The 66,155-nt window shown below is 41.5% G+C and overlaps 4 protein-coding genes and 2 pseudogenes across 4 annotated transcripts; 5 read left to right on the forward strand and 1 right to left on the reverse strand.

The window, feature by feature from the left end:
* The first annotated feature begins 13,619 nt into the window (after nt 1-13,619).
* LOC132656028 (olfactory receptor 1L4) lies at nt 13,620-14,558 on the forward strand. Its single transcript, XM_060390587.1, has one exon. The coding sequence runs from the start codon at nt 13,629-13,631 to the stop codon at nt 14,556-14,558; it is 930 nt and encodes a 309-aa protein (XP_060246570.1). The 5' UTR covers nt 13,620-13,628.
* A 17,511-nt stretch (nt 14,559-32,069) lies between these two features.
* Nucleotides 32,070-33,008, forward strand: LOC132656029 (olfactory receptor 1L6-like). Its single transcript, XM_060390588.1, has one exon. The coding sequence runs from the start codon at nt 32,079-32,081 to the stop codon at nt 33,006-33,008; it is 930 nt and encodes a 309-aa protein (XP_060246571.1). The 5' UTR covers nt 32,070-32,078.
* Nucleotides 33,009-44,838: 11,830 nt separating this feature from the next.
* LOC110560747 (olfactory receptor 1L4-like) lies at nt 44,839-45,876 on the forward strand. Its single transcript, XM_060390525.1, has 2 exons — nt 44,839-44,864; nt 44,940-45,876. Exons 1-2 carry the CDS (start codon nt 44,839-44,841, stop codon nt 45,874-45,876), a joined length of 963 nt encoding a protein of 320 aa, XP_060246508.1.
* Nucleotides 45,877-49,364: 3,488 nt separating this feature from the next.
* Nucleotides 49,365-49,899, reverse strand: LOC110560746 (large ribosomal subunit protein uL24-like; annotated as a pseudogene).
* Nucleotides 49,900-52,730: 2,831 nt separating this feature from the next.
* LOC110560743 (olfactory receptor 1J1-like) lies at nt 52,731-53,749 on the forward strand (annotated as a pseudogene).
* A 2,984-nt stretch (nt 53,750-56,733) lies between these two features.
* LOC110560741 (olfactory receptor 1G1-like) lies at nt 56,734-60,083 on the forward strand. The gene is made up of 2 exons (XM_021656765.1): nt 56,734-56,888; nt 59,142-60,083. The coding sequence occupies exon 2, from the start codon at nt 59,241-59,243 to the stop codon at nt 60,081-60,083; it is 843 nt and encodes a 280-aa protein (XP_021512440.1). The 5' UTR covers nt 56,734-56,888; nt 59,142-59,240.
* Nucleotides 60,084-66,155: the final 6,072 nt, after the last annotated feature.

Consider the following 66,155-nt stretch of genomic DNA (forward strand, 5'->3'; position numbering starts at 1 on the left):
TAAATGGGACCTCACAAAACTGAGACTGTCTTTCAGACAAAGCAACAGCCACAGAATAGGAAAAGGTTTTTACCAACTACACATTCAAGAGAAAGCTAATATCCAAAATACATAAAGAACTCAAAATAAAAAAACCTCTAGATATCAAGGAAACAAAGAACCCAATTAAAAATGGGATTCAGATCTAAAGAGAGAATTCTCAAAAGATGAAACTCAAGTGCCTGAGAAACATTTAAAGAAATGTTTAATATCCTTAGCCAACGGGGATATGTAAGTCAAAACTACTTTAAAACTCCATATTATACCTATCAGAATGTCTAAGATCAATAAAACAAGTTTATTCTGTCAAAGATGTGGAATAAGGGGGACACCCATCCATGGCTGGCGGGAGTGCAGACTTTTATAGCCGCTATAGATATCAGTGCTGCACTTCCTCAGGAAGACGGGGATCAGTCTACCTCAAGACATACTCCCAAAGGAAGCTTCATCCTACCACAGAGACACTCGCTCAACTATGTTCATTGGTGTTCTATTCATCACAGCCAGAAACTGGAAACAACCTAGATGTCACACAACAAAGGAATGGATAAATGACGTGTTGCCCAGTCCCATGGGGACTTTGAGAGGCTGAGACATTAACTAAGGAGCATGCATGATCTGGACCTAGGGCCCCTGCACACATGTAGCTGATGGGCCACCTGGGCTATAGATGGGGAAACTATCAAGTGGAAGGGGGAGGGCTGTTTTAACATAGACTCCGTTGCCTGCTTTTGGATCACTTCCCCCTGGCAGAGCTACCTTGCCTGGCTTCAGGGGATGAAGATATGCTCAGTCCTGATGTGATTTGATGTTCTGGGAAAGGTTAATACTGGGGGAGGGGACTCCCCTTTTGTGGGGGAAAAGGAGAGAGGAAGAGGGAAAGAGGAGAAGGGGGAAGGACTCGGAGGAGGGGAGGGAGGAAGCACCCTTGGGATGTAAAGCAAGTAAACTAATAAAAAAAATTAAAAATTTAAAAAGTGTGGCTCATTTACATAATAAGTTTTACTCAGCCATTATTTTTTTTAACTTTTATTAATTACACTTTATTCATTTTGTATCCCCCCATAAGCCCCTCCCTCCTCCCCTCCCGGTCCCACCCTCCCCCCCTTCCTGCATGCATGCCCCTCCCCATGTCCACTGATAGGGGAGGTCCTCCTCTCCTTCTTTCTGATCTTAGTCTATCAGTTCTCATCAGAAGTGGCTGCATTGTCAGGGTTCTAGGTTATCTCCATGAATAGTCCTTGGTTGGAGTCTCTGGGAAGTTCCCTGTGTTCAAATTTTCTTGTTCTGTTGCTCTCTTTGTGGAGACCCTGTCCTCTCCAGCTCTTACTATTTCCCACTTCTTACATAAAATTCCATTCACTCTGCCCATCAGTTGGCCATCAGGCTCAGCATCTGCTTTCACAGTCTGCATGGCAGAGGCTTTCAGAGGCCCTCTGTGGCAAGTTCCGAGGTTGTTTCCTGTTTTCTTCTTGTGGCTTTCAGAGGCCCTCTGTAGCAGGTTCCTAGGTTGTTTCCTGTTTTCTTTTTCTTCTGATGTCCATCCTCTTTGCCTTTCAGGATGGGATTGAACATTTTAGTTAGGGTCCTCTCTTTTGCTTAGTATGTTTAGATGTACAGATTTTAGTGGGTTTATTCTATGTTGTATGCTTATATGAGTGAGTATATACCGTGTGTATCTTTTTGCTTCTGGGACAACTCACTCAGGATGATCCTTTCCAGGTCCCACCATTTACCTGCAAATTTCATGATTTCCTTATTTTTCATTGCTGAGTAATATTCCATTGTGTAGATGTACCACAGTTTCTGCATCCATTCTTCAGTTGAGGGGCATCTGGGCTGTTTCCAGCTTCTGGCTATTACAAATAAAGCTGCTACAAACATGGTTGAACAAATGTCCTTTTTGTGTACTTGAGCCTCTTTTGGGTATATGCCTAGGAGTGGTATTCAGCCATTATTTTTAACAAACTCATAAAATTCCCAGGAAAATGGATAGAACTAGAAAAAAATCATCCTGAGTGAGGTATCCCAGATAAACATGGTATGTGGTCCTTTCTATGTCGATATTAGTTGTTAAGTCATTGCTAATCAAGCTACAATCATAGAACCACAGAAGTAATCTATAGATGGCGGGAGGGCAGATAGTTCTTTATAGGGAAAGAAAATGCAATAGATGGTAATGGGTGGATGGGGCTACTGAACTGGAGGATAGAGATGGGAGGGGAAGGGGAGGGGAGTTGAGGAAAGGGATATGGGAGACAGCTAAAATTAAGGGTCATTTGGGGTAGTATGGAAACCTAATACAGTAGAAGCTTATACATATATATGAATATATATTATAATACATATATTGTCTATTTTATGAAGGTGATCTAAATGAAATCATCAAATAATGGGAGAGACAGAGTCCCAACTGGTCATTTCTTGTCACCAAATAAAGCTTCCAGTATGGGGATTTGGTTTCATCTAATTCAGTAGCTAGCCAGGAGGAAAAAATGGTGTAAGCACCAAAGAGGATGGAGGACCCGAGAAAAAAAAGGCCATCTAAATCAACATGATCAAAGGTCATATGAACTCACAGAGACTGAATCAGTGTGCGCAAGGCCTGCCTAGGTCCTTTGTGTATATGGATTCCAACTTAATGTTATTATGGGATTCCTGAATGTGCAAATAAGTGGGTCTCTGATCCTTGTACCTCCTCTTGGACTCTGCCTTTGTTTGTTTTGTCCAATTCCTATGTGTTAGTTTTTGTTTTATCGTATTTTATTTTATTGCATTTTGCTTTATTATTATCCCTTAGAAAACTGATTATTCTCTAGTAAGAAACAGAATCTGGAGGATCTGGATGAGAGGGATTTGGGGAGGAAACTGAGAGAAGTAAAGGAAAGAGAAAACATATTCAGGATATATTATGTGAGGGGGAAAAATCTATTTTCAGTAAAAGGAAAAAGACTTTAAAATTACAGATCATATTAAAATTAAAATATTTTAACATTTATTAAGACATTATATATAGTGTCTCCTCAAGAATCTGTTAATAGATTAATGTCAATGGGCTTATTAATATTAACCTATTCTTGGACTTTCTGGATTAACCACAATTGGATATTTTTCTTTGATTTATTAGCTAATATTATAGAGAAATTTTTCAAATGCTTCTGTCTTAGTTAGTGTTCCTATTACTGTGATGGAACACCATGACCAAAAGCAACTTGAGGAGGAAAGAGTTTATTTCACTCACAGTTCCCTATAGCATGGTCTGCTGAGAGAGCTCAGCAGTTAAGAACACAGTTCCATATAACAGTTCTCATCAAGAGCAGCGAGGGCAGGACCTCAAGCAGGGCAGGAACCTGGAGGCAGGAGCTGATGCAGAGGCCATGGAGGGGTGCTGCTTACGGGCTTGCTCAGCCTGTTTTCTTACAGAATCCAGAACCGCTAGCCCAGGGGTGTCACCACCCACACCAAGCCAGGCCCTCCCCCGTAAGTCACTAATTAAAAATAAACTCTGTACAGGCTTGCCTACTGCTACCTTATGGAAGTATTTTCTCAATTGAGGCTTCCTCCACTCTGATAACTCTAGCTTGTGTCAAGTTTATATAAAACTGCTCAGCACAGTTTTTTCTAACTGATGTTGTTCGACTGTTTATTTTTAGTATCGCACTTGCCTGATTTGGCTTTATACAGAATAGAGTAAGCATCTTTCTTCCTTTCCATACGCTATGAAACAACTCATATAAGGATAGAATCATTGTTGTTAGCTAAGTGTTTTTGTGAGACTCTTTTTTTAAAGCTGTTGTTGTTGATTTTTTATTTATTTTTTATTACAATTTATTCATTTTGTATACCAGCTGTAGCCCCCTCCCTTATCCACTCCCAATTCCGCTTCCCCTCCTTCTCCTCCCATGCCCTTCCCCCAGTCCACCGATAGGGGAGGTCTTTTTCCCCTTCCATCTGTCTCTAGCCTATCAGGGCTCATCAGGACCGGCTGCATTGTCTTCCTCTGTGGCCTGGTAAGGCAGCCCCCCACCTCAGAGGAAGATGATCAAAGAGCCAGGCACTGAGTTCATGTCAGAGACAGTCCCTGTTCCCCTTACTAGGAAACCCACTTGGAGACTGAGCTGCCATGGGCTACATCCATGGAGGAGCTCTAGGTTAAATCTATGCATGGTTCTTGGTTGGAGTATCAGTCTCAGAAAAGACCCCTGGGCCCATATCTTTTGCATCTATTGCTCTCCTCGTGGAACTCTTGTCCCTTCTAGGTCTTTCATCTCCCCCTTCTTTCATAAGATTCCCTGCACTCTGCCCAGTTTGGTTATGAGTCTCAGCATCTGCTTTAATATCCTTCAGGATAGGGTCTTTCAGAGGCCCTCTGTGGTAGGCTCCTGTCTTGTTCCCTTCTTCTCTCTCTTCCAATGTCCATCCTGTTTGCCTTTCTGAATGAGGATTGAGCATCTTACCCTGGGTCCTCCTTCTTGCTTAGTTTCTTTAGGTATACAGATTTTAGTATGTTTATCCTATATTATATGGTTAATATCCACTTATAAGTGTGTATATACCATGTGTGTCTTTCTGTTTCTGGGATACCTCACTCAGGATGATCTTTTCTAGTTACCATCATTTGCCTGCAAATTTCATGATTTCCTTGTTTTTAATTGCTGAGTAGTATTCCATTGTGAAGATATACCACAATTTCTGTGAGACTCTTAAAAGTGGGAGTAGAGGTGTCTCTGACTCTTTGTTCTGCTCATGTGATCCCTTTTCTCCTAATGAGCTACCTCACCTGCCTTGATATGAGGTTTGGTGCCTCGTCTTGTCGTATCGTGTTATTCTTTCTTCAGTGGGTATGCCTGGAAGTCCAAGTCTTTTCTGAGGGGAAACAGAGGAGGAACAGATCTTGGGGAGGAGGATAAGAGGTGGTGCTGTGAGTAGTGCAGGGGGGAGAACTCTTTAGAATGTATTAAAAACAAAATTTTAGAAAAGATTGGAATCATTGATTTCTTGCTGTTCGGTGGACTTCACCCAATAAAGCTACTTAAACTCAATGTCTTTATTTACAAGTAATTTCTTATTTTTGGTAAAATCATATACTATTCATTGACAATATTAAAACCTATGATTCAAGCACATTTAATACATGACAAAGTCACTTGTTCAGTATGTCTGTCAGGAGAATGAGAAAATAAGCTACTGACTAATTAGACTGATGAAAGACAAATCTGCATTAAAAACTGCTGCAGAGTATATGAAGGGCCTTTACAGCTCAGCAGCAAGGCGGCTGGGGTGACACACGCTAATGTTCCCAGAATGTGGGCAGCTGAGCAGGAGGGTCATGAGTTTGCAGTTGGTCTGAGTTGGAGAACATGAATTTTTTTTTTAATTTTAAAGCAATAAGAAAACAAATAACCAGACTGAAAGTCTGACAAAAAGTCTAAACATTTACCTCCCTGAAGATGCACAGACAGAAAAAAGCAAAGGAAAAGGCATGCCATACAGCTTGGAGGTGGGGGTTGGTTTTTTTGAGATGGCATCTCTCTGTGCAGTCCTGGCTGTCTTGGAACTTGCAGAATAGGCTGGCTTTGAACTCACAGTGATCCTCCTGCCTCTGCCTCCTGAGTGCTGGTTTAAAGGCATGTGCTACAACACACAGTATATATAGATAATTAGGGAAATACAAAATAAAACAACAAAATATCGCTACATAGCTATTAGAATGACCTAACTTAAAAAAGAAAACACTGACAACAGTAAGTGTTGACAAGCACATGAAAAGAAAACATTCATTCACTGTGTCAGTTTAGAAAGCAATTTCTTCCAGAACTTACTCTTACTATGTGACCCTTGAAAAGACGATTTCTCCCACTCTCAACCCTCCTTAGTTACTGGTAGTTCTTTATGTAAAGTTGAGACTATGTGAGCATTCTCCTTTCCATGTTTATTGTGATTTTCATTGTTAAGGTCATGCTTGGGCAGGCATGTTGAAGTTGGTTTGTGGGTGTGGCTTCTCTGACAGTCCCATGAGACACCATCCCACGGCAAACGGGATGTTTCTCGGGTCTTAGGAGCTTTCTGCCCCTTCTTTTATGCGTGTAGGTGCTGTGTTATAGATGTAAAGGTCAGAACTGGTGCCGCATTATCTGTTTATCTGTCTTGGTCAGTTGTGATTTTCTGTGAACTTGAAAATGGGAAAGGTGGGGTACATGGAGGCACAGGGAGGGAAGGGAAAGGAAGAGGGAAATGATGCAGTTATAATTAAAAAAAACATTATTAAAAAGATGTTATTACAGCATTGTAAGTAATAATAACATTGAAGATAACCCAAATACCCACCACTGTTTGATTGAGTAAATATATTTTGTTACTTAAAAAAATAAAAATAAAACTGTTATTTTTGCAGCCCAACTTCAGTTCCCAGCAGCCACATGGTGGCTCACAACCCTTTGTAGCTCCAGTTCCAGGGGATCCGATGCCATCTTCTGACCTCTGTAGACAATGCCTGTGTATGGTATGTGTAGACAAAACATTCAGACACATAAAATGAAAATAGATAAGCCTTTAAAAAGAAAAGTAAACAAAACAAAATTGGGCCTCCAAAAGTTAAGGTGCAGGAAATGCTACGCAGCCTGTATGGCAGATCCAGTGTTGTAACCTAGCCAGGTTGGCACCAGAAACTATACTTTACTCCCTCACGTCAACACCAGCCACACATGTACCTGGACCACATTCACAACCGGACACAGAGCCTCCGAAACATCAGAGCCTACACCTAAGTGCTGGCATGTGTGTGTAGCACACCACACACACACACACACACACACACACACACAAGTACATGCAAACCTTTGGAGCGCATGAATGTGCACAAGCTCACCCCCACCTTGCTGCTGCACGGTACTAATTACTTTCCCCAGTGTGAGAGGCTGCACTCTGGAGTCTGTGTTCCTCGCAGCCATGTTCTCCCTCCTGGGAAGATCCCGAGGGTAATTCTTCCGGGGTTCTGGCATGAGACAGGACAGGCCCCTAGGTCTCCCTCTCTGCTACCAGTCCCCAGTGTGGGTAGGAAAAGCACACCTCTGAAGCTAGATGAGCATTTTCAGGAGGCCTCCTTCGGAGCCTGGGAGGCTGATCTTTGCCACCTGGCTCGCCACTGGGCCTGTTTTAAACCTCAATCTCTCCTGTAGCCAATGCAGGTAGGCAGGCTGGGTTGGGGAGGTCTTTGCAAACAGGCCGTTAGTTTCAATGTGTTCAAGTGGTCTTCCTCCCTACCCAGATCCTGTGGTTGCCTCTTCCTCCCATCTTTCTCCTCATACTTTTCCTTCCTTCTTTTGACTCTGTCTCTCTGTATGTCTTTACCAATAAGTGTGTGTGTGTGTGTGTGTGTGTGTGTGTGTGTGTGTGTGTGTGTGTGTGTATGTTCCTTGGGACAGATATTTGAAGTACCTCCTCTGTGAAAAACACAATCCTAGGCACTGCCCTGGGCTCTTAAAGGGTACAGTCCACACCCTAGAATTAGTGATCCACTGAACGTTCTTTTCCAGGAAATGAGGAGAGGAGAGGCCGAATGAACAGAACGGGGCAGATACCGCAGCAGGTAAGAGCATCTCTGGAGCGGGACTGTACCAGTGAGCTGCCTCAGCTCATTCTGTTACCTGTCAGATGGCGCATTGTGAAGACGGAATGAATCGATACATGTGAAGAAGCTCTTATAGCAATGCCCGGCCCAGGTAAGCACTGGGTAATTACCTTCATTGTGTGACCGAGAAGAATGCCCACAGGATGAGGTGTGTGGAAGGGGCTGTCTCCCGTATGGGATCTGGACTAGGTGCGGCCAGCTTGGTAGGAAACAGAAAGCTGCTTTTCAGAAATACCACTTTGAGCAGTTGTGATTAGCCAGGGTGACACAACTGTGAGTTGAAGGTGGTTTTTGTTGTTCATTTTCCTGGAGTTTATACTTTTATAGCCAGGAATGGTGAGGAAAATGACCTGTCAACACCAACACAGAAATGAAACAAAGTACTCAGCCCAGATAGAACAGAAACATGACCCTGACAGCCAGCCTCATTCTTCCTGGAACAGCCATAGAGAGATCCAGGGATGAAGCCTTCAACTCGTATCAGAGATGGTCCTGACATCATATGACAGATAATTTAAGATTAGTGAGGCCATGAGACTCTGAGCACCCGATAAGTAAGGAATAAAAACCACAGGAGGGGACAGTGATGTCCCCAGCAGAGACATTCAAACAATTGGCTACTCATTTGTAGGTCTGAAGATAGTGAAGATGTCGTCATGGAGCAATGGGTGAGTGAGATGATCTGCGGATTCGTGATCCACCCATGTGCTGTGCACCACGGTTGATTTAGGAAGTATCTTACTTCTGACATTCTATAGAATTTGGACAGTCTCTTAAACCTAACACAATCAACCAGCCAGATGTTATTACCTTCTTTGATATGGAGTCAAGGCTCATGCCAAGTAAATAACATTTACTTACGGGTTCTCAACAGCAGAGTCAAGTCCAAAACCAAGTTCTTGTGAATCTAAGTCCATCAGACTCTCTGTAATGCTAGGCAGGCCCTTTTGATATACATCCCAGAATGACTGAAGAAGCTTGGAGCGTGACCTGACCTCAGAGTAGAATACACACACCTAGATTATGCTTGGAGCTTGAATCCACTTCCAAATCCATAAAAAAAACTAGCAGAGAAAAAAAGAGAGATCTCAGCTTGGGGATATCTTTGAGATAGCCTAAGGTTATTTTAATTCAAACACCTGTCCACGTTTACTAGACAGGAGACTAAGTGAGCAATAGCATCACAATGGTTAGAGGGTTTCTAAAATCAGGAACTGGAGACTTGTCCTCCACACCCCAACTCTGTGTGCCCCATGACTGATAGAGTGGACACCTTGTAACTGTTAGAATTCTAAAATATCTGATGAATATCAGAGGTTTTACTTACCTCCTCATCCCATTTTACAAGAGGGTCAAGCCAATACGAAGGAGCCCTACAGCTTGCTCACGTCATGTAGGAACCTTAAGTGAGCCACTGACCATAAAGATTACCAGGTTAGACTCACTGGACCTTAAATGGTGGGAGTAAAGCAAGAAACCAGAGCTATCAAAAGGCAAAAACAAAAGAGGACAAGCTTCAACTCACGGTGAAGGGGAGACACTCCCAAGGCAGCAAGCCCCTCCTGATACTGTGAGCATGCCAGCTCTGGAATGGTGAAAGATAGAGTTTAGAGATCAAAAGCGCTGCAACTCCAACACAAGCAAAGCTTTCATGTCAGACCTCCATGCTGAGCCCAGCAGGCACAGTCTGTAATCTATATTTTCACAGCTGCCCTTACAAACAAACATTAGCTGGTCACAGCTAAGCAAGACACCAGAAAGACCAGAAAACTTACATATAACTGCATAATTAATGAGAGAGAGAGGCAGAATTAAGCAACCTTGAAATTGTGGTTCCTAAGAGAATTAAAGCAGAAGCAAGAAGTGGACAGAAGCCACTAGTGTGGACAGGACACACTAAAAATGGGTGGATTGTTTACAGTGAGCAATCTGGGGGTTCTTCAAAGGCTTTCAACCTGAAATGAGGAGGAAATAAGTCAGAGCAAGATACCACCTTCTCTGTAACCGAAAGACAAGAACTGCAGCTCTAATCTGACACAGGAATGAAAACAGGGTAGAGGCAGAAACTTCAGTGTGGAAAGAGAGGAACTCAGCCCCCATGGGACCTTGCAGAGCCTAAGCTGGGTGTACCCTTAAAGGGGAGTGTGCACCCACCGCTGAAGATCTGCTTGTCTTGAAGCTGGGATCAAAAAGTGGGCAGATACCAGGAGCTGAGTTTCTAAAAACCAGGATCCAAGGCAGAGCCAAAGGTCATGGGCTGGTGCCAGGAAATCTGAGAGCTGCTGTCAGGATCCTGTGAGGTTAGTTAAGGCCTCTCTCTACAGCTGTCATTCCTCTGAAAGCAAGGGAAAGGACCGACAGATGGGTTTGTAGCTTAAGGTGTGGGCAGGGCTACGAACCACTTGTAAAAGAGCTGGTCGGACTCTTTCCTCAAGTGACATGTGTGTTTTCAAAGGACACAGGCAAGTAGGGCAGAAAGTAGCGTGCACACGTACACTTACATGCATGAGCATCTTTATCGATAGATATTCAGACATCAAATGACCTCCCTAAGGCATGAAAAAATACACAACACTATTAGGTTGAGCTAACTGAAAAGGGGCTGAATTCTTGCCCCTGAGAAGATGATATTTATTTATTATAAGTTTAAACATGGAGATGATAAAAATAGCCTATTAATCCCAGTGCAAACAATGTCCCAGGCATGATGGCAAAAGCCCCTGAGGGGAAGTGGAATGAATCCAGAGAGTAAAATGAGCATGTTGACCAGGTATAAGGGAGTTGTTTTATGTTGGACATATCTGTAATGGTTTTCAACGCTCGTGAGCTCCAACATAACTTTCCATTCCTCATAATCTATTTGTATCTATGTGTGTATACCTAGCAACAGGCGGTGGAAGAAGAAGTTGCAGATAGCATATACACCTATACCTAACTCGTACAACTCTGTCTAGTTCTACATGAAGTAGAATTGCAGGGCAATTTCACCCATTTAATTATAAAATTATGAAGATCATGTGTTCAGATTTCTTGAAAGCAAACAATATGATCTTACCACCAAAATGTGAGATTCTGCACCTAAGTGAATTCCATTCTGTCATTCTAGAAGGTGTACACATTTCAAAGCATCATGTTATAGACAGCAGACATATGTAATTTTTAATATATCTATCAAATAAAAAGGAACTATATCATAAAGTTATTTTAAAGGCCATAAAGTTCATGTGACATCTCCCCCCAGAATGGGTAATGGTCTAAGGAGGGAAGAGTCTGGAATAATCATTCTGGGGAGTTTGGACAAGATCTGGCCCCTCAGATAGCAAAAAGGTCACCAAGGTGTTAGCAACCTCTATTCTTAGTTTTCTGGATGGGATGTTGGTATTTGAGAGACCCATGTGGGATTAACATTCTTGGTTCTCTCGGTGCCTCTCTGGGAGTTCTAGGACCTCTGTGCCCCTGCAGCTGAGGGTGTAGCTGCATTGGCGAAGCGCTTGCCTTGCCTGCAGGGAGGTCTGGGTTCAATCCCCAGCCCCATAAGCCCAGCATGGTAGCACATGCCTGTAGTTCCAGCACTCAGGAAGATGAGACAAGACGATTAGAAGTTCTGTGTCATCTCTGGCTGCAAAGAAAGTTCCAGACAGACTTGTGTACATAAGAGTCTGTCACAAAAATAAAATAAATCAAAGATGACCACCTGTATTTACACACATATCACCGCAAACATACCATCCATGAGGGGGGTTATTTATTTATTTATTTGTGTAAAAATACGTTTATTTGTAAAAAAAATCACCAGACTACAGCTTGCTTTTTTCACTTAACAAAACAACAGACAGCACAGTGAAAGCTATAGACTAGCTTGACCAGAAATAACTGCAGCTCTGCCCTCAGCTGGCCTGCATTGAAACCACAGCTGTGCTGCTTACTAACTGTGTGTTCTGTGAAGTTGCTTACATTTGTCAAACTAATTTTTTTATGCATAAAAATGGGAATGATAATAATGTCGTTTGTTAGGATTCGAAGGGGGACTATCATTAAAAAGGCATGTAACATACATGTAACTACTGTGTGTGGAACAGGCTGAGTAGTGATTCAAGTGTGAAGGGGTGTTAGCCATCTGATCTCTTCAGAGACAACATATGAGTGATAAGAATATACTACAAAATGTCCTTTTAATTTTTATCACCATTAGTCACTGTGCAAGGTATGATTTCTGTTACGCTTTATCCAAATTGGGCCTATTTATGTCTTTTTTTTTCCTCTTTTTTTCCCATTTATATTGATTTTTACATTTTTATTTGTATGAGACTGTCCCTATCAGTCCCTGAGACTTATTTCCAACTGTCTTTCGTATTTTCTGGCATTTTAAACTAAGATACTTTTCTCTATTACATTTTCTAATACAAGCAGAATATGACTATTTTCTTTTCGTGTCTGACAGCCACACACCTGTGTTTTCAGGACCTGAAGAAGGGAGGCAGGGAAATTGTAACTTCCATCCAGCTTGGGAAGACTGCACAGCAGGGCCCTGTCTCAAAAAACAGAAACAGCACGAGTCCCTTTAAAGTTATCTAATATCTGGACAGATTGTTAAAACCTTCATTATTCTTTACATGATTTTTAGGTTTTTAGGTCTTCATTTCCTTAATACACGCTCAAGTTGTTTAAGAACAATAATAATTGCATCTTTGCAGAAGTTTATGTCCCTTTTCCTTGGCGTTTTATTCGGGTATATTGATTGTACAAAATAATGGGTTTTGTTGTGACAGCGTCATGCATGCACAGGATCTAATTTAGCCATATTCACACCCTTCGCCCTCTCATGAACTTGTTCCTCTTCTATTTCCTTTGTAGCCTTCGTCTACTTTAATGTCTTCTTCCCCCCCCCCGAGTCCACATATGAAGAAAACATGCAATGCCCGACATTCTGCCCCTGACTTATTTCTACTTCTACCCAGTTTCTGAAAATGGTATGATACTGATTTTCTGTAGATCTTAAACTGCTCCAGTGTTTATATACCCAGCTCGGCTGGACACCTTCCACGCATCCTGTTTCTTTGGTCTTCAGTTATCGTCAGCTTAACACACCACTTGAGCAAAGTGTCTTGGTAGTGACAGTGGGGCACCTTGCCTTTACTGCTTATGTGATGTCGGTAGAAAGAGGCTCGAAGAGTCTAGAATTTAAATCTAAATTGTTGTGATACTTAAATGTCCAACATGAAAGCCAAAATAAAAAGTTTGCCAAAATAAAAAAAGAAACAAATTTAAGTAATTAATTTCAGTAACACAGGTCGTTCCTTGGGTGATATTTCTATATTGAAGGGGAGAGCTGGCTCTGAAGTTCCCAGTGAAAAATTCGTATTTTGTTATTTCTGTGAAAATGTTAAATATTGGTCCGATTTTCTCTGAGGGTTTATGGGGTGCTTATCTCAAGTGTATGTTTAATAAGTACCACTAATTAATTTAGCTGTGCATCATTATACCATCCCTATCATCACCACTACTCCAGAAATCCGGAGGGAAAAAGTTTTAGTGGGAGGATCTCATGGATGCAGAGGGCTTGAATGAGAGCATCCTGACTCAGAGAGGAGATCGGCACCTCAGTCTCTAAAACCAGTGTGAAATGAAAGCTAAGGAGTTGGTCAAAAAAAAATATATATGAATATATATATAAACACATCTATTCGGATGGGGAAATGAGAGCTCCAGCATACCAAGCCACACAAGTTTCTCACAACAAAAGGAGCGCTTTCATCCTCAAAGAGGCCATTTAGAATTTTTCAGCTTGTATGGTGTTACTGTTTTGTATCTATTTTTCATCTAATTTCTTTAACTAAATATATTTTAATCCCTTCAAGGGATTTCCTTGAAGGCCAGAGGGTAGGAGAGACACTTTCTTAATCAACCGGTCCTTCACACCTTTCCCAAATTCTTCCAAAATCTATCCAGAGACAGGGAGATGAACAACCACAGCAGCAGCACCTCAGACTTCATCCTGCTGGGTCTCTCTTCCAATCCCTGGATGCAGAAGCCCCTTTTTGCCATCTTCTTCGCCATGTACCTGGTCACCGTGGTGGGGAATGTGCTCATCATCCTGGCCATCCGCTCTGACTCCAGGCTCCACACCCCCATGTACTTTTTCCTCAGCAACTTGTCATTCATGGATATCTGCTTCACAACAGTCACTGTGCCCAAGATGCTAGTGAACCTGCTCTCAGAGACAAAGACTATCTCCTATGTGGGATGCCTCGTCCAGATGTACTTCTTTATAGCTTTAGCAAACACTGACAGCTACCTGCTGGCCTCCATGGCCATTGACCGACTGGTGGCCATCTGCAACCCTTTACATTATGATGTGGTGATGAGGCCACGACGCTGCCTCCTCATGCTGCTGGGTTCTTGCACCATCTCCCATCTCCATGCCCTGTTCCGTGTCCTTCTCATGTCTCGCCTCTCATTCTGTGCCTCCCATGTCATTAAACACTTTTTCTGTGACACCCAGCCTGTGCTGAAGCTGTCCTGCTCTGACACATCCTCCAGCCAGATCGTGGTCTTGACTGAGACCCTGGCTGTCATTGTGACCCCCTTCCTATGCATCCTCTTCTCCTACCTGAGAATCATTGTCACTGTGCTCAGGATCCCCTCTGCAGCTGGAAAGTGGAAAGCCTTCTCTACCTGTGGCTCCCACCTCACTGTAGTGGCCCTGTTCTATGGGAGTGTCATCTACGTCTACTTTAGGCCCCTGTCCATGTACTCAGTGGTGAAGGACCGAGTAGCCACTGTTATGTACACAGTAGTGACTCCTATGATGAATCCTTTCATCTATAGCCTGAGGAACAAAGATATGAAGAGAGGTCTGAGGAAGTTAAGAGACCGTATTCACTCATAGAAAGGTCAAATTATAAAACATATACTTGAGAGATAACCTAAGACATTGTCAGGCTACTCGGCCTTTTTACACATCTGTGGAAGACACTCTATGGAGTAGCAAGGGGAAATGCTGAACATCAGCATCACAGATCTGGAGGTGAGACACGTGCTTCTGTCAATCAACTCAACCAAACACGTGCTCATTCAGACTATGTGCTGCAGGAATCCAGCTTTCAGAATTTTTGCCATGATCAATAGATTGGCAATTGCCTCTTCAATAAGCATATCTATGTTCCCAAACCTGAGAATTATAAATAGATCAGTGTTTAGTAGAATAACTTAAGTGATCTTAGTTGGAAATTGGGGGAAGCATCCCGAACTAATGAACTGAGGTCATTCTAAAGACAGATTGAACATAGGCCAAAAAAAAAAAAAAAAGATTCAAATGTAAAGGAATGGGCAGCACATTTCAAATGGTGGAGAGGTCTCATTGGGTAGAGAAAGATAGCATGGTAATACATCTGAGAGATGGTGAGGACGACAGTGGGTGTAGCTTGTTCAACTTAAGAACAAGGAGAATAAAAAAGGAGAAACTACAAAAATATTTATAGGTCTCATTCTGGTTCCACCACTAACTCCATAACAGTGAATCTCAGGACAGAACTTCTTTTCCACTGCTCTTAATTCTTTTTTTATTTATTATTTATTACAGTTTATTCACACTGTATCCTGGCTGTAGCCCCTTCCCTCTTCTCCTTCCAGTCCCATCCTCCCTCATCTTCTTTCCCTATGCCCCTTCTCTAGTCCACTGATAGGGGAGGTCTTCCTCTTCTATCTGACCCTAGCCTATCAGGTCTCATCAGGACTGGCTGCGTTGTCTTCCTCTGTGGCCTGGTAAGGCTGCTCCCCGCTCTGGGAGGAGCCACTGAGTTCATGTCAGAGAGAGCCCCTGCTCCCTGCAGGTCAAGGATCTTCCCAAAGCTTCCTTCATGAGATGCCAGTATATCAGGCAAGATATGCACAAGGCTGTACTTTACAAATAAACAACCCAAAGTTTTGAAATCTTAAAAACAAAGCTTTAATTCTTAGTTATGTCACATGCCTGTTAATCCCAAAAATGGGAGGAAAATGAGCAAATCATCATGGCCAAATTAACTAAAGCAAGGTTTTTTCATTCATCTAAATAGGCTACCTCCCTTAAGGTGGGGTTCAAGAGGCCAACATTGGATATGTGGAAGCTAAGGGTTTTTATAGCTAAGGGGTAAGGAGTTTCTAAATGGGAAACTTGATGGACAAAATAGGCACGGTTGCAAGAACAGAACACAAGCATAAAAAATTAGTACTAACTGAAACAAAGACACAACTGCAATACGGACATGACAAGGTAGTCATAACAACAGTTAGTCACAGATTATAAAGCCCTTTGGACACTCTGGGACCTTTTCCAGAATTCAAACACTGAAGCCAAAAAGGCTATCAAAGCATGGACTTGTGAATGGAGAGCATTAATAACTACTACATAGGTTACAGCACAAACATATCAATGTGCTAATGTTTTTTGATGTATTTGGGTGTTTTTGTTTATCATGTATTTTATGTATATGAATGCTCTGTCTTCATGCCCATCAGAAGAGGAAAGCAAATCCCACTACAGATGGTTATGAACTGCCATGTGGTTGCTAGGAACCTCAGAACCTCTGGAAGAGCAGCCAATGCTCTTAACCACTGAGCCATCTCTCCAGTCTGTGCTCATTGTTTAATGAATGATTTCTAGTTATGATATCATTAAAATATCCATGCAAGATTTAGACTCACCACTGAATCTGTGTGCTTCAAGTTCTCACCACTAACAGCGTTTCTCAACCCCAAACTTATTATCAGCAAGACCAGAAGTTTAAACATATAACCATAGGATTGAAAGATGCTGAACGGTTTGGTGCTCTAACGAAACGCAGAAACGCCTAGGATGCAAATAAAAAGGTCTCTTCCATTGTTATTACATGTTCATTCAGAAATCTAAGAAAGTACCCAGCAAGCCAGAAAGAAATTCAATTTTCAATGCCTTCATATTTGTGCAAGCACACCAGGCCTTAATCATTTAGCTTTGAGATGCTGAGCTTGCTAAATGCCTGCTTTCTTTAATTGGATGCCGTAGTGTTCTCATGCCAAATATTAAATAAGATATTTCTGAATATGAAAACAATGCTGGCATATATTAAAAAAATAATTTATTCTAACCTGCAGTAGCTTATAAACCCAAGTAAATCCTCTGACTCCCGGAACCACCACATGTGCAGGTGTGTGTTAGGGTATCAAACTATGTGGTTCAAGCCATCTATGAACTCATTACATAGTCCAGGCTGAGGAACTCATTACAAACCTCAAACTCATGGCCCTCCTTCCTCAATCTGTTTTCAAAGGCTGGCATTGTAAGTGTGAACCACTATGTCAGGCTCCTTCTGTACTTGTTTATCTAACTTACTATGATGTAGCACCAGACCTTTTTTTTTTTTTTCACTCAAAAAATATGTGGGAACTGAGAAGTCAAGATCTTTTGTGAACAATCTTATATTTCCTAAAGTTCAAACTAGAAAGAATTCCAGATAATAAGGAATTATAAGATAGATCTGTAGGTACTAAGAGCTCCCAGTCTGGTTCTGCTAAGTCCTCGATTTTTCAGTAGAATTTGGGATATCACCACTGTCAGAACAAGAGACCACTTCCCAAAAAACATCCTGTTTGCTTCCAGGAGAAGTAAGGGAAGAGGAGAAGTGGTCACTGAATGAAGTGAAGGTTTTTCCTAAGCCAAAAGTTGAATAGAAAGCTCCCTCATACCTTTGAGAACAGACTGCCAATTTCTTTCCCCTCTGCTCTTTTCACCACAAAGGCTGGCTGGATACAGTGGGAGAAAACTTCTAAGGATGTGTCCTTTGATGGGAAAACTTTAAAAAGATCATTAAAGGAAGAACTCATTGTGTGCACGTTAATACTGGAAATTTGACTTGATACGGAGGCAGAAAATTCAGTTCATCGAACATATTTTCCAGTTTAACAGAGCAAATTCTAAATAGTAGCAATACTGTATAGTGTGAGAAATAATGAGGACAAGAGGAAGGGTGCAGTGAATTTCCACCATTGAAGAGCCCTATTCAAAAAGGCATTAGCAAGGGCTATTTTAAACTTTAGAGAATAGCCAGAAAAGTCAAGAATTTTAAGATTCCATGACTATTAGCCAGCACCAAAGTATGAGTAGAGTTTCAATAGTAAGCCTGGGGCATTAACCACGGGTGTTCGTGACGTGCAGCCACCGATGTCAGTGCGTGTGTAAAAGAGGTTGGAAAGGAAGCTACATCCAGAGGGCTAACCGGAGGGAGACTGTGGGCTCACTGATTGAAGTGTGTGCTCATGCTCCACTCTTAAGCCTGTGTTTTTCTAAATGGAAAGGAGATAACATTCTCCTGTTAACGTATGCTTATTGCTTGGCAGTGTCATACATTTATATGATGAATTTTAGTTATTTTCGTCCTTTATTCCCCTATGTCATATCTCTTCTCTCATGGAAACCCTTCTTCTCCACACACACCCCACTACTCGTAATTTTGTTCAGTTTAGGTTTTTTGTTTTTTTGCTTTTTTTACTTTTTTTGGTTGTCTTTTTTTCATGTCTAACCTACCTAATTTAGTTAGAGCTTCCACCTGAATACAGAGGGTAGTTTATTTTCTAGAACAAGGGCCACTAATCAGTGGCTACACTGTGGAGGAAAATGACACCACCACTCTCCAAACTGTTAACTACCAACAGTCCTTGGAGAAGAGCTGGGGGCTCATGAACATCTCTCACATCCATGACAAACGTTGACATGTGCAGATTTGGTGCAGACAATCATGGCTGCACAGAGTTCACAGCCCAGTAGCTATGTCGTATCTAGAAAACTTCTGGCTGTACATTTCCCCATCCTCCAGCTCCTACGTTCTTTTAGGCCCCTCTTCTCCAGGGTTCCCCGAACTTGTGGGGTAGAGAAGCAGCAGTGATCCAGTCATCCTCTACAGAGCTATCCGCTATCATTCCTATCTTTGCTCTCGAGAGGTTTTTGTTGTTGTTGTTTTCCTTTCTTTCTTTCTTTCTTTCTTTCTTTCTTTCTTTCTCACCAGCTTTTATTATTGATTTGCATCTGGCTGTTCATCTCCCTCACCTGAATTTATTTGTACCCATCCTGGTTCTAAGGCCTAATGATAGCTATTTTCTTCCTACTTGGAAAAATTTAGATTGATATTCTTCACAATACCTTTTTACCCTAATCTGTCTCTTCTACCTCTCAGGAACTTCGTGACATTTTTCAGATAACATTTGAGGCAAAGGAAACAGAAGCAGCCAATTGCATTGGCCTAAGCAGATAATGAGAGAAAAATAAATTCATCAGCTAGTTAGCTCACCAAAATTCGTTGACCAAATTAATATCAATTATTAAGACTCTGAAGAGTTCTATTTGTGTAACTATAAATACCAAATGATCATTAATTACATAGGAGCAATATAAGGTCTATGAATCTGAACACTAATTGTAATTTTCTAATTTCTTTTGCAGGAACTGGAGATTCTCAGTTGGTAGAGAACTTAACCAGCATACAGAAAAATCTAGGTCAGATCCCCAACGGCACACCAACACAGCATCCTAACAGTAATCCCGGCAGATGAGAAACAGAGGCAGAAGGAGCAAGAGTTCAAGGCCATTCTTGGTTATGAAGAGAGTTTGACTCCAACTTGAAATAGATACTTTCTCACAAGAATGTCTTCAGATGAGACAGGCCCATGAACCGTGCTGACTGCCTCACCTGCCATCTGGACATAGGTCCAGCATTTTGAGTCAGTCCATCACAACATCTACTCCATCTATGAGCTGCTTCCACCGTGTTGATGTGAGTGGCCTGTGCTGCCACCCGAAGCCATGTTGATGTCCTCAGCCTATGCTGCCAATGAGGGCTGTTATGGTGTCTGTGGCCCAGGCAGCAACAGAAGGCCATGTTGATTCCATGGTCTGTACTGCCACCAGAGACCATGCTAAGGTCCATGGCATGTGCTGATACCGGGACACTGGAGACCATATGATGTCCATGGTCCACACTGTTACCAGAAACCACGTGCAAGTCGTAATCCATGCTCCCACTGATGGTGACGGGCAAGGAAGCTGCTTTTGCTACAGTATTGATGACTCAGACTCACAGCTGAGAAAGGGGGACAGAAAACTACTGTTAGAACCCCTGCCCTCAAAGCCACCCCAAAAAGAGTAACAGCCAAGACAGGAAGCCACAGAAGAGAATTCTTTAAAAATGTGACAAGGACGCCAAAGTGTAGCTCTCCACAACTAAGAGCTTCCTGCGGGGGCTGGGTGGGGAAGGACTCAGTTTTCTTTAAGGGGCTGGCCACTTGGAGTCTGACCATGCTCTACTGAGTATATAGGCAACACAAGTTGGACTTTGATCTTCTCCTCCTCCTCCTCTTCCTGTTCCTCCTCCTCCTTCTCCTTCTCCTCCTCCTTCTCCTTTTCTTCTTATCCTCTTTCTCCTTCTCCTCCTCCTCCTCCTCTTTCTTCTTCTTTTGGGTGGAAAGTCTCATGGGTTAGGGGTGGTCCTGGGAGGACTGTGAAGTAGAGGTGCTCAGGTTCACGTTGTGAATTTTCCAAATAATCAATAAAATATCACGAAAATAAAATCTTCAAATACAAAGTCCCACACTGGGAAAAACTCTAAAAGAGATTGTAATATGAACAGGATAAAAATAATAAAGAGAAAAAAATGAGACTTTGATAAAAGTGTAGGAGGGGGAAGGGCCAGAGATGTCAGAGTGCGGGCCTTAGATTAAAACAATGTGTATAAAACCATAAATGTGAATGACACAGCTACTGAATAAGGACTGATACCCAAAATGTGCACAGAGTATGAAAACTGGCAAAAGAGCTAACACGAGAAACAAAATCAAGCTGCAGAAAGATGTGGAAGAAGCCAAATGCCTAATACTGCGTGAAAGGAGACAACACACAAGGGCAAGACTACCGTGTGGGTCCAACAATATCACGGAGTGTGAAAACAAAACTACGAAGAGACTGAAATGGTCCCCAGGAACCAGGGAAGCAGGAGGTGTGAACCCGCGAAGAACGGAGGGCAGTGAAACGATTCTGTAAACTGCACCACGACACACACATCATTATACTCTCGCCCCCAACTCCCGAATTTAAATCAAAGTTGAACCTTAATGTGACCAAACTCTGTGTCGGTGTTTGTTCATCATTTGGAACACATATGACACTACGTGTTCATACGTTGCCAAGGAAGAAAGTTCTCCATGAATAGGAGCAGGGGGTATAGGAGAATCTGTGAATTTGCTGTGACTCCATTTTTTAAGGAATCATTTTTAAATAAAAAATAAAAAGGTTAAAACAACATACCTATTTAAATGTTTTATTATGTCTCCTTTACAAATTAAGATAATATACATTCATGAGGTTAAACAACTTGGGCAGATTTATTCATGTAGTAATTGGAGAAACTGTGATTCATATATGAGCTATCTAGATTAAAGTAATAAAGTATTTCAGAAAACTTAATATTTTCAGAAGCTATACAGCTTATAAGACAGAACCAACAAAAGAATCTTTTTTACTTTTTTAATTTTTATTAATTACATTTTATTCACTTTGTATCCCCCCCGTAGCTCCCTCCTTTCTCCCCTCCCAATTCCACCCTCCCTCCCCCTACTCCACATATGTCCTTCCCCAAGTCCACTGATAGTGGAGGTCTTCCTTCCCTTCCTTCTGATCTTAGTCTATCAGGTCTCATCAGGAGTGTCTGCATTGTCTTCTCTGTGGCCTGGTAAGGCTGCTCCCCCCTCAGGGGGAAGTGAGCAAAGAGCAAGCCAATCAGTTCATGCCTGTTCCCCTTACTAGGGTACCCACTCGGACACTGAACTGCCATGGGCTACATCTGTGCAGGGGTTCTAGGTTATCTCCATGTATGGTCCTTGGCTGGAGTATCAGTCTCAGAAAAGACCCCTGTGCCCAGAATTTTTGGTTCTGTTGCTCTCCTTATGAAGCTCCTGTCCTCTCCAAGTCTTACTATCTCCCACTTCTTTCATAAGATTCCCTGCACTCTGCCCAAAGTTAGGCTATGAGTCTCAGCATCTGCTTTGATACACTACAGGGTGGAGCCTTTCAGAGGCCCTCTGTGGTAGGCTCCTGTCCTGTTCCCTGTTTTCTCCTTCTCCTGATGTCCATCCTCTTTGCCTTTCTGAATGGGGATTGAGCATTTTAGCCAGAGTCCTCCTTCTTGATTAGTTTCTTTACGTGTATAGATTTTAGTATGTTTATTCTATATTATAGTCTAATATTCAGTTATAAGTGAGTATTTACCCTGTATGTATTTCTGCTTCTGGAATACCTCATTCAGGATGATCTTTTCCAGTTCCCACAGTTTACCTGCAAATTTCATTATTTCCATGTTTTTTTATTGCTGAGTAATATCCCATTGTGTAAATGTACCACAATTTCTGTATCTATTCCTCAATTGAGGGGCATCTGGGCTGTTTCCAGCTTCTGGAATGTCCTTAGTCATCAGGGAAATGCAAATCAAAACGACCCTGAGATTTCACCTTACACCCATCAGAACGGCTAAGATCAAAAACTCAAGTGACAACACATGCTAGAGAGGATGTGGAGAAAGGGGAACCTCCTCCATTGCTGGTGGGAATGTAAACTTTTACAACCACTTTGGAAATCAATCTGGCGCTTTCTCAGAATCTTATCGAGTTCACTTGCAGTAGGGAACTTTCAAGTCCTTCTGCAGATTATGGTATCTGTCTACACAGTTTTCAGGATAGCAGAGGCCATCTCCTTTCCCTACCAGGTAGGCACACACATAGCCTGAACTCAGACATTCACAAATAGAAGCACACAGGTACACATAGCACACACGCGTGCGTGAGCACACTCCATCTCTGCTGCTGCACAGTTCTGATTCTCTTCTCAGGCATCACATGCAACGCTTTTGGAACCCAACTTCTCCACAGCTTAGAGAGCATATCAAAATGCCCTCCCCTCCTGGGAGAACTTCAGGGCCAAACCTCTCAGGGCTCTGGCATGCAGCCAGACCCAGCCCCTGGGTTTCCCTTTCCATCACTAACTCCTGTGGTAGGAAAGTCACCAAGTCTCTGAGACTAAATAAGCAGTTTAGAATGTCCTTTCTTCTGAGATCCGGAGCCCACTCTTAACCACCTGGAGGGCCTCTAAGTCTGGTCGTGACCCTGACTTTCCCTGTCACTTTCCCAGGTAAGCAGTCCGCAGAGTCTTTGGCAACGCTTAATAGTAGAAACATCTTGTCTTTCTCCCTTTTCCTGTCCTGTCTTCTCTAGTCTATCTGAAAAGCCAGGAAACACGATTTCTCCCTGAACATCTGAAGTTATTGTGCTTTGATCAAATAGCAGACCCTTGAAGCACCAACTCTATGACAGACATCACCAAAAAGACAGCCTTGAAGGGCATATATCAGCAATGCCACACCAGACAGTGTTTTCTGTGAAGCTAGGTGCAAAAACCAAGACAGTGAAGGCAATGCAGGGCTCATGAGAACCCGTTCTGGACTGAGCTCTGGAGCACATGACCTGGTCACTTCAGTTCTCTGAACTTCATTTCTGTTAGAGTGCTGTTAAAACAAAAACAAAAACTAAATATCTGTGAGTGGAATTCTTAGCCCATTATCTGGCAAGAATAGGAAGACAAATTTGAGCTCATGGTGGGAAATGCTTCTAAATCAGAGCCCTTCCCCATGGAACTGGGTAGCCTTCAAAGAGTCTAAGCCCATTTTCTCTGTAATTGTGGGAATCAGATAATTGCAACTGTGTGAAACAAAAGTGACAGAGGTGACTAGCATACAGAGTAAATGGCGGGGGCTACCACTCAAAGAGCGGTCTCCGGGAAGCCACACTGTCCTATGGCACACAAGGCAATGTATGTTCTTTATGTGTTTTGTGTAGCATTTATGACTTCTGCATGATTACATCAACTCCATACACATGACTACAACTGACATCTCTCTATTTTAATTCTTTGGGTGATTGAGAGAGACAGAGCCAGGCAATTAGGAAACTAGTGATAAGGGGAAGGAAAAAAAGAAATAGGAAATAGAGCAGAAGGAGTTGGTTAGAGATGGGTATATTGTGTTGGATATTGAATCTGAGGGTTTAAAGCTTCCCTGGAAAGTTCACAAACAAAAACAAGTAGGAAATAAAATTGGACAAAGATCCCACCTTCTATGGAGACAAAAGACACGAGCTACAGCTCTCTTCAGACACAGAAATAAAACCAGGCAGAAGGTGAAAGATTTCAACGCTGAAGAGGGGACCCAGCAAAATTTCTGAGCAGAATGTATCTCTTTGAGGATGCTCTGTTCCACCACGGTTGCCAGTCTGGGAATGTTACAGACAGCTGAGATCTAAGGACCCAAGCCCAAGACAAATCCAGGACTACCGATAGAACACGAGGAGTGGTCAGCCTAGAGCCCTGAGGAACTCAGAGGGAAGAGAACATCTGAATGAATACAGGCTTAATTCTCTGAACACTGGCATGCTTGGTGAAGGTGAGAAGAAAAGCTTAAAAAGTGGGATTTAGAGCAGGGACCGCCTGTGTTTCAGTATCAGTGGACCCCTCGTGGGCTCTGCGAATCTGAACTTCAGTCTCTTTATTTAGAGAAGGCGGAGGGGGTGCTTTCATCATAATGTTACAGTGAGGATAAGGCAAAGAATAGCATAGAACCTGTCCAGTACACTTAGATGTCCACAATCCTTCAAGGACTACAGTTTATATATACCTTCATTTCATCTACAAGCAGCGGAAATGATCGGTGCAAACTGCAAGATCAGTGCGGGCTATCTAAGGGAAAGAAAACCAACTTGAGAATGGAAATGTATCAAAACTAGAAAATTCCTATGGATACATACAGAAAATAGTCTATGTCTCATGGCTATTTTACATCTATCCTGTATGTAAAATATCCTACACATATATGTATGTATATATCCTAAGGTGGGACGTTGGATTTAAAAGGATTGGAAATGCTTTCCATTTCCTCACCTTCCCCAGCTCCTAAAAACCTATATAAAAACCCATAAGCAATGTATCATTTCCCTAGTTTCTGGTGAACAATAATAATAGCCACTTAAGAGAGGTTTGTCAATGCCTCACTGGATTGTCTTTGAGTCTCCAAGGAACAAGGATAGACAAGGAAGAAACAGATATGTGCATGCACAAACATGCGCACACACACACACACACACATCACACATCTGTACACACCATTATCTATGTGGAAGTAAAATGGTGAAGCCAAGGCATCCAAGGTATGAGGAAATATGCTGACCAGATAGATAAGGCTATGCTGCCGCCCTTAGGAAAATACCACAGGAAGAAGGACATCCAGGTTAAGGCTCAGAAGTAACTGCTTAGCTTGTGTTTACCATGGAAAACCATTCCAGAAGAGAGATTGAAAACCACTGTGAAAGGAGAAATCCACAAGGTAAAATGAGTATTTCTAATAGATAGTAGAATGAGGGGTGGTCTCCTCAAGTTGAGAATATATATTATAATTTTGAATGTTTTGAAACTCCAATTCAGCATCTCACAATTCAGAACTATGTAATACCATGATAATTCTCATAAGTACAAAACCAAAATCACAGAGAGAGAGAGAGAGAGAGAAACACAATCTTCTCTAACAGTCTGGGAGAGATAAGAATTGTGGGCAATATGACCCCCGAATGTATTTATACTGTGGATATAAGACAATGAAGAGGAGAAAATGTATACAGTTCTCTGGGAAATAAAACTATCAGATAATTTCACCTTTTGAATTACAAAATCAATGTAAATAACCACGCATTCATTGTTTTAAATGAAAGCAATAGAGTTACATCTAGACACTGCTCCTGCCTTCTAATCTCATTTCAGAAGACAGCGACACGAACAAGCAGGCATAAACAACATATGAGAGAGCCCATCGTACAAAGCTGCAATGCTTTGTTTGCTGTTCCACAGCTTGCCTTTTTCAGGGAACGCACTATCACAGACAGTACGATAACAAAATAACCTAGTTCGCCAGGAATAGCTCCAGCCCGTCCTAGAATCTGCCTGCGTTCACAAGCCAGCTCTACCACCTCCAAATGCAGGCCCTGCCAAGTTCCTCAACCTTGCCAAACTCTCACTTTTTGTTTATGAAAAACAATTCAACAGTGTCTGCCTCTCAGGGTTTGGAGAACATAAAATGATTTTTTTTTTTAACGAAAAGCTTTTGGTTAAATATTTGTGTACTGTACTGTGTACTGAATGCTAATAAATGTCAGTAGGCATCAGACACTTTATATCCTTGGCGTGATATTGAGCAAGAAAAATACACTATAAATTATTTAGTACTTTCTATAATAATTCACATTTGGGTGAATACATTAGTGATTCCAACTTTGTATTCTTTGGCTTGCAGTTCTGTTCCGTTTGATGAAACAGGCAGTGACACAATAAACTATCTATACAAATCTTTGTGCTGCACAAATGTGACTATTTCAGCCTGAAGCAAAGTTATTGGAGAAATAATATGAGTAACCTTCTTTATTTTCTAGTGAGAGACAGAAAGAGGGTTGATCTGGATGGGAGAGAAGGTGTGGGGGGGGAACCATAATCAGGATATATTATGTGAGAAAGAGATCTATTTTCAAGAAAATGAAAAAAGAACGCCACAGGCTTTCATTCCTGGTGTGGGTTCTAAAAGAACTATCCTGATGTACCCAGCCATCTCCACTGCACATGATGGCCTGTTTCTCCTCAGGTGTACAGAAACAAATTCTGATTAGTGAAAACTGTATCTCAGTCTAACTGGTGCTTTCTGGTTAGCAGTGGGGATGAGCATGTGCTCGTAGGTAACTGTTGCAGGTGTTTTCTGTGGTCAGAAGTTTCTATTTTAGCTTTGCTCCTGATACCTTCCAGCACAGTGTTCAATGGTCAGTGTATAATATTCTGTCATTCTTCTAGACTTCATTTTTTGCTTTGATTAACATCCCATTTAAAACCTCTGAACAACCTTCTTCTTTGTGTCTAAAACTAATTTTACAATTCAGAATTTTTCCTTTTTCTTTTACTTTATTTTCTGGGTTTTCTGTGTATGTATGAGTTGCATAGATTGCCTTATTTTTCCAAACACTCAACCAATTTTCATAAATAGCAGTAAGGTAATACTCCAGCTGTTTTCTGTCGCTATGAAAGGAATCCTTATCGTCCATTAAGCCCAGACCAAAATCTCTTTCCACATGCAAATACAGATACATGTAGTTCATTATGGTGATTCATTTCTTTCTTTTCTCTGTGTATGCACTTACTGTTTATTTTAATCATTACATGTTTTAATTTATGATTAATGAAGTTTCCTGTAGTTATTACATTATTTTCAGAATTATCTTGTCTGTTCTCAGGCATTTGCTCCTCAAGGTAAATCATAGCACAATTCTTTCAAATTCCATTAAAGATTCCCTTGGGGCCTCATTAGAGATGCATTAAATTTTCATGATTTGAGAAGAATTCATGTTCTCAAAAAATCCTTTCTTTTCAGGCATACATTATGTCTACCTTTTTCAAAACTTTAATTTCGCTCTGTTATACTTTTTTCAGAAAAATCTCACTCATTTCTTTCATTTTTCTCAGGCTTGTTCTCAAGTATTTCTCTGCCTTTTTATGTCATTTGGAGCTTTCTTGAGTTTTTGTAATTGAGAAAATCTGTTAATGTCTGAATTTGAGTGCCTTGATGATAGCAGCAGGTTTTTTATCTTGCATTTCTCGGTGTACAATCACATCTCCTGCGAAGGGTGGAGGATTCACCTTTTTTTTTTTAAACATCTTGTCTCCATATTTTTTATATTCTTTTTCTTTTTAATTTTAACTTCTTTTTTGGCAGTGCATACTTTTAATGCCAAGGCTGGGGAATCAGAGACAGACTGGCCTCGGGGTCCACTGGCCAGCCAAGCTAGCCTATTTGGCTATGTCCAGTCCAGTGAGAGACCCTGCTTCAAACAAAAACAAAATCCACAAAGGTGGATGATGCCTGAGGAACGACACTTAGGTTGTTGTCTAGCCACACACAAACACACACACACACACATACACACACACACACACACACACACACACACACACACAAAGAGTGAGGGAGGGAAGGAGCCCATACCTTCCTGTTTCTTTTGAGTCTCTCCTTATGAAGCCTCCTATCTGCTGTAAAGCATGTGCTCCATAAGTCTGTATGCTACAGGCCATTCATCTGTCTTTTTTCTAGAACCTTAGCCATGAACCTGGCAATGGGTGAGGGGAGAAAACTTCTCCTCTTCCATCCATTACCTTTGTTAATTTTAATTTTTTGTAATAATTACAGTTTATTCACTTTGTATCCCACCTGTAGCACCCTCCCTCATTCCCTCCCAATCCCACCCTCCCTCTCTCACCTCTTCCCATGCTCCTCTCCAAGTCCACTGATAGGAGAGGTCCTTCTCCATCTGACCCTAGCCTATCAGGGCTCATCAGGACTGTCTGCATCATCTTCCTCTGTGGCCTGGTAAGACTGCTCCCCCTTCAGGGGAAGTTGATCAAAGAGTCAGCTACTGAGTTCATGTCAGAGAAAGTTCCTGTTCCTCTTACTAGGAACCTTGAAGACTGAGCTGCCATCGGCTATATCTGTGCAGGGGTTCTAAGTTATCTCCATGCATGGTCCTTGGTTAGAGTATCAGTCTCAGAAAAGCCCCCCTTGCCCAAGATTTTTTGGTTCTGTTGTTCTCCTTGTGGAGCTTCTATCCCTCCAGGTCTTACTATTTCCCCCTTCTTTCATAAGATTTCCTGCACTCTGCCCAAAGTTTGGCTATGAGTCTCAGTCTGTGCTTTGATACCCTGCTGGGTAAAGCCTTTCAGAGGTCCTCTGTGGTAGGCTCCTGTCCTGTTCCCTGATTTCTCCCTCTTCTGATGTCTGTCCCATTTGTCCTTCTGAATGAGGATTGATCATCTTACCCTGGATCCTCCTTCTTGCTTAGTTTCTTTAGGTGTACAGATTTTAGTATGTTTATCTTATATTATATGTCTAATATCCACTTATAAGTGGTTATATACCATGTATGTCTTTGTGCTTCTGGGATACCACACTCAGGATGATCTTTTCTAGTTCCCACCATTTGCCTGCATACCTAAAAGCCCTAGAAAAAAAGAAGCAGACACACCCAAGAGGAGTAGACAATTGGAAATAATCAAACTCAGAGCTGAGATCAATGATTTAGAAACAAAGAAAACAATACAAAGAAAGAATCAATGAGACCAAGAGCTGGTTCTTTGAGAAAATCAACAAGATAGAAAAACCCTTAGCCAAACTAACTAAAAAGCAGAGAGAAACTATCCAAATCAGCAAAATCAGAAACAAAAAGGGGGACATAACAACAGACACTGAGGAAATCCAAAGAATCATTAGGTCTTACTACAAAAGCCTATATGCCACAAAATTTGAAAATCTAAAGGAAATGGACAGTTTTCTTGATAGATTCCATTTATCAAAATTAAATCAAGATCAGGTAAGTAGATTGAATAGTCATATATCCCCCAAGGAAATAGAAGCAGTCATTAAAAGTCTCCCTGCCAAAAAAAGCCCAGGGCCAGATGGTTTCAGCTCAGAATTCTACCAGACCTTCAAAGAAGAGCTATCTCCAATTCTCCTCAAACTATTCCACAAAATAGAAACAGAAGGAACATTACCAAACTCATTCTATGAAGCCACAGTTACCGTGATACCTAAACCACACAAAGACCCAACCAAAAAAGAGAACTTCAGACCTATCTCTCTTAAGAACATTGATGCAAAATACTCAATAAAATACTTGCAAACCGAATCCAAGAACACATAAAAGATAACATCCACCATGACCAAGCAGGCTTTATCCCAGGCATGCAGGGGTGGTTCAGTATATGGATATCCATCAATGTAATCCATCGTATAAACAAACTGAAGGAGAAAAACCATATGATCATCTCCTTAGATGCCAAAAAACCATTTGACAAAATCCAACACCCATTCATGTTCAAAATCTTGGAGAGATCAGGGACACAAGGCACATACCTAAACATAGTAAAAACAATATACAGCAAGCCTATAGCCAACATCAAACTAAATGGAGAGAAACTTAAATAAATCCTACTGAATTCAGGGGCAAGGCAAGGCTTCCCCTTCTCTCCACATTTCCTTAGACTACTCTTGCGAACTGTCTTAGCATGTTTTCTGATCCAGAGAGTTTAACAGTGCCGGCGGCTACCATGTCTATATCTTGTTTCCTAAGTAGTAATGTGGACTGTACTCTTACACACTAAATTCTGTATTACTACATGAATGTTTACAATGAGAACTTCATAGCAGCCTTTTTTAGTCTTTGATAATTTCACACATGTGTACTGAGTTCTGGGCATTTTCACTTTCCATTTCCCTCTCTCTTTCCCCTTGTCTCACTGAAATGTTCTCCTTCCCAACAATCCCTCTCATACCTTGATGTCCTTTTGTTTTTAATCCACTGAGCAGAATAGTTAGTTACTTTGCATGAATGGAATGTTATTTACCAGAACATGAAAAACTTATCATTGGCTCTTCGTTAAAGAAAATGACTCCTCCCCGGTACCCATTAGCTTCAGATAGTCACTGATGAGTTACAACCCAATGCATGATGAAATGGGAACAGGGCCATTCTTTATACAGGGGACCACAGCTTCACCAAGGGTACAATGTCCATGTTACAACTATAAGGCATTATTTCCACAGCACTTTCCCCAACCTTTGGCTCTTACATTCCTTCTGCTATGTCTTCCTGGATGTTCCCTGACCTTGAAGGGAGTGAAATAAATGACCACTCCATATTAATTTGTTCTCTGCACTTCGACAAACTGTGAATCTTGCATTAACTACTGTTCCCGACAAAAAGCAGCTTCTCTGCTGAAGGCTGGCAGTAGCACTAATACATAGATCCAGTTAGTAAGAAAGCTGTTTGATCTCATGCCTGTTTAGCAAAAGAGCCACAGACTCTTTACAAACCTGCAGTACAAAGCATAAGTTCCCTTCTGCATAGCGGGTTTCAAATCCAATCAGAAAGCAGTTGGTTGCCCCTATAATCACAGTGCCATCATTGCACTGCTATCCATATGGTACTAGGCAGGTCATTACTGGAAGTCATGGACTCCAAGTCGGGTGAGACTGTTGATGACTTTTTTCCCGCAGCGGCTTACATAGCGCCTTCTAGCAATGTGAAAGGTACTCAGGACGGAGGAGCGTTCCATTTCAAATAAGAGTTTTATTTCTCAGGATCTTACAACCTCAGTATGTATTTTCAGCAAAAATGGTCTCATGGTCTCGTTCTGGTAGGAAATTAAGAACATTAGCAATTGTCTGTAATGCCTGGAGGGTCCCTGGGGCCTCCTTGACCAACAGCTTGCATGGAGATATCGCACACCTGCTGAAGGAATTTTCATTTGCTAATGCCTAGCTTCTGAGAGGAGCATTATCCACACACTCAGGGGGTTTGTACAAACTTTTTTAAGTTATGATTTTTAATAGAATCGTGGAATAGGAGGTTTCCATGGGGTTTTCATACATCCTTGATTTTGCTTAATTGTTCACCCACTTTTTCACTCCCCTAAACCTCTGCCATCATTTCTGATTAAGCCTTTCCACTCAAAGTATTCCCTCCCCTCCAGGTTTATAACACATGTGTTCTGCTAGTTCCCCCTCCCCCTGTAATGGTCTCTAACAAGCTTCACAGTAATCTTATTGAGAGGAAAAGTAGTATATTTTAAAACACACTATCATTACTATTGGTGCTGGGTTGCCATACTACTCTTGAGTGTCATCCTTGGGGGGAGTTCATAATTGAAGAGTCCAGATTACGATATACAAACAATATTTAAATAAAGGCAAATAAATTTTTCTTCCACAGATACACGAACATCTCATCTGAATTCTATAGATTTCTCAGGGCATGGATGAATTCTGATGATCATTTGCCAACATTCCCTGCTATGACCACCATCTCCAAAACTATGGCAAGGAGAACATGAATGGGAGGACCTCATTGATGAAAATTCTCTGTAAGAACTGAAACTACTTCAGGGGAAACACAGAAACTTCTTACTCTGAAAGGAAAATGAGGAGGCTAAGAACTTGGTCAAGAAGCCACCTGAGACAAATGTACAGAAATAGGAATAACTCCAGTAAATCAGCTTAACACAGATATTACTAACCAGGCATGAGAGACCTTCAGTGTGTAAATAACAGAGTTGTCTCTGTGCGTTTCCATGTTATATATTCTTTTAATGTATTTTCTGTCAATCCTTAGAACATATTGTTTAAAATCATAACAAATAGTAGTGAGTTTTTTTTAAACAGTCTTGAAGTTAGGGAACTGGACGTCTTCCCTACAACTACAAAATCTATCCAGAGACAGGGAGATGAACAACCACAGCAGCAGCACCTCAGACTTCATCCTGCTGGGTCTCTCTTCCAATCCCTGGATGCAGAAGCCCCTTTTTGCCATCTTCTTCGCCATGTACCTGGTCACCGTGGTGGGGAATGTGCTCATCATCCTGGCCATCCGCTCTGACTCCAGGCTCCACACCCCCATGTACTTTTTCCTCAGCAACTTGTCATTCATGGATATCTGCTTCACAACAGTCACTGTGCCCAAGATGCTAGTGAACCTGCTCTCAGAGACAAAGACTATCTCCTACATGGGATGTCTCATCCAGATGTATTTCTTTATGGCCTTGGGGAACACTGACAGCTACCTGCTGGCCTCCATGGCCATTGACCGACTGGTGGCCATCTGCAACCCTTTACATTATGATGTGGTGATGAGGCCACGACGCTGCCTCCTCATGCTGCTGGGTTCTTGCACCATCTCCCATCTCCATGCCCTGTTCCGTGTCCTTCTCATGTCTCGCCTCTCATTCTGTGCCTCCCATGTCATTAAGCACTTTTTCTGTGACACCCAGCCTGTGCTGAAGCTGTCCTGCTCTGACACATCCTCCAGCCAGATCGTGGTCTTGACTGAGACCCTGGCTGTCATTGTGACCCCCTTCCTATGCATCCTCTTCTCCTACCTGAGAATCATTGTCACTGTGCTCAGGATCCCCTCTGCAGCTGGAAAGTGGAAAGCCTTCTCTACCTGTGGCTCCCACCTCACTGTAGTGGCCCTGTTCTATGGGAGTATCATCTATGTCTACTTTAGGCCCCTGTCCATGTACTCAGTGGTGAAGGACCGAGTAGCCACTGTTATGTACACAGTAGTGACTCCTATGATGAATCCTTTCATCTATAGCCTGAGGAACAAAGATATGAAGAGAGGTCTGCGGAAGTTAATGGACAAAGTTCACTTATAGAAAAGCCAAAATGAGGGACAAGAGTGATGATGGCTTAGTCATTAAAAGCATGCTGTTGCAAAGGATATGAGTTCAGTTCCCAGTACCCATGTCGGGTGTCCCACAATGGTATATAACTCTATCTTCAAGAAATCAACACCCTCCTCTGTCCCCTCTAGGCATCATCACATATATGTCCATGCTCGTACACAGACACACACATACAATTCATAAATACAATTTTGAAAAAAATAAAAACAGGATATTATCATACTTTATAGATGTTCTAGGACATCAGTAAGTTATTCTTCCTTTCTACACATTTCTTATACATTTTCCTCATAGATGGCATTGGCTTCCAATAAGATCATTGGCCTAAAAACAAAATATTTGGTTTTTAACAATGGTTTTCACAAAACACATGTTTAATACCAAGTCATAGCCTACTGGTGTCCAGTACTTATCAACAGTCTAATGCCACGGTGCTACAATAATTGTTTTGTGTGAATAACACTTCAAAACTTTTGCCAATGCACATAATCAAGTAGTTAGAGATTACTGTTAGTTTTCAGGTGAGGAATATGTGCAGATTTGTTATAGAGTTGAAAAGGACTTCTTACAGGAAGTAGTTAAGGAATGAGACTTGCCATTTGACAGGTGTTGCTTCAAAAGCTGAAGAATTGATCACAGCATTTTCAGTAAAGTGAAACTCACCCAAATATAGAATCAACAAACATTGAAGTAGAGCTTTGTGAGGCTCCTTCAATTTTGGTTTACAAAATCACAGCTAGAAATATAAACTATAAAAAATATTTATTCTACCTAAAAACATCCAACAATCAAGAAGACTCTTTGAATTCTCAGTGCCCAATTCTCTCACCTACATTAATTCTTCCTTTCTCCTCAAGTCTAAAATTGTCAACAAAATTTCTCTCATATTCTGTAAAACACAATGTGTGTCATTCAGGAAAATATAAATTGTGCTGTGGAATGAAACAGGCAGAAAAGTCACAAAACCTTAACCCTGCACTTTACTTCAAATCTACACTCTGTGACCATCACAGAAAAGTCAAGAAAGCCAAGATTATGGTACCATCACCATAATAACCATTAGTCATCACTCTGTCCCAAGAAGAGAATAGCTCTTGAAGAATTTGTACTATCAAATAAGTAATCTTGTCCAGAAATAATTCAAACCACTTATGACCAGAACTTACTAGCCATGTCATCTGAAGACTCCATACAAATAAAGGGATCCAATGAGATCTGACTAAGTGCTTGTAAGATAGGCATCCAGAATTATTTAGTGACAATATTAATGACTTCTAAAAAACTGTAATCATGTACAAATTCTCATTATATATATCTTTATCAGTCCTTCCATTTACCCATTCATCTATTGATCAGCTCCATCCATTTGTCCATCTATCCATCTAAATATCCATCCATCCATTTATTTATCCATCCATCTGGCTATCATCTAGCTATCTATACATTTATCTATCATTTATCAGTCTATCCATCTATCATCCACCCATTTAACCATCCATCCATTTGTCTATCTCCTTCTGTTGTGGGTGCTAGTTTTTCAAACACTACTTTATTTGGGGGTTCCTTGAAGCTTATACCTTCCTCCCAACCCTCCAACCCCAAGTAGGTGGAAAAAGAAGGTTGTAAGGGAAAAGAGACATAGCTCTCTTTACTTCTTCCTGCTGGGTAGGGTCATAGGATTCTTTGGAGAGCAATACCAGTATCTATCTTCAGGAAGTCCAGAAATCCAGATAACTATCAAGGCAGCAAACCAGCAGAGAAAGCAGTCCTTCTCCACCTTCTCCAAACCACCACTGCTTCTTCCTCTGGGCTATCATATTTATACCCCTCAAAGTCCTCAGAATTCAACTAATTCCAGATGGCAAAGACCACACTACACACAAGACAGTTATCGGGTGTGGACTTCCTCAAATACCCCGCGTGGGATTAGAAGAAAAACATCATAAACCAAGAACATTTATGTCCACAACATTTCCCCCTTTCTGTTTAAAAAAAAAAACAACTGGCTTTTTCTCTAACATTAATAAACTACATACAATAAGAGTTATGGAAATTATCAAGTAAGAATTACATTTGCAATCTTAGAAAAAAAGTGTTCTACCATCTATCCTATCCTAATGAGTCCTAAATTCTGTACCTAAATCACTTTCTTATCATATTTTCTATCAACCTAAAAGCATCTATCTGGACCTTAAAACATATTTTTATACATAAGCCATTGTCTTAAGCTTACTTGTAGTAAAACTGTGACTACCTAGTCTTCAACCTCATCAGAGACCTTAGAAGGAAATAATATTACCTAAGTATATAGGAAGCAAGTATATAGCGCAAACAGCTTCCAAAACTTAGAAATGACAGACAGTTGAGTGCCTGGATAGTCACCAGAGCTTTCTCTGTGTCATTGGAGCATCCAATCTCTGGCCTGTTGGCCCAGAATATCTGACAGGCTTTTCTGTGAAGCAGGAAGTTTGAAAGACTGACCACTTAGTCTCTACAAAGTTGGACAATCAAATTGTCCTGCTTGTTCACAATTTTCTCAGACAGCTTGCTATCAGCAGATGAAGGACAGTTGTGTTTTGTTTTGTTTTGTTTTGTTTTGTTTTGTTTTGTTTTGTTTTGTAGTGGCCATCTTGCCACTAGAAACCCGTCATCTTTTTTGCAGTAGATTAGAGGTGCTGTCAGGAGCAGATGTGTCTCTCTGTCAGAAAAAGCTTTTATTATTAAAATATCTTTAAATGCCATATTTTTGTAGATCTCTGAAGTGTTTGAAGGCCATCTTTCTATCTCTCTATCTCTCTATCTATCTATCGAGCAACATTGCTTGTTTTTATCTATGTACTATCTACTTAACCTTGAAAACATATCTAAGAGACTAAACAAAGCTTATTTCTGTAATTAAGTAAACTAGTATCTAACAAGACTATATTCTGTCTCAAATATTTCATCAAATTCTCCAAAACACCAGTTCTTCTGGTCAGAAGCTTTTTAATAACATCACATAAGACTCTTGGTCTTAAAGACATAGCAAGAGTTATGTGGTATGGAATGGAGCACAGGAAAGCCTATGGTGTAGCTTGGAAGATAAAAACACCAGGCACACATTTAAAAACATACTTTGATGTAGTCTTTTCCCAACAAACAAGAATGAGTAAAGATTTTAGAAACAAGGTATCTCTGGATTTGAACCTATATCTATAGTTTCTCAACTATATCATTTTGTAAAGGTGTTTAATAAAAGTGAATCTTAGTCCCCCCATCTACAAAAATCAAAAGCACCTTTAGTTGACTTCTAGATAATGAAAATGTCATACATATATGCTATAGATTAACATTAATCATGCAATAGTAGGTAAGTTAATGGACCTACAAAAGATCATATTGAGTGAGATAAACCAGATCCAGAAAAAACAAACATCACAAGTCTCATCTAATCTTCCTAACTCCAATTTTTAAGATGTTTGTATATAATCTGTAGAAACTGTGGAAACCAGGAAAAATGAGAGCCATCAGTGCTGACACGCTTCCACCCACGAACCATAGACTCTCTAGTAACATTCCAACACCAGACATGAAAGCCTTCTTTTGAGTTGTTGGTCACGGTTGCCAAAACATCACATCATTGTTCCTGAGAGGTCTAAGGTATGCCACGCACTTTAGACTCAGGACAAAAAGACCTGAACTGGATGAAAAGTTTCATGGTACCAGAAGGTGCCATGCAAGTTTCCAAAGAAAAGAAGGAGCCAACAGTTCTACACAGCTATGAACAACAACAATGGCCAGCATGGTATGATAACCATAAGGGTGTAGTAGTGGCACATATACCTAGTGGTAACCAACAGCTCTTTAATTGGACTTAACACTGACTCATCAAGATGAAAACCATGCCCAGAACCAGAAACTAGCCAAGTACTCTAGGCCAGTATAGTCATACTCTTTGATGAGAACCTACAACTACCAGCTTACTAAACGTGCATAATTCTTTTTTTATCTATTTATTTTTTAATTTATTACAGTTTATTCACTTTGTATCCCAGCTGTAGCCTCTCCCTCTTTCCCTCCCAATTACGCCCTCCCTCCCTCTTTTCTTCCCATGCCCCTCCCCAAGTCCACTGATAGGGGAGGTGCTCTTCCCCTTCCATCTGACCCTAGCCTATCAGGGCTCATCAGGACTGGCTGCATTGTCTTCCTCTGTGGCCTGGTAAGGCTGGCCCCCACCCTCAGGAGGAGGTGGTCAAAGAGCCAGGCACTGAGTTCATGTCAAAGGCAGTCCCTGTTCCCCTTCCTAGAGAACCCACTTGGAGACTGAGCAGCCATGGGCTACATCTGTGCAGGGGTTCTAGATATGTTCAAGTACACAACAAGGATATTTGCTCAACCATGTTCGTAACAGCTTTATTCATAATAGCCAGAATCTGGAAAAAAGCCAGGTGTTCCTCAATTGAGGAATGGATACAGAAATTGTGGTACATTTACACAATGGAATATTACTCAGCAATTAAAAATAAAGAAATCATGAAATTTTCAGGCAAATAGTGGGAACTAGAAAAGATCATCCTGAGTGAGGTAGTCCAGAAGCAGAAAGACACACATGGTATATACTCACTTATAAGTGGATATTAGACATATAATATAGGATAATCATACTAAAATCTGTACACCTAAGGAAGCTAAGCAAGAAGGAGGACCCTGAGTAAGATGATCAGTCCTGATTTAGAATGGCAAATGGAACAGACATTGGAAGAGGGAGAAAACAGGGAACAAGACAGGAGCCTTCCACAGAGGGCCTCTGAAAGACTCTACCCAGAAAAGTATCAAAGCAGATACTGAGATTCATAGCCAAACTTTGGGCAGAGTACAGGGAATCTTATGAAAGAAGGGGGAGATAGAAAGACCTGGATGGATCAGGAGCTCCACAAGGAGAGCAACAGAACCAACAAAATCTGAGCCCAGGGGTCTTTTCTGAAATTGATACTCCAACCAAGGACTATGCATGCAGATAACCTAGAACCCCTGCCCAGATGTTGCCTGAGTAATTCTTACCCAGACTCTAAATACTTGTCCTTTTACCCACAGTAAGTGTAGCTCTCGTTTCTCAATTGAAGAAATTTTCCTTTGCACCAGATAGTGACCATTACAGAAACTACAGCTGATCAAAATGCAGACTTATGGAGCCCGGGCCCAGCTCATACATCTATAACACATCTCCAGCATCTAAGGATTTATTGCCGAAGAGGGGACAAAAAGATTGGAAGAGCCAGAAAAACAGGAAGTTTTCTGTGATATTGTGTCTCCTAATAATGTCAGAGAAGCTCTACCCATGAAGTATGTCTTACCAACATGATTGCCCAAGCATGACCTGATCAAATACAGTACCAATAGACATATTAACTATTGAAAAACATATTAACTATATTAACTTCCATATTGGAAGAGGGATCATAAGAAGTCAACCCTAGACAAACACCTACAGGCAGCTAAGGAAAGCTGAGAGTGGGAGGAAGTCTTCCCCAGGGAAGACTACACCAACTGGCTAGCCAATGCCAAATGGTCAGCCCTGAAAATACACACACAAGTGATAGTGTAGAGACTGAGACGATTGTAGCTACATGTTTAGGAACATGGGTGTGAACAAAAATTAAAGAAAAAGAGACCGTGAATTTGACTAAGAGCAAGGGGGTACATGGTAGGGGTTACAGAAAGGAAAGAGAAGGGAGATGATGTAAATATATTATAATCTCAAAAAATTAAAAATGCGTGAAAAACATGAAGAACGCCACACTCTCAAACATCTTCACACGCTGTCACTTAAGTGCTCGGTCGGCCGTCGTTATGTGAGCATGTCCTTGTCTCTGAGGCTGTTTAATTCTCCAGGAAACTCTCTCTCACAGCTTATATAGTAAATCTCTAGGCGAAGACCTTGAAATCTAGAGAAATTTGCCCCAAATCACAGCTTCTCGGTGACTGACTAAAGTCCAGGGATCTCCATTCCCAAGATTTTCCCCTCAGAACCAGGCATCCTTCGGCAACAGCCCATCTCTCTCCGCGTAACTCGGCTTCCTTCAAAATCACAGTGACAACAAACCACTAATTACTTGAGGTGAAGAAACTTGTGAACCCCGAGGTTCCACAGGACCTCTTCTCCCAAGTCTCCCTTCTTAATGAGATCCCTGGGGTTGGTAGATGGAAAGTCTGTCTGTCTCCTTGGAGTGAGGTCACATGAAGGGCAAATAACTCCCTTCCACCTCTCTACCCCTTCTTCACCATTAAGGAAATCTGGAGAGGCCAGTGGTGGTGGCTTGGGCGAGAGACAGCCATATGTTCCCCGTGCCTGGGGCCACATTTGGAAGATTATTCCTCTAAAGGAAGACAGGAGGGTGGTGAGAAGGCGAAGATACACGTGCGCACACACCAACTCAAAAGACATCACAGCCCACGCCGAGCCTGAAAAGCCTTTGACTTTCTAGCCTGACATGAAAGCGCTGACTGTTTTCAAATCTCCTCTTCCTCTTCTAGTCACCACTACCAATGACACTGATGGGAGGATGCCCGGACCCTTAATTGGGTACCCTGGAGGTCATCAGCCCTTACCTGAGTAAGTAACTTTAACTTTAACTGAGTAAGTAACTTGTTAACTTTAACCCCACAAGTCCTGCAACCATGGAATGTTATGAATGGAAATTATTTACATTTATGATGCCCTTTTTTTTTATAAGTGTGAAATTTGGAGCTTAGCATGGCTGAGACTATAGACCAAGACATTTGTCCCTGCTTCCTAGATTTGGCACATGCCTCTTAAACTTTCAGTGCCACCATCTTTATTCTTACCCAACACAGGAAGGATTTAATTTTAATAAGACTCTCCCAATTTTAAAAAAAGGGTGGGGGCCCTCAGTACTTGGTGAGAAAGAGTGGTAGCTGCCCTGACAATTACAGGCAAAAGCCAGCTTCTCTAGACCCAACCCTATCTACTTGTCCCTAAACCCAGAGCTGCTGGGGAAAGTTCCAGATTCGCTGGCCTCATCCCAGCCTCTAGACAACTTCAGAGCAGTGTGGACCGTATGCTCATACAAGAGAGTGTAAGGGAGAGAAAAGGTCTGGAAAAGCCCTCCAACTGGTAGCATCAGGGAAATCACCCCCTCGCTGAGCCTCAATTTTTTTTTCTATTAAATGAAGCATATCAATATCACCTGGCACAGTGATGCACACCTGTAATCAACCAGGGTATCAAGAATTTGAGGCTATCCTGGGATACAAAGTAAGTCTGAGGCCAGGCAAGACAACAGCCTGAGACACTTGCTTTAAACACGGACAAAAAGCGTATTATTTAAATTTTCTTCATGCCATGTCTTACGTGGTCACTCAACGCATGAAATACGTAAGTAGAACTTCCCCGGTTAATGAAAACCCCTAGAACCTTTCTGTCCAGCACTCCTATCAGCCTCCTGACCCTTCCTTCCAGGTGCTCCCTGGGAGGGAATCTCTCAGGGAGCACAATTTAGAAACTTATGAAATAGGCAAATTCTAAGACAGTTCGTAATATCAATCCAGGAGTCACATGTTATATTCTGTTCCTTGTGATTTTACACTGTCACATGAAATGCTTTATCACGTGGAGAGATTCCGCTTTGTCCCTAGTACCCTGAAATGGAACCAAAACTTGAGCAGGTTATGGATTGGTTAGCCTAAGAAAGAAAAGCCCCGACATCACCAGGAAGGTCAGCTCACAGAGGAGGCTGGTTGGGTTCTGCTCCCAGGCTTAGTAGGTTCTGCTCTTGAGTTTCAATCCAACTTGTATAGATTTCAAAGTATCAAAGGTCATAATGGAGAAGACGGCAGACTCTCCTTACTGACCATGCTTGAACTTGGCACCTCTGCTTCTGATGAGCTCATGCTTTGGGGAACAAAATAGAAAGAAGTCCTCTGAGTTCCATGTAACACTTGAGATTCATTTTCTCGTACAGACTTTGAATACAAAGAATTGAATTAACCACACATTACCAGCACTGTACCACTTTGATTTTATTTTGCTCCTCTGTGTTCTTATTCACCCATGAACATACGTGTTCTACTACTCCCTGATTTTCTTGTATTTCATGCTCATCTGTGTGCAGGGACACGTGTTATTGTGTTTCATTTTAATGTATAGGACTCTTGTTGTGTTGTGAATCTCATTCATCTTCTTATTCTTTTAACCCAGGGTATGTATTTCCTCTTAAAAGCCATCCGTGTTGCTCTGGGAAATTCTGGTCCGCTGTTGACAAATAGCTCCATGGTGTTCTGTCACATTTATCAGCCCGGGGATAGACACCCAGACCGCTTCAAACAAATGACAACACAGAAACATTCCAGCCTGAGGGCTTCCCTGTGGCTCTGAGGAGTCCATGCAGGAGCACTGCTGGGTCAGGAGAGACTGAGAAACCAGTTTGCCCCTGATAACAGTGTACCACACAGAGGGTGTACACAAATCCTGGCTTACCCGCAGCCCTATCAACCTGTGTCCGTGTCTTCCACACTCACGTTTGCTAAGCTAACAAATGTAAAAGAAAATATTGCTTATTTTAATTCACCTCTGAACTTACCATTAGTTCATCCATTCATATACTTGATAACCTTTCCGCTCTCTCACACACTTTCATATTGGTGTTCTTACATTTGTCTTGCTGAAGGAAAGGTGATCATTGAGTTTTCTGGATATCAGAGCTGTTAAGCATAGCAAGCATCATCTAGTCTCTGCTGTGTCTGTTTTATTTGCAATTATGTTGTTTAAAAAAAAAAAAACACCTTAGATTTATTTTTCAGATTTTTCTTAACCATTAGGCATATTGTCTGAGTTCTTCCCCTTCTTCCCTCTTCTCCTCCCCATTCTTCATTTTCTTCTTCCTCTTTTTCTTCTTCCTCTTCTTCTTCTCTGTAGCTCTGGCTGTCCTGGAACTCGCTATGTAGACCAGACTGGCCTCACACTTACAGAAATTTACCTGTTTTACTTCTCAAGTGCTTGGATTAAAAGTCCTATACTCAATGAGCAGTGTTCTTCCCTTCTAATTCATAGATTAACCTATATTTCATTTTTCTATGTGCTCCATAGAATCACACATTATATATAAACCATAATCCATTTGAATTCCAGCTCTATTATCATTTGAATTCCAATTCTTCTTGATATGATAAACTGCTTTTTCCAGCATACTAAGACATTATTTCTCCCACTGGCTCTTTTGGACTGTTATTTTCCTCTGTTGAGCTCTTAAATGAATGTCAATTTTGTGTTGGACAGTGGTACACTGAGATCCTGGTTAGTGTTTGGGGATATTTAAAATAGAGAACGGAATTTCTTTTAATTATTTCTGTCTCCTTGAACATGACTCTAAAACAAGACTAAGCAAAAAATAATAAACAAATATGGGGCTGGGTAATGGCTCAGCAGCTAAGATCACTTGCTGCTCCTACGAAGGACCCAAGTTTGATTCCCAGCACCCACGTGGTGGCTCATAACTATCTGAAACCCTATCTAAGGCTAAGATTTTGTGAAATTTCCCCCATCCAGGTTGGCATGTCAACTGGCGTGGTCATTTTGCAGACCTTATTTACGGAAGATTATTGATATTTCACAGGCGCAACATATAAAGACTACTATCTTGAAGCAGACATCCTGGTCCTTTGGCTTTTCCAATCTTCCTTCCTTCCTTCTTTCCTTCCTTTCTTCCTTCCTTCCTTTCTTTCTTTTTTCTTTCTTTTTTTTTTCTTTTTGGTTCTATTTCACTCTTTGTTTGGAATACAGGGAAACATAAGTTTTTTAGATTTTTAAATGAATAAACACGGCAATAAAAGTGTTGAAATAACTATGGCCTGAAATTGGAGAGTAAGTGGTTTTACAGTTTTCTCGCAATCTTTCTGCCCCTTCTTCAAAGATGTCCCAAGAGTCTCAGGTACATCTAAGGAGGCTGTAATAAGTGGGGCTAAGGCGGGGGGGGGGGGGCTCTGTTACTTACTCTCTGCAGTTTGACCAGCTGTGGACCTCTGTAGTAGTTTTCACCTGATGAAAAGAAGTTTCTTTGACAAGGGGTAAAAGCTGCACTTACCTGTGTGCCTAATCCTGGTAACCAACATTTGCTGAATTGGACTTACGGACTCAATAGGAGGGAACTAATGCCAGACGCTGTAAACCTCGCCAACTACTCATGGCTGGTGATTTGTAGACATTTCAGGAGAAACTATTCCTTCCACAGTCCTAAATCAACACATCTTCTAAGTGTATTCTGATCTATATTTTACCTAGCATTTTCTATTGGTCTATTGTTTGTCCTTGCACGAAAACACACTATTTCCTTATTAATGTCTTTGTTAGTCTTAATTTCCAAAAGGACAGTGTTTTCTACTTAATCTTTGTGGTTGTTCAGTTTTTGTTTTGTTTTGTTTTGTTTTTATTGCTTGCATGTGATACATTTTGGTCAAATCTGCTTGCCTCTCCCTCTTAATTCCTTCCCTATTTTCCCTACTACCACTTCCCTCCCACTCTATACGGTGTTTGAAACCTCTTTGATTTCTACATTTTGAATTGTAACGCTACATTGTCTTGTCACTCTTTTACTTTTTCTTTTTCTGTTTGGTTTGGTTTGGAAGGGTCCTTTTTTCATTTGAGAACTGAGCCCAGAGACTCACGCATGCTCTGTTATAAGTGCTCTGTTATGGAGCTGCATTCTCGTCATTTTACATTTTTATTGGAATACAAAGTCTCACTAAATTGCCTGGGCTAACAAAGAAATTAAGATCTTCTTACCCATGGTGATTCCCTGGGTGACAAGCTTGCCTTTATACACCCAACCTTCATTTTTATTTCATCAGTACATAGATTCTTATGGGACATTTTATGAAAAGGTACATTAATTGAGGTGTCTGCTCATGTCTGCTTTCTATCCATCTTTTATTCATTCTCCTATGAGCATTCTCTATGTCTTTTGAAGTACACCTTTGTCTAAGAATGCTTCTGGGGCTTGTATGGTTTGATATCTCTGTGTCAGGCTCTCAGACTCAACTTACAAGTCCAGATTTTTAAAAACCTAGCTTTGAGGTTACTTTTCTTTATCCTCAGAGGCAATCTTCATAACCACACCTTTGCACATAAATCCTTGCCTGTCCCTGTGTTTATTCTCCTCTCTGCCTCTTTCCTGTCCAGCTAACCCTGACACTGTCCACTATAGAATGTGGGACTTCATCTATGTGTAACACCCAGCCCAAGGAAACAGAGCCCTGTGAGAAATAGTCCTTCATCTTCCCACTCAATCATATAATTACACACCCTGCTTGAGACGTGAGACTCCCAGGACAAGCCACTCCTACCCTAAACTAATGTCCTACATTTTAGGCTACCAAATGATTTACAAAACCTTTTTTTTTTTTTTTCTCAAGAAGAATTTGACCGAGGAACACATCTCTATATTGCATATGAGACTGCTGCACGTAAATCTTGGGACCCTTACTTTTCCTTGCAAAGGGAGAGGGAAACCATGGTCAGAACCATTGGGGTAGAGACTGATGTTGCACAGAGAAGGAAAAACTGAAACAGGGCAAAGAGATGTCATCAATGCACATTTGGAAATCAAACAAAATGACTGTTTTCTGCATACCTTTCGTATGATCAAAATAGAATGTGGTTACCATAAGTTTTGTCTTCTGGACAAAGAACTGAAGCACTTCATTTGAGTTCACAAAGTTAGTTACAAACTTGAAAGTGAGCCCAGAGCATTCTAATGCCAGTTCCATGAGGTCATATTACAGACAATATGAGCAACCTCCTGACGCGATGCATGAACTGAAATACCTCGTGAGGTAGCCCCTCCATTAGCCCAAAGTCTCCAAGAAAAAGAACAGATCTAACATTCCTTGCATATATTTTGCTTGCAGGACAGCAGTGCTCCGGGAAAACCAGAGCCACATGACAGAATTCCTCCTTCTAGGACTGACCAGCGACCCCAGACAACAGGTATGGCTTTTTGCCAGCTTTCTTGCCATGTACCTGGTCAACGTGGTTGGCAACTCAGTCATCATTGCATCCATCCAGGGAGATGCCCACCTACATACTCCCATGTACTTCTTCCTCTCCAACCTGTCCCTGGTGGACATCTGCTTTACCACCGTCATCGTGCCACAGATGTTAGTGAACTTGCTGACACAAAGAAAGAGTATCCTCTTTGCCCAATGCCTCACTCAAATGTATTTCTTTGTCGCCTTTGGTATTACAGACAGTTTCCTCTTGGCTGCAATGGCCATTGACCGCTATGTTGCCATCTGCGATCCACTTCATTACACCACAACCATGAGTCCCAGGCGCTGTCGCTTGCTGGTGGTGGCATCCTGGGCAGTGTCCCATCTTCACGCCCTCATCCATACAGTTCTTATGGGCCGCCTCTCTTTCTGTGGACCCAATGTCATTCACCACTTCTTTTGTGATGTCCAGCCACTGCTGACACTCTCCTGCTCTGACACCTCTATCAATGAGCTTTTGGCCTTCACGGAGGGCTCTTTCGTGATCATGAGCCCTTTTATCTTTATTGTTATCTCCTATGTCTTCATTGCTAGGACTGTTCTGAGGGTCCCCTCAGGGGGAGGAAGATACAAAGTCTTCTCTACCTGTGGGTCCCACCTCACAGTTGTGGCACTATTCTACGGAACCATAATATCTGTGTACATTCGCCCCTCATCCACCTACTCAGTGACAAAGGACCGAGTGGTCACTGTCATCTATACAGTAATTACCCCCATGCTGAATCCTTTCATCTACAGCCTTAGAAACAAAGACATGAAACAGGCCTTGAAGAAGCTGGCTAAAAGAACGGAGTAGAATGTGCCTATTGTATTACCTGTAGGAATGAAATCAACAACTCAACAATGTGTTACTGTGTCTGCAGCATGTCTATTTCTAGATGATAGAACTTTAGAACATTGCACAGGTACCAAGACAGGTTCATTCCAGAGACTCATGGGGTTACTTTGAAGGACTACGTAAGAGTCTAGGGTGGCCCACTGGCCAAACCTTTCCTGATACTTTGTAGGACTACAAGATTCTCTTCTCATCCCAGTCCTCCTTTCTTCCCTGCTTTCTTCCACAGATCTCATGCTGAGTCTGAAGACGTCCACTCACCCACTGTCCAATAAATCTCTTCCATGTTGTGGTTGTTCATTTCTATTTGTTATTTTGGATGTGGTAAGGGCTAAGCAGATAGCTGGTAAAATGTTTTTTTCTGGATGTGCTTTTAATGTTACTCCTAGAAAAGATTATTGCTGCATCTGTGGAATGAATGAAAAAGATCACTTTCATCCACGTGGGTGGGCATAGTTTTATCAAGGACCCACAGAACAAAAAGGTAGAGAGACATCTAACGCACCCTCTTCTCGAACTAAGCCCTTGAAAATCAGCACTCTTGATTGTCAGTGCCTTCAGACTCAGGTCGGGCTTTACAACACTGGTTCCCCTTGTTGTCCGGGCTTTAGGGATGGCCTACATTGTGTTGCTTAGATTTCCAGATTTCAGACAACCCTGAACCCTCATAGCTTCCAAAAGCATGTGAGGAAACCCTCAGAATCCTCCTCTCTTCGTGTGTGTGTGTGTGTGTGTGTGTGTTCACATCTCGGCATCTGCTTCTCTGAAGACCTGAACTAATTCCCCAATGATCTACTGAAAAATTCTACCCTTTGGCACACACTATAAAGAAACTTGGACAAGAACACCAGGAGATTGTAGGGGATATTTATAGCATAAACTAAACATTAAAAAATATTTTGAGCTTCATTTATTGTGGTTTTACTCTCTTGCCTCATATAAGTGCAACGACGAACAAAACACCAGCTTCCTGGCCATGTCTAATGAAATAATAAATCTCTGGCTACTGCTAAACTAGCAATTGTGAGTACAAGATACAATGCATTGTTGTTATTGTAAATGTGTCCTTCTTAGGAGGAGCCATGACATATTTATTTAACTGACATTAGGTGTTCCACTTGAGGTAATGATTTATTTGAATAATGGAAAAAATATGACAATAAACTCAAATGTTCATCAACAAGAGAATGAATAGCTGAACCATGATAGAATCTCACAAAGGACGGTAAATCTTCAAGCTGCAATTCTGAAATCCAAACATCACTGAGAGGCAATTCACAGAGTTTCAGTGAATTTATCACATAGCCACATCTGACCTGGTATTGATATGTAGCTATTTATTCCATTTGATATGAGCATTTACTTGCCAAAATATTAGTGTGTTTTATGACAGGATGTCCAGAAACTATTAGTGGCACCACACAATGGATGATTTGTTCATTTCCATTTTCTAAAATGGGAAGCAATGAGAATTTCAAAACTTTTTAAATGCCCTAGTAATGATAATGGAAAGGACAGTGTGAAACTTTAATATAATGTGGCGAGAAAAAATGGCCGGTAGCTGTAGCTATCAACGTGAATATTGAAAACATCATGTTGACTGTAAAAAGATGAATGAATGATTCCACCCATACGAAGAACAAGCATAAGCAAATATAAATAGTATATATTTCTACATACATTATAGAAAATAAAATGCAAGAAAATTGTTTCTACATGTTTTCTGTATGTTTATGTATTATTAACTTAACAATTTTATTAAACTTATTTTAATAAATATCAATATTATTAATAACAATTATTACAACTATTTATTAATTAATGTTTGGTTAATCACTATTTATTGATAGTGGTGTTAATGTTAAAATAATTAATATACAGTTGTATTAAATTTTAATTATAAAGAGTTTTATTGATTCTTTGAGGAATTTGTATGTGTGTACAAATGTTTTGATAATGTATCTGCCTCCTAGTCCCTCACCTCTAACTCCTCCCAAATCACCTCATCACAGCTCCCTTCCAGCTTCCTCTGTTCTTTTTCAGTAACCGAGTCCAGCTGGTGCTTCTGGTATGTGCATGGGTGTAGGGCAACCTTCCCCGGGCAGCATCCCTGAAGAAAACTGTTTCTCTTTTCCACTAGCCATCAGCTGCCAATAGTTCCTCGGTTAGGGGAGGCTTTTCGGGACCCTCCACCATCCGTGTTGGAATTTTGACTGTCTTGACAATATTTTAAACATTAGAATAATCTTGCCTGAAGAAGCCCTGTTTCCTCTGCGGATTTTATGTGCATCATATGTGTATCTTCTGTGGCCACGGAGAAAAAGTCACCTTATTTTTTTTTTTTTATGCATGCTAGAACTACAGGCCTCTGAAAAGTATTCTGCTACACACCCTAGGACAAGCCTGCTCCACCCATTTATTATTATTCATTTTCTGATGGCTGATGGGTGTTCCTCTTGAGAATTAGAATTCAGTTGGAAGATACAGACTCTATAACAGGTTGGAATAGGGAAAGGCAGCCAGGGAGAGGTAAGGAGGAGTGGGTAAGCACCAGCACTTGCTTGCCAAGCCAGGGTTATGTGATTATGGCCAGAAGGAATGTCAATCAGGTCAGGGTCAGAGAGGTCACAGCAAGACTGGGGCTGAGACACATCTATGGCAAGAAATCAACTTTTTTAAACCCTTATCGGAAACAGAATACAATGGTGGTTGCCAGGATAAAACACAATGTTAGTTGTCAGAATACAATGACGTCTGCACTCAGGATTAATGTTTAAGACTAAAAAACTCCTATATGCTTCACTGACTTCCAGGGAATGCAGAAATACACAGGTCGCCTACATGCTCCACTGCCTGAGGGAGTGACTCTATTTCTCAGGAACTCAAACGCACACGGTGCCCCAGGATCCATGAACTCTAACCTGAAAAACCTATCACCCACGCCTCTCAAGGCAACTAGACCAACCCAACTTCATAATCCCCTGAAGGAGAGGTCTCAGGTTTCCAAGACCTGATTGTTCTAAAGTGAAGATGTTATTGATGCGGCTGAGAATCAAGATTCCAGGGTCAAAAGGACAGCAAGTAGGAAGTAGGTTGGACATCTGCTCCATCTTGCTTCTAACTACCATGCTTGGGATTGGCTTCCAGGGGACACTACACATGAGAAGCTGGTAGATCTCATGCCCCTGTTTCTGAAGCACATTGGTCCAGCCCTGGTCTAGTCTGTGCTGTTAGGAAAGAACACTGAGGCTTTATCAGGAGGAAGCAGACTCAGCAGGAAAGGCAGACTCCCCCCAGGGATGGAGAAAGACTCTGAGGATAGTCAAAACTTCCAGGGGAGGTTTCAAGTCAAAGTCTCTGATCTCTCCCTCATCTTCTCTCACGTGCACACACTTCCCTCTCTCCTTTATTATTTTCTTGTTTCTAGTTTGTCCTCACTTTTAGCCTGGCTAAACAACCTGGCTATCTTGAACATCCAGAGGAAGCTTTGATTTGATATTCATGATTTTTTTTGTAAACAGTCTTTCATGAAAGTTGTGTGCAAGAGGCTTCTGCTCCCGCATCTTCTCGATCCTTTCTTCCTTGTATTTGCCCTTCTCCTTTCCTGCTTGTCGGCACTTGGCTGTCCTTTCCAGGATCCTCTTGTGGTCTTTGTCCAGCATTAGCCTGGTGATAACCACCTTGTTGGGGTGGATGCCCACGTGGGCAGTTGTGCCATTAGCCTTTTCTCACTGTGCTTGTGCAGTATAGGTGGTATATTTTTTCTGTACACCCGAACCACTTTGCCAATCTGCTGGCCTTGTAGTGTCCTCTGACAACCTGAACATCATGCTTTCACATGGGCATGGATCAAACATTATACTTCTGCCTCAGCTCTTTGGAAAGAGGAGGAGACATGATCTTCCTCCTAATGTGAGAAGGTACACTGAAATTCGTTTTTCCGTTCTTGTTTCATTCAGAAGTCACAAAGGGACTGAACTTCATTTTGGCAGCTGAGATCTGGTCATGAACTTTTCGATAGTCTGAAGCTGATACAAATCATCCATACACAAGTTTCTAGAAAAGTGAAGATGCTATGACTATTCTCCTACTTAGGGTTTGTATTGCTGCAATGCAACACCATGATCGAAAGCAAGCTTGGGAGAAAATGGTTTATTTTGCTTACATGCCACACTGTAGTCCATCATTGAAGGAAAGTAGAACAGGAACTCAAACAGGGCTGAAACCTGGAGGCAGGAGCTGATGCAGAGGCCATGAAGGAGTGCTGCTTACTGGCTTGCTCCTCATGGCTTGCACAACCTACTTTCTTATAGACTCAGGAGCACCATCTCAGGAATGACATCACTCACTACAATCAATCATTAATTAAGGAAGTGCCCTACAGGCTTGCCTACAGCCTAATCTTATGGAGGCATTTTCTTTTTTTCTGTTTTAAAAGTTTTGTTCCTTTTAAAATTTAAAATTTATACATAGGTACAGTGTATCTTGATTATATCAAGTCCTTCCTCCTTGCTTGCAACACCCTGCCAGAACACCTTAATCACATTTCCCTTCCAACTTCACATCTTACATTCATTTCTATAACCCATTGAGTCCAGATAGTTTTTCCCATATGTACACGGGGGTGGGGCATTTGTTGGGGAATGGGGAACTTACCAATTGTGGAGGCATTTTCTTAATTGAGGTTCCCTCCTCTTGGATGACTTTAGCTTGTGTCGAGTTGACATTAAACTATCTAGCACAATTGTGTGTTAACAATGCTGAAGACCTGTTATGCAAAGAGATAAGTCACATCACTCTTAAAGCTGTTACTTTCAATATGCAATAATTTTGTCACAATATAAGTACAACAATAACCTCCACAGCTGATTCCTTCCTCAGAATCATTTGAGGTCTCTGTTAATTTAATTTCATTCTACAGCTGCGTCACTGAGAAGCTAAATGACTGAGCAAAGAAATAGAATTGAGGTAGAAACCTGAGTGTGTGCACACAAAAATGCATGCCTTGTCATGCTACTGCTAGGTCAAAGCGACCACCACCCCACAGGTCCTGATGATTTGAGTGACAATAACAGCTATCTTATCCTTTATAGTTATCAAAGTCCAACATTACACAAATGAAGTAAAAGAGTCACTACACATTCCGTGTCCCTGGGAATTAGGGGATTCTCTGGAAGTGAGATGTTCTATTTTAAAAGCAGAAAAGTACTGGAAACACAGAGGCCACCCCAGAAATCATCATTTTGTTAATTCCACCATGAAAAATTTGGGTAAAGCCAATATTTGATGAGCTCATCATTGTCCTAGTACTGAGAACCCTCATCTGGCTGACTCTTCCTTTATGAGTGATACACAGTTCAGAGCCTCCAAACAGATGCAGAGAATGAACCCACCAGGTCTGAGCAACATATCCAACATTGCACTCCAGACGCTTAAGGGAAAATAAAGGTGTACCAAACACAGGTGAGCAGTCTCTCCCTCTCTCTGCTCTTTCTTCCCTCTCCCCATCTCATTCCTTCCTTCCTGCTCTCCAAGAATAAGACATTAGCACAGGCTGGGATTGCCTGCTTACCATCAAACAGAGTTAGAACTTCTGATTTTGAATTTTATATCACAATTTCAAAAAAAGCCCTTCCATTAATCTTAGGATTTTTGTGCCTTCAATAGTGGATAGTAGGTATGTTCATACATCTTAGAAATGGGGGGAGGCTTGCAGGAAGTAAATAATTTACCCAAAATAGAAAAAAGTAACTGAGTTTAGAGTGAAGTGTGTCATCTAACACGTTTTGGGTCATAGTGAATCTCAGATTCCATTTTAATGAAAGCATCCTCTACACTAGCATTTTGGATATATGACCTCAATGATCAACTATACAAATTATATAAATCATTGATCTATGGTAGAACTGAAGCTCAGAGAGTGTAAAAGAATGATCACATTGCGGGTACAGCGCAAACAGAAAACGAAGGATTTCCTAACTTACAAGACTCTAAAGCCGACGCGCTCCTGGGTGAAGCTGGAAGCACTGCTGACGAAGACGGTGAGAACTTCTGCTTGTAAGATGCTAGCAAGTTGATAAAGCTGTTTTCATCCACATCTGAGTGGCCTTCAACAAAAAAGAACAGATACTCTCGTTATACCAAAATATCTGATTTCTAGCTGTGACCTACCTACATAAAACATTATCTCTTCTGTCTCCCCCACACACATACACACAGACACACACACTCTCTCATGTCCACACAAGCATCTGCTTACTGATTTTCTAGTAAACGCACATCATCCAAGTATCTGACTCAAGTTTTACAAGCTTGTACATCTGATAGCTTCTCTATTTAAAAAGGCAAGGATAGGAACACAGAAGCTCAGAAAAGGTTTTCCCAGATGAACTCCAGTTCAAGCTCATGCAGGAGGACAAAGGAACCAACTCTTCAGAGAGCTAAAGTAAGAGATCCCAACCACATCTCCCATTATCACTGTCCAGAATCCTCACCACAATCCATATCCACATGCCTGCCACAGTGGGACACAGCATATCTCTGTGGTGTTTGAGAAGACTAGAGCAAACAGATGGAAAGCTTGATGGGAATCTCTATTCACGGTGGCTAAGTACTTTTAAGACTATCCCACCTTCTTTTTCACTTTAATGGAACTGAGGAATCTGAGGAGTTCCTGCGACACCCTGCTTCTGGGCTTCCCTGAGGACTTTCTGGGCTTTTCCTGTTGGGAAATTTGCTCATCATCAGAGCAGTTCCACACACATATACTTACTTCTTTCCAGCCAGCCTGATTCACCTGCACCATCGCCTCCACGATGAGCATCCGGAAGCAGCATCACGTCATCTCACACACTGAGAACCTTACACAGATACACTGCTTCATGGCATTGGCTATGCTGGATGACTTCCTGTTGGCTGCAATGGCCTTTGAATGCTATGCTGCCTTCCTTTACATTACAGCATAATCATGTGTCCTCCAAGCTGCCTGTTGCCAGTGTCTACATCATGGCTCTGCTCCAACCTCCCAGCTTTTTCACCACCGCTGCCAATAGACTAATTTTTCTTCTGTGCCTGCATTCCACCCCATAATTTTTCTGTGATATGCCTACCCCAACTCCTCAAGCCCTCCTGTTCAGACACCCATAACTTTCAAGTCACAATGCTAACTAAAGCCATTCTCCCAGACACAAGCTCTCTCCCCTGTGTCCTGGTCTCTTGTGTCCACACCATGTTCCCCCTCCTTGGGATCCCCTTTGATTTTGGAGAAGCACAAACTCTTCTCTACCTGTGGCTCTCACTTGAAAGTGGTCACTCTGTTCTATGTGACACTCTTTCTGGTGTGTTTCCGGCCACCGTCTTCTGACTCTGCAGACTCTGGAATGGTTGTATTTGTGATACACACAATGAACACCCCTGTGTTCAATCCCTTTATCTACAGCCTGAGGAACAGGGACATGATGGGAGCTTTGTGGAGACTCTTCGACTTGTGTTCACTAGAAAGTACTTTCTCCACCCACCCCCCCCACCCCAGACTAGACCTTTAAAATGCTTTCTAAATTAGACTCTTCAGCTAAAGTTTTTGAAGAGCTATAAAACAAGATGGATGCTATAGTGACCAGCAGACTAACAGACTGAGCACTTGTAGTTTGATGGGATCAACTGTCAAAAGATGAAATTGGTCCTGAGGAGAAGTGGACAGCAATGGCTTCTGTGAGACTAAATTAATGGTTCTGGTGCTCAAACAGATTCAATCAGAGGTATAAAATCACCAAAGCACATCACCACAACTTCAGCTCTAGATGGAAGTATGAATGGCAGCTCTGTCTATGACTAAGACTCAGTCTCACAAAGCAACAGCAATACTGGCAAATTCTACAATGGGTCAAGGGCTCAGAGCTCTAGGAACCATTTCCAGCTCAGCTTTCTTTGGAAGTAGCTCACTGATAGGGATTGTTTCTCATGTGCAAACAGTTGAGCCAAGAAAACTTGTTATTTACTGATACAAGGAAGGAAGGAAGGAAGGAAGGAAGGAAGAAAGGAAGGAAGGAAGGAAGGAAGGAAGGAAGGAGAGAGAGAGAGAAAGAAAGAAAGAAAGAAAGAAAGAAAGAAAGAAAGAAAGAAAGAAAGAAAGAAAGAAAGAAAGAAAGAAAGAAAGAAGGAAAGAATAATTCTAATAAAAGAAGAAACCAGGCAGTCAGAAGACCAGTTTGAATTGCCTGTCTGGGATGTATAAAGTTGTTAACAGAGTAATTATGAGGATAGGTCTGTGATTCTTCACCTTATAAATTCTGGTTTGTGTTACTGCCTGTACTATAACACGCACTTATCATTGTGTGTCGGGGGGTTGGTCTGGTGCTTGTATTCTGATGCTAATTACTGGCCCTCAAGATCTGGTTACTGCTCTATCCTTGTTGTGTAAACCTGCTAGGACATTATTCCTGATTGGTTGATTAAAAGGCCTGTACATGGGAAGGATGGAAGGAGATAGGCATGGCTGAGGTGCCCAGGCTTTGGGGGACAAAAGAAACACAGGAAGGAGACAGGAAAATGGGAAGGGAGGAAGGAGGAAGCCATGATAGTTTAGCATGGAGAAGTAACAATGTAGGCCAGGAGAAAGGACTCCAAAAATGGTGTGGAAAGCCCCAGATAAAAAATACCAGCAGGTATCTTGGGATTATGAATGGAAAGTAGCCCACATAGGAATGGATAAGGTGGATGGCATGGGATGGGGCTAGAAGATATGAAACAACATAGGTGAAATATCTGCCCAGCCCAAGGTAAATAAGGCAATTATAGAATCTAACCGGTGTCTGTGTCTTATTGATTGTGTTAGTTAAATAATACCACTGATTTAATTATAGGGCTAATAATAAACTTACATGGCCTGATACCATTTATTTTCAACAATAATTGTGAATTTTTAAAATATAAAAAATAGGAAAAAAATAAAATGATCGCAGTCCCCCTGCTTAAAAATAGCCATGGATATTATATAACATGACTTCTGACCTCATTATCATTATTTCTTCCTGAAAATCTTGGCTAAGATTACATCACAAGGTAAAAACATATAGGTACAATTTTTCACTGCTGCTGAGTGACTTGAGCTTTCTAGGCATTCAATATTACAAGTAAGGATTAATGAGTCTCACAAAAAAAAACTGTATTTATACTGTGTGATCTTTAATGTTTTCAAAAGCAGAATGTCCAAGTAGAAGATTTTAGAGCTATTTCTTTATTTTTTTCCAAAATGCTTCCATTGGGATACCTTTCGTCTGCATCCTCTTAGACTCTGGTGCTTACATTTTTCACCTACTTGTATCTATGATATTTTCAGTGGCTCCCATTGGCTTTGGCTTTAATTTCTTACATTGTTAGTGAGGGAACATCTTTCTGGATCTGATCACCAGTTTAAAACTTCTCTTAGTGTGTGTTCATGCCACTGATCCATTGTCTTCGTGGTAATTTTACACTGAGCCAGGCAGGCTTTTTAACACCAATGATTTCAGTATGTCCTTGTCTTCTTTGTCTTAGCAAGTGTCATAGCTAGTTCTTCATCTTCCCATGGCATTTTATTAATTTTTCTGTGTGCACAATATTTTTTATTATGACACTTGAATGTACATGTGTCTCTGTATGTTCGCACATTCCGTTCTTGTCGCCCACCTTTGTCACTTATCCTCCATTGCACAGGTTTGTTCCCTCCTAAATAATACCCCTTCTGTTTGTGTGTGAATCTCGGTTCTCCACTGGACAACAAGCATACAGCATTTGTCATTCTTTCTACCTCATTGCTTTCTCTTGTTGCCCCTTTTCATATGTGTGTTTGTGTATATGTGTGTGTGTGGTAGTTTTTATGATGTTTGTGTTCATATCAGAAGGCCTTGTTCTTTGTAACTACTTTTTCTGAAGCTTTGAAGACAAACTCCTCCCCCATTCAAGATTCGTGAGAATAATCTATGTGCTTTTGATCTCCTGGTGAAATCTATGGCTTTGCTATAAACAACCAGGAATTGCTGTCTAGTGAAGCCCCATGGTTGAAGCAGTCTTCTCTCTTTCTGTAAATGATTCCCCCACTTACTATAGTATGTGTTTGCTAACAATCACAAGCGTTTTCTTTACACGAGAACTTGAAATAGTATTATGAGATGCTGGCCATGCTCTAACTCATGATCTAACACATGGTATGTGTTCACTTTCAGAAAATCATTACACTCTACATGTACAGCTCTGTCCATTTTTTTAATGCAGCAACAAATACTCCCTAAATGGTTTACTCAGTGTACCTAAAAATATCAAAAGGTCAATAATAAAAGAGTTGAAAAATAATGACATAAAAGTATTGACATAATTTGATTATTATTAAATGAATAAATTTTAAGAAATTATTACAAACATAAAAGTTCATATAATTAAACTTCCATTTACCAAGAAAACATATAATAATTTTATTTTTAAATTATTTAAACATGTGTGAATTAAATTAATAAAACCAAGAAAAACAGATAAAGGCATTTATAATGGGAGTTTTAGGCATTAAATTCATGTCCTTCGTAACAAGAAAGATCCTGCTCAGCACAAATGATGACTATGATGATATCAACCTGAAGCCCAGGAGGAAAGCAAGAACAAAGGCTCTGTGTATTCCAGCTGGTCACTGTGAATGTTATTAGTAACATGGATCAGACTCATGGGACTACATCCCAGAGGAGACAGCTGGTCACTGGACAATTGCCCTACCTTGTCCAACTGGCATGCTTGGGATTGGGTCTCCGGAGACACTGCACTTGAAAACCGCCAACTCGTCTTGGCTCTCATGCCTGAGAGGTTGTTACAGACCTGAGACTTCAGGCACTGCATCTTCGAACAACACAGATGCTGGCTGCAGTCATGTTTTCTCAGGGTGACAATGAGGCAGTGGATTCAACCACCTTGGTGGTAAAGGCACAATGTGAGACTGGAGGGATCTTCAGGTAAGACTGGACACATAGACAAGGAGGGAAAACAGAATCTACCTCCAATTTCATGGGACATGTCTTCATTCACACACACACACTATACATAGACTCTTTATGCCTTTCTCTCCTTTCCTTCTTCCTTTTTGGCAACCATTTTCTGGATCTTCTGATCAGCACGTGAGGGGCCTAGCATAATATGGCACTTCTAGGACCATCTCAGTCTTCAATTTTAACTTATATTAGTCAAAATACCTGCTATTCATGAGGTTCTTCTTGGTCCAGCATTTAACTGGCAAATCATTGAAACATGTTCTATTCATTACTGATGTATAATGATACTATTTGGGCTGTGATATTTAAGTTATTTGGGAAGTTATGTGTTCTTTCCATGTGCCAAAGTGAATGCTTTTCCGTGGATTGTCCTGAGATTCACAACAGCTCAAAGATAAAGGGGGGAATGGGTATTATGTCAATAATTTTCACTTAATATTGATCCTTCACAACCTACAAACCCAACCTTCAGACAGTTAAAAAAAAAAAAAGGCACAATAGAAACAAACACCCTCTTTTATTAAAATTAGCTATTTACTAATTTTATTACTATTTTACGAATATTTTACTGGGTACTTTCTTCTTGCTAGATTTATCCTAAATAATTTAAAGCCATTATCAAACTTAATTGCCCTAATAATCTATACTACGATATTATTTTCCCACTCAGGCAGATTTGTAAATAAAGTCAGAGATGGTAAATGAGATTCTCAATATTTCTACACAGAGGAAAGAGTAGGAAAATCCTGTCACACTGCAAGAGACTAAATACACATGGCATTTGCACCAGCTGTCACTGAATATTCTCTTCATTTGACACTCCGCACGGTTGAGCAGAAATGCTGAAGTTTCTCCTTTGGGTTATATGCTATGATTCATGAAGAAACATCAGATGACCCCAGCATGTGGGTTTCTCAACAAACTTCTCAGGTAAAGTGTCTTATCTACCTTTTGTAGGTCAGAAAAGCAAAATTCAAATCCAGTAAATAGTTCCTCAAACTTACAAGGCCTGTGAGGAACAGGGCTGGGAAGCCCACTAGCCTGTGAGGCTCCCTCTCACCAGCGACTACTAATCCTGGCAATGGCCCACACAGAGAAACGCAGCTTTCCATAGGTGCTGTCTCAGTAATGACAAGGCATTGTAAGAAAGAAAGAGTGCAAAGAAAGAGTGATTCAGAGAGTAAAATAGCCAGTGAGGTCAGCCTCAGGATAGAGAGCCCAGAGAGGATGGCTTTCTGGTCCTAGATTGAAAGATGTTGATGGTGAAGTTGAAGATGAAGTGAAAAGGGTGCACCATAATGATAACATGCTTTTCAGGGTCATGGCTGCACTACGGGGATGATCAGAGGTAACTCGCCTAAGCATGCCAGCATGTCTAAGTCTCAGCTAGCTTCTCTGTGAGGAAATCATTCTCTCTCTGTCTCCCTTAAAATACATGCAGAAAAGAAAAAAAGACAAAGGGGGTGAGGGAGAAAGAAAGAGAACTTTTTGTGCTGTCTACTAAATTTTAGGGAAAAAAATCTTGGTTTTGTGAGGGTGGGGGAGTGTTGTCTTTTTTTCAAGACAGGGTTTCTCTATGTAGCCTTGGCTATCCTGGTCTCCTTTGTACACCAAGCTGGCCTCAAACTCACAGCAATCCACTTGCCTCTGCCTCCCTGAGTGCTGGGATTAAAGGTGTGTGCCATCACACCCAGCTGAATTGTAATTGTATGGGCCTATATAAAGGAGCCAAGATTAAAGAGGTATGAATTCCAGTTCGGGGGCTGGAGTGGTGGCTCAGCAGTTATGGGTGCTGGTTGCTCTTGCAAAGGACCCCGTTCAGTTCCCAGCACTCACACAGCAACTCGCAACTGTTTGTGACTCCAGTTCCAGGGCATCCAATGCCCTTTTCTGGCCTCCATGGGCACCAGGTATACACATGGCAGAGCGTTCAGAGAGAGAGAGAGAGAGAGAATATCTGAGAAAAAAAAGTCCAGTTTAAGTCTCATTCAGACACTCTTTGGGGAGAGCTTACCATAGTATGGTGATGGAGAAGCCAACTGGCATCCCTTCTCAATGTTTCATGTGACCACACACATTTACAAATGAAAAGTCACAAGCACTAGCCATTGTCAGTAGCCTCCGTAAGGAGCAAGAGGCTTTCAAGGTCTTTGGAAACTGTGGCCTTTTTAAAAGCCCAGTATTTAACTATAACTCCTTGCCAATTTATTGCCTCAGAAGGAAGCTAGAAACCAAACCGTCATCTCCACCTTCCTACTTACGGGCTTCTCTGAGCACCCACAGCAACAGCCTCTCCTGTTCACACTCTTCTTGGGGATGTACCTGGTCACTCTGTTGGGGAACCTGTCCATCATCCTGGACATTGTCTCTGACCAGCACCTCCACACACCCATGTACTTCTTCCTCGCCAACCTGTCCTTCATTGATACCTGCTTCACCAGCACCATTGTCCCCAAAATGCTGACCAGCATCCAAACCCAACATCACACCATCTCCCGCACCGCGTGCCTTCTGCAGATGTATTTCTTCATGACACTGGCCATGGCCGATGACTTCCTGTTGACTGTGATGGCCTATGATCGCTATGTGGCCATCTGCCTTCCTCTACACTACAACACTGTCATGTGTCCCCAAAGGTGCCTGTCGCTGGTGGCCACATCCTGGCTCTCCTCCAACCTCCTGGCCTTTCCGCTCACACTCCAGATGGCTCGGGCCTCTTTCTGTGCCTCCCGTTCCATCCCACACTTTTTTTGTGATCTTCTCCCACTCCTCAAGCTTGCCTGCTCAGACACCCACACCTTTCAGCTCACAATGTTTGCTGATGCTGTCCTCGCAGGCGTGGTCCCTCTCACCTGTATCCTGGTCTCCTATGGCCACGTCATGCACACCATCCTCAGGATCCCCTCTGTGGGTGGGAAGCGTAAAGTCTTCTCAACCTGTGGCTCACACCTGACAGTGGTTGCTCTGTTCTATGGAACTGTCTTTCTGGTGTATTTCCAGCCATCATCCTCCTACTCTGCAGACACTGGAATGGTGGCATCCATCATTTACACAATGGTCACCCCCATGCTTAACCCTTTTATCTACAGCTTGAGGAACAAGGACATGAACAGAGCTTTGTGGAAATTGTTTGGCTTGGGGAAACACCGTAATCTGTAAATGGTACTTCAGAGTCAAAGCCCCGGTCTTTTATTGCAATTTTTGTTTAAGAACTCAAATTCAATGAAAAAAAAAAAAGGATGCTCAGCATCTCAAAAAACATTTAACGGGTGGAGAATACCAGACATGGCAGGACTGGGCTAGGACTGATGTGATGAGTCAAGCACAGAGTTATGGCCTAGAGACAAGCAGCTGGGAATCCCTATGGGACTTCAAGACAGAAATGACAGAAGACAAATGCAAACAGACAAGGAAGACATTATTATTCAGGGTTAGTTAATGGCTTAAGTAATAATGCATCTGAACCTGAGCTCACTGAACATCAGGAAGATTTTTTCAGTGCTGGATTGAGAGGAAGAACATGGATGATCTGTGTTTGCTAATTGGCTTTACCAAAAAGAAATATTTTAATGACAGGGTGGGGTTTTGAAACTAGGACCAAACACTGTCCGTGAAACTTGGGAATCTGCCTACCTCAGAGCCTAAGAGGTACCTGCCATCATGCTTGACAGTCACATCTTAAGTAGATGACTGTGGTGTCCTTGGCAAAGGCGTTTGCTGGGTTGTTTGAGATCTTTTGAAAAGGAGCCAGAAAACAGTTTATAAACACAGGTTTGCTCTTTGTTGTTTCAGTGTTCCAAAACAAGATCTTTCTTGATAACAAGGGTTGCCTGACACTATGTAGCTGAGGCTGCCCTCAAACTTAGGATCCTCCCGTTTTCACCTCTTGAGTGCTGGAATTACAGGTATGTGCCACCACAAGCAAGGTAATAGAAGTGTCTGAATAAAAGTGGCTACCAGAGGCTCACACATTTGAATATCTTGCCACCAAGGAGTGGAGCTCTTTGGTAGGATTAAAAGGATTAGGAAGTATGTCTTTGTTTAAGAAAGTGTGTCTGATTGTTGATCTTAGAGCCTGTGCTGTTGGTGTTCTGTTCAGGAAGTTGTCTCCTGCGCCAAGTTCAAGGTTCCCCACTTTTTCTTCTAACAGGTTTAGTGTGTCTGGTTTTATGTTGAGGTCTTTGATCCACTTGGACTTTAGTTTTGTGCAGGGTGATAAGTATGGATCTATTTGCATTTTTCTGCATGTAGACATCCAGTTAGACCAGCACCATTTGTTGTAGATGCTATCTTTGGGGAGGCAGCCTTACCAGGCCACAGAGAAAGACTGTGCAGCCAGTCCTGATGAGACCTGGTAGGCTAAGGTCAGATGGAAGGGGATTAGGGGAGAAGAAAGAAAGAGGGCTGGATTGGGAGGGCATAAGGAATGGGGCTACAGCTGGGATACAAAGTGAATAAATTGTAATAAATTTAAAAATAAATTTTAAAAATCTCAAAAAAAAAAAAAAGAAAGTGTGTCTGGGATTTGAAGTTTGCAAAGCCCGTGCCTAGCCCACTCTTGCTCTCCCTTGGCCTGTGGATTAAGATACAGCTCTCGGTAACTGCTCCAGCACCATGCATGCCACCGTGCTCCCCTCCATAATGGACTAAGCCTTTGAAACTGTAAGTCAACCCCCCATTAAATGCTTTCCTTTATAAGAGCCGTCATGGTCGTGGTGTCTCTTCACAGCGATAGAGCAGTAACTAAGACAACAATCTTGCTAAAGGAACTGCTGTAAGGATTGAGCTTGAAGACTGAAGTCAGGTGTAAAGTTCTGCTAAACTAGACAATTTTTGGTAAGTAGTAACCACTGTCCAGAATATTCAAACCAGAGGGTGGCAACGACCAAAAGCATGATGTCTGACGGTGTCTAGGACTGAAGACCAATCAGGAGCTCAGACGATAGCTAAGAGATCACTTGATAAAAAAGAAACATGGACAGAAGGTAAAGGGATCAAGTACACTAAGCCTCAGGGATCATTTCCAAGCATGACCTTGGAAGTAGTTCATTCAAAGAATTGGATGGAAAACACATTTTTTTTTTTTTTTTTACTGAGAACAAGAGAGAAAAAAATGATTCTAGAAATGGTAATGAGGTACCAGTAAAGAAGCCTATTCCCAAATTACCCAGGCCTGAGTCACATCAAAGGCTCTGACAGCCTGTGATCATTACTTATCTAGGAAATACTGATTTTTTCCCTCCATTTTCCCCTTTTTTGTGTTTGCCTCTGTTGCAAAATAATGTATGTGCATTATAGTAAAGATATAAAACAGAAAATAGAAAAGTTAAAGTAATCATCCATCATTCCTCCATTTTAAGAAGAGTACTGTTCATGTTGTCAGCTTTCTGTTCTTTCTTTCTGGTTGTTTTTGCTTTGCATTGATGAGGAGAATGCTGTAGAAACAGTTCCCTGTGTGCTTTCCTGCTTGATCAGTAACTGCACTGGTCTCCTGACTTCACTGCATTTGATGATGGATCTGGCAAATATGGAGGAGATATTATGGAATGTGGCTGATGCTTTCTTGAAAAAAAAAAAAAACTTTAAAAAAGTAATCTCATTTTGTAAAGAATCAGGGAAAAGGTAAAAAGGTATAGTTATTCTACAGTGGATGGTAAAGCAACTGTTGAGAACCACACAGGACTGGTTATGGCCTCCTGTTCTTCCACTAAAACCTTCCGGGTTCTGGAAGAAGGAAGCTCACATAGCCACAGTCACAGGTGGGGGAAGGGATCTGCTGGGAGAAAGATGTCTTTCGCTGGAGCTTGCAGTGAGGCAGGGGAGTACTAGTCCCTCTTAGAAGAGCCGAACAGTGTGAATTATTGAATTGCATCACAGTTAAAAGTATGTTAATATATCATATCCTCTCTGCCTTTGTTTCCCTGGTATTCCCACATAATTCTTTATTGCTTAGCTTTGTGAATAGTTACAGCTAAAGCTTTCAGTTGCATATTGCCATATCAGAATGTCTCCCTCTGTGCGGTCCCTTATGTTAATGGTATAATGAAAACATTCTGGGTGTGGAGTCCTTTAAAAAGTCAGCATTTTCCCATTGTGGGGGGGCACACTATTTTTTAGTAAAATAGCATGACTAAAAGCAGACCACATAGGAAGGGAATGTAGACTCTGTCATGGAACATGTTCATAGACCCACTTGAGTACATCCTCACTTAAACTGAGATTACCACAAAAGACCAGCACAGTAACGTTAGGTGGCAACCCCCAAGCCAGCCAAGGCTGGACGTGAACTTCACAGACAACTCGAAGCAAAAAAGACCTTGACTGGAGATGGTAAATCCTTCTAGACCAGAACTCACACTCACTTTGCGGTCTTGTGCTGCCTCCCACTTAAACTCCCCAAATCTGAAACGGCTACATTCTGTCTCACTTTTATGCATCTTGCTCCCCGACCCCACCCTGTGCCACTTTTCATCCTTTTTCCAATGCTCTATCTTCCTATCCCACAGACACAGGTTCTTTGCTTTTAAATGTATTTTAATTAAAATAGAATTACACCCCTTCTCCTCTCCCCTTCCTCACTCTATCCCCTCCCATCTAGCCTCCCCAAAGCCCCTTCCATGTCCCCCAGTGTCGAGTTAATAGTATCTTTTTTATTATTATTGTTACATACACACATATGTGTGATCACACACACACACACATACACATATACATATATATGTCCTGCTGGGTGTGTTTATACTGTTTGTATGTGTATGGCCTCAGGACTGACCGCTTTGCATTAGACAACCAACAAGTGGCTCATTCCTGCTACAGATTAATTCTCCTTTTCCCAGCAGTCATTACAGACTGCAGTTCTTCGTCCAGGGATGAGACTCCGAGAAATTTCCCCCTTCCACATTAGCATGTCCACTGGTATTGCCATTGTTCCTGTCTTGTTTATGCATCCATTTCTGGAAAAAAACAAAACAAAAACTGTTTCACAGCAGACTTCCGGGTCTTCTGACTTGCAGTCTGGCTGCCCCGATCTGCCATGTTCCCTGAGCCATAGATGCAGGAGCTGTGATGTACTCAACCTGTATCCGTTAGGACTGAGCTACTCGTGACCTGTTGAGCTGTAGTTCTCTGTCGTCCTCTTTATTTGCTGTAAAGAGAGGCTCCTTTGTGAGAGGTGTAGCTGTACCCACCTGCAGGTATAAGGATAAGGTTTAGGGCGCGGTAAGGAATTACGCTGATCTAACAAAGTAGCTAGGGTAGATTCTTTTCTAAGGTCCACAGCCTCACTAGCCCCCGGAAGCTGGCTAGGTTCCATTAGCAGGCGTGATGATTTGAGTCAGCTTCATGTGCATTAGACAGCAGTTCGCTGCCACTGACACGTGACAGCCACTTACTGCACCTTTATGCGTATCTTGTCAAGCTGGTAATTGAAGTGATTCATGGGAGTGGCAGCTGAGTGTGACTGTTTAATTGCTTCCCTCCCTTGGTGGCTTGCATAGTGCTTTCTGGAACCATAAGAGACTGACAGCAGAAAAAAAAGGTTTTCAGGTCAGATCCAGCCCAAATGATACAAGCCCTGTACCCTAACTATGCCATGGTGCTTTCAGCAGCAGAAGCCCACCATCAGCCCCTAAGAAGAAACCAAGGTCTACATAATCGATACTGTTTTGGAGTCACTTGGATGACCCTAACAATCATTCTGAAGACAATCCTCTCTGCTGAGGAAAAGCATAAAGTCTTCCGTATTTGTGGATCTCACCGGACAGTGGTTACCCTCTTCTATGAAACCTTCTTCCTGATATATTTCCAGCTGTCATCCTCCTACTCCACAGATTGGAGGTGGTGGCACCTGTGGTATATATCTATCTACAGGTTAAGGAACAAACACGTGAATGAGGCTTAGTGGAGACTACTTAGCTGGGGGAGAGAATTTAATCCAAGAGTGGGGGGTCACAAAACTGTTATCAGGCAAAAAATTGGCTCAATGGAGTAAGCCTATCATGGTCACAGGGCAATGCAACAAAATATTTTTAGGGACAAGGATTGTTGGCAAAGTTATTCGGGTATGTGGACCTTGGTTTGAAGCCACTGGACTTCAGAACCTAGTTCAACTTTTAATTAAAAGAAATGCATTTGTATGCATTGATGTAAATACAGTGACTCTAGCACCATGAAGGAGAGCGTATGCACGATGTAAAAAAAAACAACCTAAGCACAGACTAAGCGCCCTGGCGTTAAAACTAAGACCCTGGGAGATGAATCGGTTTCTTCTTTGTTAATTATGATAATACTTTATTCTGCTCAGGTAATAGCTACATTAACACTTATATAATTAATGTCACACCACAAGAAAGTACCATGATTCATGAGATGTCTTAAGACACTATGCCAGAAGCATGTCTTTCAATGTTTTTAGGTTTTTTTCCAACTGTGGTACAATACAATTTCTTTATATATGGGCCATCATGTCTAAATCGCCCAACTCAAAATAAATTTAAAGGTGCTCATATGTACAAAATGCATCTTCCCCTCAAGCCTTTTTTTCTAAAGTTATTTTCCTTCTCTAATAATTTTTGTCTCTCCAGTCTTAGCCAAATTTCAAATCTGCAACAAATGGATTTCTCAGCCTGTTGGGACATTTTTCAGGCTCATGAACCACGTTGCCAAAATAGTTTGCAAGCTGATAGTGATATACACTCTGAACAACTATCATGAGTTCTGGGTTTTTTTTCTTCCATTTTTCTTTTTTGCACTTTTATTAGTTCCTTGAGAGTGCTGTACAGGGTATTTTGATAATATAGATTCACCTCTTCTCCCAATTCCTTCCAGATCTTCTCCCTTCCCTCCCACAAAATTTTGATCTTCTTCTCTTTCTAAACTCATCAAATCCAAACACTCTTGGGTCTGAGTCTATACCTTGGCACACGGTCAACCGATGAGCGGCCACACCCCTAAGGAAAACTGACTCTCCATCCTCTGGCAGCTCTCAGTGTCAGTAGCTCCAGTTATGGGTGGGTACTTTGGGCCCACCTCCCCTCTCCATAGATTTTGAGTAGTATTTTCTGTCTGGACACCCTCACCATTCATTTATGGACTCATTATTGTTAACAAAAAAAGATACCATTTCTTGTTTGAGTTACTTGAGTTTCATCTGTTCAGAAAAATTAACTTTCTCTTCTAACTTTTTAATTCATTCACCATTTCAGTGACCTGAATAGATCCATTTTAATTAAA

The sequence above is a fragment of the Meriones unguiculatus genome, chromosome 8 (genome assembly GCF_030254825.1).
Source record: "Meriones unguiculatus strain TT.TT164.6M chromosome 8, Bangor_MerUng_6.1, whole genome shotgun sequence".
Lineage (NCBI taxonomy): Eukaryota > Metazoa > Chordata > Mammalia > Rodentia > Muridae > Meriones > Meriones unguiculatus.

Bases quoted from the DNA above. Each gene is read 5' to 3' on its own strand.
- LOC132656028 (XM_060390587.1), top strand. From the start codon at position 13,629: ATGAACAACCACAGCAGCAGCACCTCAGACTTCATCCTGCTGGGTCTC.
- LOC110560747 (XM_060390525.1), top strand. From the start codon at position 44,839: ATGCATGAACTGAAATACCTCGTGAG. The intron at 44,865-44,939 runs GTAGCCCCTCCA...TTTTGCTTGCAG, and splicing joins GAACTGAAATACCTCGTGAG to GACAGCAGTGCTCCGGGAAA.
- LOC110560741 (XM_021656765.1), top strand. From the start codon at position 59,241: ATGTACCTGGTCACTCTGTTGGGGAACCTGTCCATCATCCTGGACATT.
- LOC132656029 (XM_060390588.1), top strand. From the start codon at position 32,079: ATGAACAACCACAGCAGCAGCACCTCAGACTTCATCCTGCTGGGTCTC.